This window comes from Cervus canadensis, chromosome 23 (assembly GCF_019320065.1).
Source record: "Cervus canadensis isolate Bull #8, Minnesota chromosome 23, ASM1932006v1, whole genome shotgun sequence".
NCBI classification, from domain to species: Eukaryota; Metazoa; Chordata; class Mammalia; order Artiodactyla; family Cervidae; genus Cervus; species Cervus canadensis.
In genome coordinates this window covers 11,294,264-11,366,352 of record NC_057408.1, presented here as the reverse complement: position 1 = coordinate 11,366,352, position 72,089 = coordinate 11,294,264, and the positions used below count along the sequence as shown (strand labels likewise).

Genomic DNA, 72,089 nt, shown 5'->3' with positions numbered 1-72,089 from the left:
CACAGGGTCGGACACGACTGAAGCAACTTTGCAGCAGCAGCAGTTTGTAACAAAAAGTGGAATAAGTTAAGTTTATCCACTCAAACGACTAAGGCTTTTTACTATTTGCAGAAAAGACTTTTGAGATTTGTATTCACAAGAGTCAGACAAGACAGTGACTGAACAATTCATCTTTGAGAGAATCTGAAGGAGGCTGTGAATCAGACTGTGGGTGAGGGAGCCTTTCTAGCAGTTTGAATTGAAAAAGGTCTCTTCTCCCTCCCCTTTAAAAATACATTCTTTTTTTAAAAAATGTTTAAATTCATTCCTGGCGGTGCCGGTCTTCGTTGCTACCCCGGCTTTTCCCTAGTGGCGGCGAGCGGGGGCTGCTCACTGCAGTGGCTCCTCTTGTCTCAGAGCGGGACTCCAGGCTCCATGGCTGTGGCTGCGCGGGCTCAGTTGCTCCACGGCACGTGGAACCTTCCTGGATCAGGGATTGAACCCGTGTCCCCGGCACTGGCAGGCAGGTTCTTAACCACTGACCACTAGGAAGTCCCAGACAAGCCAGTTTCTTTAATAAATGAGTGTCACCGGGGGCTGCTGTCCTGTGGGCGGACTTGCCTCTTACCACCCGCGCAAGTTGCTCGGTTGCCCGACAGAGCTGTAAAGCGGCCCGGAGCAATTCTGCCGCTTATCTTCAGAACTGAAAGCTCGCTTATGGTATGTTCACTTTTATTCCAACAAAGTCTATGAAAGCAACCCATTCAAGGAAAAGAACAGGACAGGTTTCCTACCTAATCACCCAGTCCAAACCTTGCCAGTATCTTTCAACTGAGTAAAGTCTTCCCAGCATCTTTCAACTTAGAATTCAAGGTACTTCCTTCCTGAATTACCTTAAGTTCAGGGAAACTCTATTAGTTCATAGTGTGGTGTCTATACACCACATAATAAAAATCAGGATCGATCATCCAAGACAGAAAATTCAAGACTAGGAGAAACTTACCGAATCATCTGGGCTCATTTAGGAGATGAACAGGGACAAGGGGCCTGGCTGGTAGCAAGTGTTTGGATCCTTGCAGAGTTTAGACAAAGGAGAGAAGTCAGCTGTGGGACCCTCTGTGGTCACCAAAACTGTTGACTGGAAGGAAAACAATGTAGAAGTGGTGAGTTGAGTTTTATTCATGGACCTTACTGGGAACTATAGTCCAGGAAACAGCATATAAGTAACTCTGAGGGGACTGCTGCAAAGAAGTAGGGATGCAGGGAAGGAGCCTATATGAATTTTTTGGCTTGGAAATACTTCAAGTTAAACATATATCTTGGTAAAAAGATTACTGCTAATCACACACACACACACACACACACACACACAGATAATCTCAAATAATTATTTTAGTGCTTTTCTATGCAAGAATCTGGCATCACTGAATTTCTTCCTTAAATATGCATTTAACTGCTTTGGGCTATATTCAAAACAAGAATATGTCATCCTATTCATCCTGAATTCCCCTCAGTGCACACTGTTTGTGGGCAGCTGCAGTGAGTTGCAACTTAACCCTTTTGAGAACCGGGTAATGAGGGAGACTCTGTTCGTTTTGTTTACAGTTCCTGTGGCAAACTTCTCCCTCTCCTCCTCCCATCTTAGACATGCTCTTCCCACAGACACGTTACAGACCCATCGGTGTCCTGACGGCACACCCCGCTCTCCTTCACTAGGCCATTTAGCACCCCTGAGGTCTCAGGTGCTGTTTCTGAGCTGCTGTTTCTGTTGATTTGTAGAGACCAGCTCTGCTTCTACCATAATGAGAAAAACTAAATCATAATGCTGACCTAGAAAGTCAATAGAACACTTGAAAATCAATAATTCTGAAATTGTCTTATACTGCAAACTGGACTTCTATGATTTTTTTCTACCTTTGACTAACGGCCCGGCAATCACATCGGAGAAGAGGGGAGAGCAGAAAAATGATGTTAAATAGAAGAAATTAATTCCTCGGCCAGCCAGGTTAAATACACTTACTCTCTGTTGTGATGATGAATACATTTAAGCCATTAAGTCCATAATCCCCTTTACACTCTGTAAGGACTTTTTGGAAATATAGGAAGGACAGAGTGTTACCAAAGGATAATGTTAGGCTGCATGAAAGCTTCTTTGGTCTGTAAAGAAAATCTGTAAGTTATCTTTCCTAGACAAAGTTGACCCTTTTATTCAACAAACATTAATTGTACACTTACTATGTTTCAAGGAAATTAATATTACTTGAAATATTAATATAAAGGTTAATTGGAACATTAATGAGAAACTTTCCAACTTTTAACATTCTGGCACCTCTCCAACCAGTTTACAAAATTTATTGCCAATGTCTGTATATGTGTGTAATCTCCTAAACCACAGGACTAAAATAAATTTTCAAATATTGAGTTCAGAAAAATTCACACTTTTATACACACACATACATATATTTTACACATATAATCTTCCTATAAATTAAGATTTTTGCCTTCAGCATTCTAATATTATATATGTGCTGAACTCAGTCCTATCTAACTCTTTGTGATCCCGTGGACTGTAACCCGCCAGGGTCCTTTGTCCATAGCATTTTCCAGGCAAGAATACTGGAGTGGGTTTCCATCTCCTCCTCCAGGGGATCTTCCCAACCCAGGGATCAAACCTGAGTCTCTTGCTTTGGCAGGTGAATTCTTTACCACTGAGCCAACTGGGAAACCCCCAATATTATACCCTAATCCTAACCATTTTCCACAGGACTGGAAAAGGTCAGTTTTCATTCCAATCACAAAGAAAGGTAATGCCAAAGAATGCTCAAACAATTGCACTCATCTCACACTACTAAAGCAGTGCTCAAAATTCTCCAAGCCAGGCTTCAACAATACGTGAACCATGAACTTCCAGATGTTCAAGCTGGTTTTAGAAAAGGCAGAGACCCAGAGATCAAATTGCCAACACCCACTGGATCATCGAAAAAGCAAGAGAGTTCCAGAAAAACATCTATTTCTGCTTTATTGACTATGCCAAAGCCCTTGACAGTGTGGATCACAACAAACTGTGGAAAATTCTGAAAAAGACCGGAATACCAGACCACTTGACCTGCCTCTTGAGAAATCTGTATGCAGGTCAGGAAGCAACAGTTAGAACTGGACATGGAACAACAGACTGGTTCCAAATAGGAAAAGGAGTACGTCAAGGCTGTATATTGTCACCCTGCTTATTTAACTTATATGCAGAGTACATCCTGAGAAATGCTGGGCTGGATGAAGCACAAGCTGGAATCAAGATTGCCGGGAGAAATATCAATAACCTCAGATATGCAGATGACACCACCCTTATGGCAGAAAGTGAAGAACTAAAGAGCCTCTTGATGAACGTGAAAAAGGAGAGTGAAAACGTTGGCTTAAAGCTCAACATTCAGAAAACTAAGATCATGGCATCTGGTCCCATCACTTCATGGCAGATAGATGGAGAAACAGTGGAAACAGTGGCTGACTTTATTTTTGGGGGCTCCAAAATCACTGCAGATGGTGACTGCAGCCATGAAATTAAAAGACCCTTGCTCCTTGGAAGAAAAGCTATGATCAACCTAGAGAGCATATTAAAAAGCAGAGACATTACCTTGCCAACAAAGGTCCGTCTAGTCAAGGCTATGGTTTTTCCAATAGTCATGTATGGATGTGAGAGTTGGACTATAAAGAAAGCTGAATGCCAAAGAATTGATGCTTTTAAAAAGTGGTGTTGGAGAAGACTCTTGAGAGTCCCTTGGACTGCAGGGAGATCCAGCCAGTCCATCCTAAAGGAGATCAGTCTTGGGTGTTCATTGGAAGGACTGATGCTGAAGCTTAAACTCCAATACTTTGGCCACCTGATGTGAAGAGCTGACTCATTTGAAAAGATCCTGATGCTGGGAAAGACTGAGGGCAGGAAGAGAAGGGGACGACAGAGGATGAGATGGTTGGATGGCATCACCCACTCAATGGACATGGGTTTGGGTAAACTCTGGGAGTTGGTGATGAACAAGGAGGCCTGGCGTGCTGCAGTCCATGGGGCTGCAGAGTTGGACACAACTGAGCAACTGAACTGAACTCAACTAAATCCTAACCATAACCCTGGAGGAATTATATAAAAATCTTGCTGCTGCTGCTGCTAAGTCGCTTCAGTCATGTCCCGACTCTGTGCGACCCCATAGATGGCAGCTCACCACGCTCCGCCGTCCCTGGGATTCCCCAGGCAATAACACTGGATTGGGTTGCCATTTCCTTCTCTAATGCATGAAAGTGAAAAGTGAAAGTGAAGTCACTTAGTCGTGTTTGACTCTTAGCAACCCCACAGACTGCAGCCTACCAGGCTTCCTCCGTCCATGGGATTTTCCAGGCAAGAGTACTGGTGTGGGTTGCCATTGCCTTCTCCATAAAAATCTTTAAAGACTTAAATAATAAAAATTTTTGCTGCAATATATATTTATTGAACCTTAACTGAAAAGCAAAGTGAAGAAGCAAGAATTTGGCAGATTTAATTTCTATAGAAGACGGCAGTCTCTGCTTCCCACCAAGACTCACAAACTAGAGAATTCCCTAAAAAGTGTTTGGGTGATGAGGAACTAAATTGAATGACACATGTCCATCAAGATATATGGCTGTAAAATAGTGGAATGTGAGAATTACACACCATATGGAGTAGTGGAGAAAGAGATGAATTACTTCTGGGTTGGGGTGATGCCAGATAATCACATTTGATTTTATGGAGATCTACAAAAATAGGCAGGATTTAGAGTAAGAAAAACTTGGAAAGGGAAACAACTTTGTTGCTGGTACTGAAATGTAAGACATGAATATATATATAATAAACAGGAAGTTTAATTCAGAGGACATAAAGTAGATATACATAACAGAAACTATGACATAAGGACTCAGTTATTTCTGCCCCACAAGGGGCTTCTTCAACAGGCAGTCTTTGTTGAGACTCTCTCTTTATTGAGAGACTCTCTCTTAGCTTCATATAGTCTTTATGAGAGTGGGGCTGGACCCAGCAATAGAAAAATAACTTGGGGAAAAGTCAAGTGAATTCAGATAACAGGAAGCCTTGACTGTCCTCAGAAGCTTTTTGGACTTTATCCTATTGTTTTTTCACCACACTGCAGGGCTTGTGGGATTTTAGTTCCTTGACCAAGGATCAAACCCAGACCTCCTGCCATGGAAGACTGGAGTCCTAACCATTGGACAACCAAGGAATTCCCTGGACTTTATTCTAAAGGCAACAAAAGCCACTGAATTTTTAAATATTTTTATGTATTTGCACTGGATCTTCACTGTGGCACAGGAGATCCTCAATCTTCCTTGCAGTACGCAGGATCTTTTAGTTGTGGCATGTGGGATCTAGTTCCCCGACCAAGGATTGAACCCATGCCCTCTGCATTGGGAGTACGGAGTCTTAACTGCTGGACCACCAGGGAAGTCGGTCATGGAAAATTTTTGGCCAATACACTATGGCATTTGTTTTTATTATTGTATTAAAAATTAAGGTAGATTTAGTGACTTACAATGACATGCATTTATTGCCTCACAGTTTCCATGGGAATGGAGTTTAGGCACAGATGAACTGGGTCCTCTGCTCATGATCTCACAGGACTCTTATTAAGGTGTCAGGCAGACTGCATTCTCATCTGAAGGCTTGACTAGGAAAGAATCTGATTCCAAGCCCACTCAGGCTCATTCATTTCCTTGTGGCTAGGGCTTCCCAGGTGGCACAGTGGTAAAGAATCCACCTGCCAATGCAGGAGACTCAGGAGATGTGGACTCGATCCCTGGGTCCAGAAGATCCCCAGGAGGAGGAAATGGAAACTACTCCAGTATTCTTGGCTAGAGAATTCCATGAACAGAGGAGCCTGGCGGGCTGTAGTCCATGGGATTGCAAAGTCAGACACAACTGAGCGACTGAGCACTCAGCACTCATATGGCTAAGAATCCCGTTCCTCAGGTCCTACAGACAGTTCCCTGCTGCCTAGACTGTCTCTCAACATGGCAGCCTACTTCTTCAAAGTCAGCAAAGAGCATCTCTCTACTGAACACAAGAAGGACGGAGTCATGTACCTGTAGATACACATGATATAGATAGTAACCTATCTATATCAGGGAAGTTACAGTCCATCACCTTTGCCATATTCTATTTGTTTAGAAGCAAGTCACAGGTCTCATCTGCACTCAGAGAGGATTATACAGAACATGAGTCATTGGGCGGCCACTGTAGGGTGTTTCAGCCACAAGTATTAAGGTAGCCGCAATACATCACGTGAATTAGATGGGAAAGAAAGACAATGAAACAAGGAAGTTGTCATTGTTGTTGAGGTTTTGACCAAAAATACATAGTTGTCACTGGAATTATACATGGAACCCATGGGGTGAGGGTCAGGAATTTCAACATGCTACATTTTAACTGCTTATAGGGATCAAAACAAAAAAACTCAAGTATCATTCTGTCTTTAGAATTTAGTAGCTATTCCTGGACTTCCTAAGTTCCAAGTTATCCAAAAAGCAAAAAGACTTGTTCCTCCAAATTAAAGATTTTCAGAAAATAGAGATAGATGGTCAAGCGCTGCCCAGCGGTCTAGCATTGTCCTCATTACTACTGTCATTTTCGAACTGTTTCATGTAGGCTGTTCTTTTCTTCCTCATCTAGTTGTAAATCTGTGGTTTGGTGTTCCCCACAGTGCCTAGCACTTTGCTAATTCTGTCCTTTCCTTAATGGACCCATTGCCCTAGAAGTCACGTCACGTTTGGGTCTTCACGTGGGCACCTGGAGAATGCACTCATCATCCTGTCGCAGCTTAGTGGGTTAAGCATTCTTTGCGTGGTTTTGTGTGATTGTAAAACCCTTTAAGAGTTTCCCTTTGCACTTTCTCACATGACATGAAAGTCAACTGGGGATACTTCTCTTTTTTTTCCCCCCCGCATCTCATGACTTCCACTGAATTTAGCCACTTCTTTCCAAGTAACTGGATGTCTTTTTCCAGAAACATCTCTATGTGCTCCCGACCCATGCCTTCTGAATTGGAAGGAGGGAAGGTGATGAGATTTGGGGGTGCTCAGGCTCCTCTCAAGTGAGGATTTGGGGGCCCCTCGTTGAAGTCATCAAGGGGAAACTCGGATCTGAGGGGGAAAGTAGTGAATGCCACGTGGAGCTCTGTCACCAGCTGCAGCCACGGGGGCTGAGGTTTGTCCTGCCAGCCTCCCTCTTCTGTCTCCTGTCAGGATTAGGGGACCATCAGAGCCCAGGAAGGGTTGCTCCTCAAACCTGTGTGATTAAGAGGATCTGTGTGCTACATGTAGTGCCAGATTCCCTTTCCAGGAAAATCCACTCCCCAGCCCCACGGAGAAGGGTTTGCTCACTGCTTGTGCTATTAGCTTCTCCAGGGTCTCTCAGCTTCCACCTGAGCTCACCTATTCTTGGGGCAGCTCATAGAGAATGCTTGAGCAAGCTGAAGTTGGTCAAGAGCACACTCTTCTTGGGGAGTCCCCTGATCAATGACTAGCAAGAAGGGATATCCCTCTGCTCGCCTTCCTGTCCCTCTTCCTGCTTCTACAATGTTTCTCTCCATTTGAATATTTTCTGATAAAAAAGTTGGAAAAAAGAAGTAAAGATTAAATAAAGTTTTGTGCTGTTTTAAATTTTCTTGGCTATGCACTACGAGGCATGTGGGATCTTAGTTCCCTGACCAGGGATCAAACCCTCTCATTGGAAGCACAAAGTTGTAACCACTGAAATCCCTAAATAAAGTTGCAATAGGGGAGAGAGAAGAAACAGACACGTCAAGCAATGCAAGGAATATACCTGATTTTGATACTAATTCAAATAAGTTATAAGCTAGGAGAAAAATCGGGAATTTTAACACCGAGTGGATATTTGATGACAGTAAGGAAGAATTGTTAACACTTCAGGTGTGACAATGGTGTTTTGGTTATAAGTTTTAAAGGAAGCCTTATCTTCTAGATGTGCAGGCTGAAATATTTACAGGTAAAATTATACGATGCCTAGCATTTGATCCTCCTACTTCCTTCTGATTCTAATATTCTGAATTTTGGTGAGAAATTGTTGTTTTTAACCTTAAATAGCCACTTCCTTATTGTATGAAAGCCACTAACGTACGTTTTGTTTTTATTGAATGCCTTCAGTGCTTGGTTCTCAGATGCACTCAGAGTATGCAGGTATTGCTACTCAAGAATGGACTAACTGAAGATGCATGTTTGGGTGTGTGTGTGTGTGTGTGTGTGTGTGTGTGTGTGTGTGTGTGTGTTCGAGGACATGCCAGAGAAAAGGCTTTGATTTTTTTTTTTGTTGTTTTGTTTTTATTTTTTCTTTGAGAAAAGGCTTTGAATACAGTGAAAAACCTTGATTTCTTCTCTATTTGTATATTCTAGCCAGACAATACCTACTACACTACCACAGAAAAAATAACTCTCTATATAAGTAACTAAGTGAAAACATAGTTATGTGTACTTCTGTTTAATTTTTCAGTTCCAAAGAGTTCATACCAACCCCCAGCATACTCTTCCTAAACATTAAAATGTGGGTTTTTTATTTCAGAGGCTGAGGTGATGGAAATATTTGTCTAAATATCTGGCTTTCTTAATAGCAACTCTAGATAGCTTAATGACCTCTGAACCTCAGATATAGGTTCCCCAGAAGAAAACACTACTTTGCGTTTCTGGGAAACACCCAAAACTGACTCAGAATTGTCAGCAAGTTTCTCCAGTATGTTCACGGAGGAGGAAATTTATGACAGTGGCAGATCAGTGAACGACATCCTGGGAAACTCTCTCCTCCAAGACAGTGCCTGATTTCCAACACGAAAGAATTCAGTGGGACAAGTTGTCTATCTGGTCAATAGGATTTGCTCTAAAAGGGGAGATCACACCCCTTAGATTGAAAAGATATTGCACCACCTAGGGACAACTATGGGAAATGTTTTCAGTTTTCAAATTAAATGGCTTCCAACTAGAAAGGGTTTAGAAATTATAAAGCAGGATTTCCTTTCTAGTTAATCATTGTGTTATATAAGTTACATAATTTGTCCTCAAAGTTTTAAAAATAAAGCAAAGTTTCTCACCTGAAATTATTTTTTAAAAAAGTTACCCAGTCAATAAGCTTTGTTTTGTTAAGTTCTCTACTGGTAAAAGCTAACAACGAACTATTAAGCAAGAGTTATTTGTATGCAGAATATTGAGGTATGTGTAATTTTGATAAGTTAATGAGGATGTTATATAGTTTATCTGATTCATCAATAATTTTGTATCCCTGGATTTCTGCTAATAAAAATTTAGTTATTTAACGAAGTATATTATATCTCAGAGGAATTTATGGGAATTTTTTTTTGCAGAATAAAAGTTCTTCTTCATTAAATTCTTACCCCTGCTTTTCTAAAACTGGCTTTACAAAAGGACTAAATTTAAAGATAAATGAAGACCAGAGATCATACAGTTATTGCATAATGCCTACCCAACAAATATTCAAATATGTATTAAACTGCAAAATTGTACCTATCTTTTATACCAGAATGCTTTGAAATGATTAGAATCAAATTGAGGATCACCTCAAAAATGGTGGATGGTGGATCAAAGAACTCAACATGAGCTAAAATGATAAAATTCCTAATGAGAACATAAGGGATCTTTATCATGCAGGATTTGAAAGATTTCTTGTATATGCCACCAAAAGCACAGGTAAGAAAGAAATAATAGGCAAATTAAAGTTTATAAAAATTAAAGACTGCTGTCCCCAAAGAACACTATCAAGAAAGTGAAAAGACAACCTATAAGATGGGAGAAAACATTTGCAAGTCATATATATGATAGGAATTAATAGCCACTATACATACAATGTATATATATATATATATATATATGTGTATATATATATCCTACAATCCCCCCCAAACTCAATTCAAAAAATGAGCAAAGTAACTGCATAGATATTTCTCCAAAGAAAACACACAAATGACCACAAAGCCCATGAAAAGATGCTCAACGCCCTCAGTCTTTAGGGAAACGCACATCAAAACTACAATAAGATACCACTTCACAGTAGGATGGCCACCTACTGCCCCCTCCCCCAAAAAAGGAAAAGGAAAAGTGCCGGCAAGGACATGGAAAACCTGGAACTCTTAAGCATTGCGGGTGGGAATGTAACATGGTGCCACTTGGCCATGCCTTAAAAAGTTTAACCTGGAACTACCATGCTGAGTGCTCAGGTGCTCGGGCAGGTCCAGCTCTCTGTGATCCCATGGACGGTAGCCCTCCAGGCTGCTCTGTTCGTGGAATTTTCCAGGCAAGAATACTGGAGTGGGTTGCTATGTCCTACTTCAGGGCATCTTTCCGATCTACGGATCGAACCCGCATCTCTTGAGTCTCCTGCAATGGCAGGCAGATTCTTTACCACCTTGCCACCTGGGAAGCCCAAGAATTACCATATGATCCAACAATTCTACTCCCAAGTAAATACCCCAAAGAACAGTATCATAGAAAAGGAAATCAGTGGATTTAGGGACTTGCAGTGCTTACACGAAAGATCAGTGAAGGGAAATCCCAGATGACAGTCACGTAGCAGGTAGCAGGTAACATAAGGCAATCAATCTAGACTAACATGAGGATAAAAGGCTCCAGGAAGGAGATAACCAATAAAAAAAAAAAAAAAAGCGAGACACAAAATACAATGGACTCTCGAACAACATAGTTTTGAACTGTTAGGGTCCACTTATATGCAGATTTCTTTCACTAAATATGTACTATGATTGTCTGAATCCACAGATTCAGAACTATGCATATGAAGGACTGACTATAAAGTTTTACTCAGATTTCCCACTGCAGGGATGGTTGGCATTTTGCAGGGAAGGTTGGCGCCCCTTACCCTGACAGTGCTCAAGGTTTAATTGTAGACTGTTCAGTACGATGCAAAGTTAAAAAACAACAACACAAAAAAAAATTAAAAAAACAAACAAACAAACAAACAACACCACTACAATAAAGGTAAATAGTGTGAGGATACAAGGCAATTGGAAATTATCTGGGAGGGAATTCCCTGATGATCCAGTGGGTGGGACCAGGTGCTTTCACTGCCAGGACCTGGGTTCAGTCCCTGGCTGGGGAACTAAGATCCCACAAGCCATGTGGCATGGCCAAAAAAAAAGGAGAAAAAGAAATACCAGGGAAAACAAAATGTGTAATAGAAGGTTCCAAATATCACATCATCAGCACACACACACACAGGTAATGTCAAACAAAACGTTCACTGTAGGCTGGATCAGCTGTCTGTAGAGGGCTGACTCTGGTCACGGGCACTGCCAAATGCAGTTCTGAAGTGGGGACTCCCAGAAACCATTTCCTCTAATAGCGGCATCTTCCATCACCATGTAAGAGAACGGGTAGGGGTAGTTTGTGAAACGAAAGCCACTCAGTCGTGTCTGACTCTCTGTGACCCCATGGACTATACAGTCCATGCAATTCTCTAAGCCAGTACACTGGAGTGGGTGGCCTTTTCCTTCTCCAGGGGATCTTCAAAACCCAGGGACTGAACCCAGGTCTCCCGTATCACAGGCGGATTCTTTACCAGCTGAGCCACAAAGGAAGCCCAAGAATATTGGAGTGAGTACCCTATCCATTCAGCGGATCTTCCCCACCCAGGAATCAAATCAGGCTGTCCCGCGTTATATGAAGCATATTTGACATTTCTGAATATGCTAATCTCAGGAATGGAAAGAGAAGAATAATCACAAGTCATTCTTGCAGAGGTTTTTGGGTCTGTAGGTTTTTTTTTTTAATGAAAATTCTAGGAAACGAGGTTTTCAGGGTGGCATATACAAATTAGAAGAAAAATAGTATCATCTTTTGGGAAAATTCCATCCACCAAAATCTTATTTTACTTAATGAAATTAAGCATTATTAGTTAAATGACACTGGAAGACCAATTAACTGTGAATGTTATTTCTGTCTTAGTTCTTACTAATTGGACAAGGAAGAAACCTGGAACTTTTTTGTAGAACTCTTGTGTAGGATTTTTTTTCTTGTTGTGCTCTCTCTTGTTTTATTATTACATAGACTATTTATAATTATTAAAGAAACTTAGAAAATATAGATGAGAAAAAGTCACCCTTTAGAGCATCACTTTGTAATAGTGTCTGCTAAATGTTTCCATGAACATATATAAAGTCTGTTTCTGTATAATGTTGACTGTGACCCTGACAGGGCTAAGCAGTGCATAACTGTGTAATGGAATGAGTTACATACTGCCCTGACAGGCAGGCTTGTCAGCAGTAGAATAGGGACAACCATCACCTGGCCTGCATCTCCTGATTGTGAAGATCCCTTACAACAGTGTGTTTCTCCAAGGACAGCCTCAGTGGCTAGGAGTTCTACCAACAGGCAGTGATTCGGACTTCCAGCCCTGAAGGGACCAGGGAACACAGTAGTTATAGCAACTCCAAAAGGGCAATGGTGTGAAGAGCCTCTGTCCAGGAGCTATGGCCTGCAGCAACAAAGCTGGATGGGAGTTGTGATAATAACCTGGTCTCCCTCTCTTTTATCCTTTATCTCCAACAAGCTCCAACAAGGAATCCTATTGATCCAGTTCTTGTGGGTCAGTTTCCTTGAACTAGGAGTAGGGTAAAGAACAGCTGAGAGTTGGCATGGAGAAACAGATGGAAAACAACAAAACGCGTTTATCAGATTTAACCTTTATCAGATTTAACCTTTAATCACTCTTTTTATCTTGCCTCTCGGGAATCTGTAGATTTCTTAGGCCTTGTTTTCATAAATCCTCTCCGCCACTTAATATTTACCAAAACTGCCTTAGTTGAGAGTCTTTCTATTTGCTTCTCGGGCAAAACCAGGGTGAACCTTGAGAATAATAGTAATTCCCCTGTTATGTACTGAATTGTGTGCCTCCAAACTCAGGTTGAAGCCCTGATCCCCAGTGTGACCATATTTGGAGACAGGACTTTTAAGGAGGTAATTGAGGTTAAATGAGGTCATAAGGATGGGCCCTAATCTAATAGAGCTGGTGTCCTTAGAAGAAGGGGAAGGGACATCAGGAGTGAACATGCTTATGTATGTGTGTATGGGTGCACAAGCAAAAGGCCACATGAGGACACAGTGGGAAGGTGTTCTCTACAAACCAGGGAGAGAGGCCTGAGGAGAAACCAAACCGGCTGACACCTTGATCTTGGATTTCCAGTCTTTATTTCAGAGCTGTGAAATAAATTTCTGTTAAGCCACCTAGTTTGTGGCATTTTGATATGGCAGCCCTAACGTACTACTGTTTTTAAAATCTTTTACTGAGCACCTTATATTCTAGTTCTTTACGTACATCATCTACTATTAAACTTTCTCAATCCTAGAAAGTAGGTATTCTTCAGTTCTCACAGACAAGAAAGCTGGAGTTCAGAGAGGTTAGCCACTTGTCCATGGCCACAAAATAATAAGTACTCGGGGTTTATTATAGAAACTTTTGTCTCTTTGGGTCTAAAGCCATCACATTGTTCTGGTAGCACATGAGAAAGGAATATCGTTACTAAGGCTCTGCTCTGGATGTGTTCAGTTAGGGAAAATTATTTTCTGTTTCTGCAGCACCCTTAGGCTTCTCTTTTCACATTTCTTGGACTTCAGTTATATGCCAAACTGATGACTCTCAACTCTGTAGCTTTAGCTTACTCCTTCCTCTAGTTTCAGACTATCTCTTCCTACTATCTCAGGGATACCTCGCCAGGATATCCTATTGACATCTTAACTCAGTAAAAAAGAACCAAAAGGGACCTCCCTGGTGGTCCAGTGGTTAAGAATTCACCTTGCAATGCAGGGGGATGTGGGTTTGATCCCTGGTTGGGGAGCTAAGATCCCACATGCCAGAGCAACTAAGTCTTCGAGTCACAACTAGAGCGTCCAAGTGCTGCAATAAAAGATCTCACAGGATGTGATGAAAATCCCATAGTGCTGTAACTAAGAACTGATACAACTAAATACATAATTTTTCTAAAAAAGAGCCAGAAGGTTGAAACACATGCAATATCTAGACTCCTTCATCATCTTATCAAATTGGTTCAGTTGGTCACTCAAATCTGCTGTTTTTATCTAATTGTTTCTCAAACACATCATTTGACTCTAGCTGCCCCTGTAACTCAGTTCCTGGATTACATGCAGTAACCTCCCAAACTGGTTTCACTGCCTTTCATCCTCCTTCCTTTTACCTCTGGGCTTTTTCTAAAGACACTTGTGACCACAAAATTGTCCTGCAGTGACTACTCCATTACCTTCATGTCAAAACACAAACTACTTAGCTAGTCATCATCTGACCTTCACCTTACTCTTCAATTTAATCACCCCAGCTACAACCAACAGTAAACCACTTGATTTGTCACCTAGCCTAACAGTTAAAAGAACATACTAGTGTTAGGAGCTTCCTTGGTGGCTTGGCAGTAAAGAATCCACCTACAGTGCAGGAGCCACAGGAGACCTGGGTTCAATCACTGGGTCGAGAAGATCCCCAGGAGGAGGGCATGGCAACCCACTCCAGTATTCTTGCCCAGAGAATCCTCATGGACAGAGGAGCCTGGCGGGCTACAGTGCACGGGGTCGCAAAGAGTCACACAGGACTGAATCGACTGAGCATGCACACAAGCTCTGGTATTTGACTGCCTTAAGTTGAATGCTGTCTTGACTTCACACAAGCTGTGTGAACTTTGGAAAATTAAGGTTGTTGTGTGGATTAAATGAGCTAACATACTCAAAGAGCTTGTATGTTGTTTGGCACATAATTTATTAGCTATTATTATTATCAGCAGCATTCTCAACTATGCATTTGCATTGAAACTTTCTCAGGGTGGACTACCCTGGTATCTGGCTATGCCCTTCTCTATCAAGATTCGGTTCGGGGGCCACATCTAGTAGCAAACTTGCCTTGCCCCTTTCCACTGTTTCCTTTGCAAGCTTCTTTGTTACTGTAACTGCATCTATCACCAGGTTATGAGCTCCTAAAGTAGAGTGGTATGCTGGAGGAGACTGGAGAGAACCCCGGACTGCAAGGAGATCAAACCAGATGTTACTCGCTCAGTATGTTACTGATGTTACTCAGTTGTTACCAGATGTTACTCAGTCTGACTCTTTATGACCCCATGGACTGTAGCCTGCCAGGCTCCTCTGTCCATGGGATTCTCCAGGCAAGAATACTGGAGTGGGTTCACATTTCCTTCTCCAGGGGATCGTCCCAACCCAGGGATCGAACCCGGGTCTCCCACATTGCGGGTAGATTCTTTACCATCTGAGCCACCTAGGGAAGCCCATCCTAAAGGACTGAGTGAGTGAAAGTCGCTCAGTCGTGTCCGACTGTTTGCGACCCCATGGACTGTAGCCCACCAGGCTCTCCTCTGTCCAGGAAGTCAACCCTAAATATTCATTAGAAGGGTTGATGCTGAGGCTGAAGTTCCAAAACTCTGGTCACCTGATGCCAAGAGCTTGCTCAGTGGTAAAGACCCTAATGCTGGGAAAGACAGGGCAAAAGAAGCAGGTGGCAGAGGACGACATGGGTTAGACAGTATCACTGACTCGGTGGACATGAATTTGCACAAACTCCGAGACAGCAGAGGACAAGCCTTGTAGGCTACACAGTCCATGGGGTAGCAAAAAATCAGAAAAGGACTTAGCAACCGAACAACTGAGGCACAAGTTCCATGTTCTAAGGCAGAAGTGAAAGGTGCATCATATCTTCTGGATGAGGTGTACCCAGAGAAAGCCCGAGTGTACCGAAAATTCGTTAACACATGTTCCTAAAGTCCATGCTGGAGACGGTGAAGGACAAGGAGGCCTGGCGCGCTGCAGTCCATGGGGTCGCCACAATGTCTTTTATCTAATGCGGCGGTTTGTCCCCAGTGTGAGACAGAACTACACTTAGTATTTCCGGAGGGAACGTAAGACCTAAGGCAGCGGCCAAGAACCCCGGAGGCGGGGGGAGGGTTATTTTCTCATTTTCTCACCCCTCGGTAAAAACCCGAGGAAACTCTTCAGTTGAAAAAAAAAAAAAAAAAGCCCAGGTCTCGGCATCGCGAAGAAAGACGTGAATTTGAGGCGCAATGTGCGCCTGCGCAAGCGACCACTCGTCGTCCGCGCCTGCGCTGCTCCAGCCAATGAGGGAGTCCTCAGCCGAAGGCGGGACCACAAGTAGCGCCTTAGGATTGGGCAGCGGGAGCCCAAACTGAAGGAGCGGAAATAACGCCAGCGTGCGCAAGCGCAGGCGGCTGTGCCGCGCGGTGGCTGCCGGGTGCCGCGGGCCGGCCTGTCCCTCGCCTCCCCCCTCCCCCCGGCCCCGCCCCCTCGGCCGCTCCGCTCCCTGGCGTGACTCGGCACTGAGAGAGCGCTGCGGGGAGAAGACGCCGCGGCCACCGCCTCCTAAATCCAGGCTTGGGCCTTCCCGCGCCTCCCGCCGCTTCCTCCCCCGGGACCGCTCCTCCGTCAGGTTTGAAGCCGGCGGCGTCGCTGCCGCCCTGCCCAGGCTCTCCGAGAATGGTGGGCGTGAAGCCGGTCGGGAGTGACCCGGATTTCCAGCCGGAGCTGAGCGGCGCGGGCTCCAGACTCGCCGTGGTCAAGTTCACCATGCGGGGGTGAGGCCGGGCCCGAGCCCGGGGCTGGGGGTAGGGGGCGCCGCGGCCGTCCGCTCGGTCACCTCCCGGCTCCTCCCGGCCCCTCCCGCCTTGCCGTCTCCTTCCGCCCCCGGAAGTGTCCGGCCCCGGCCCCAGGCCGCTGCCCCGTGAGGCCTCAGCCCCTGGGTGTGAAGCCCCTGCTCGTGGCCCCGGGGGGCGGCTCCGGCGGGCTCGCAGGCCTGGCGGGCCGCGTCTCCCGGCCCGCTCCTTTGGACGAGCTCTGCGCTCGCGGGCGGCCTGGCTCTTTTCCTTCTTGTCTAAGGGCGTCTTCCTGCAGCGGCCCGTGGCTCTGGTCCGTCCCCTTCTTTCCCGGGGTCTAGCTGTCAACTTGTATCTTAGGGACCCCCCCCCCCCACCCGGATTTAACTTAGCGAACGGTTTGTCTTCACCACCTGCAGGTCTGGGAAACGTGAAGGAAGATTTCAGCTATGCAACTAATCCGCCTAGAGCTTAGACCTGAGTCTCAGCTAATATATTTTAAATTAAGATGTTGGGTCAGGATACTTTTTTACTTTTGTTAAGGGCTTTGTTGCTCCTTTGGTTAGTCTTCTTAGGCTGCCTTGTGTAAGCAATTGCGTCTGATCAGGGCAATTATAGTACATATATATATATATTACAGGTAGACAGGTGTCCGCACATCTGGCTTTGACCGAATAGACTCCATTTTTGACTTGGTGATTTAAAAGGAGAGGGAACTTGAAAGGTGTTACCTGGCTTTCGTAAATCTCGACATAATTCATAGGTTGCAGAGCCGGTGGAGCTTCCATGTTGGGGGTGTGGTGTGTTTCTGTGTGAGAGTGCCGCGTTGGAAGTGGATATTCAGAACCAAGGTTTCAGCAAGTTTGTGTTTTTACTGACCTCCCCATGCATATGTCAGTGCCCACCCAAATAGAAGGATTAGAAGTGTCCACTTTGCTTACCTTGACCACCCTGGTGGTTATTTACACTATAACTTGGAGAAATCTCCTACAAGTATCACTGTTTACGTAACACATTTTATGTCCAAGATCCGGTGGAGGAGGAAATGGCACCAGCTCCAGTGTCCTTCCCGGGGAAATCCCATGGACAGAGGAGCCTGGCAAGCTACAGTCCATGGAGTAGCAAGAGAATCGGGCACGACTTAGCGACTAAACAACAACAGCAAACTATATAAACGTAAGGCGGTGTTTTGACTCTCAGAGCAAAAAGTGCTTCAGACCTGTTGAACATGATTCAATAAATGTTGAATATCTAAACGGTAGCATTAGGATTAGATTCATTTTAAGGGGTGGAGGGAAGTAGATAGAGATGAAAACAAGTTAAGAGTTATTTTCGGACCAATCTCTTATATGGAATCAGAAAGGGGCAGTGCATTAGATTTTAAAGTGGGTTGTCCCAGTTTTGTTGGTTTTACAGTGACAGTATTCTTCATATGAGGAAATACCTATAGATTTGTTAAGTCCTAGGCCAAAGTTGGGGAAAAGAAGAGATGATTTTAACTGCAGATCTCATTTTTAGCTCTGTTTTCTAACTCTCCTCAGTGAGAGGGTCTGCCCTTTGGCGCCTCTATGATACACTCTCTCCTTTTCTCCTACTGTAGCAGGATGAGAGATGACAGAATCATACATAATTTATTTGAAGTGAGAAAAGTTACTATCATCCCACTTTAGGCCCAGAACATAGTTTGCTCAAGCACCTATTTCTTAATTTCCTTTCCATTCCTATTTTAAGCCATATTCCTTATTCTCAGTTTCCATGCTTTATCTATCCTATTAATTTTACTATGCAGATTGTTGCTCTCCTGTTTAAGAATCTCCGTGTCTCTCCAACACTATTTTTCATTTTTTTAAAATTGTTATATGTAACATAAATTTGCCACTTTAGCCTTTTTAAAATGTACAATCCAGTGGCATTAGGTACATCCACAGTGTTGTACCACCATTACCCCTATCTCCTAGAAATTTTTCATCATCTAAGACTGCAACTGTGCATGCTTAAACAGAAATTCCCATACCTTCTCTCCAGTGCCTCCAGCCCCTGGTGACCTCTTCTACTTTCTATCTCTATCAAGTTGCCTATTCTTGATAACTCATTTAACTAGAAATTTATATATGTCTTTTTGTTTATGGCTTATTTTAGCATGCTGTCAAGGTTCATACATGTTATAGCATGTGTCCTGTTTTCCTTCCTTTTTCTGTTGTAGGTATATACCACGTATTGTTTATTCATCTGTTGATGAATGGTTGATGAACATTTGGATGCTTCCATCTTTTGGCTATTATAAATAACACTGCTGTGAACATTAGTGTGCAGGGATCTCTGTTAGTCCCTGCTCTCAGTTCTTTTGGGTTATACCTGTGAGCAGAATTGCTAGATTATAATGTAATTCTGTGTATAACGTTTTGAGAAACCACCAAAGTATTTTCCACAGTGACTGAACAAGTTTGCATTTCCACAAGCCCCACAGGAGAGTTCCAATTTCTCTACGTATCAACTTTTTAAAATATTTTAATAGCCATGTTAGATGGGTGTGAAGTGGTTTCTGGTGGTTTTGATTTGCATTTCCTTGATAACTGATCATGTTGAACATCTTTTCACAAGCTTATTAACCGTATGTCTTCTGTGGAGAAATGTCTGTTGGGGTTCTTTGCCCATTTTGAACTGGGTTATTTGTTTTTTTTGTTATTGTTGTGGATTTGTGGGAGTTCTTTATATATTGGAGATCTTAACCCTTTTTCAGATGCATCATTTGCAGATATTTTCTCCCATTGGTTGCCTTTTCATTTTTTTTAATAGTGTCCTTTGACGCACAAGAGTTGGAAAATTTTGCTGAAGCTCAGCTTATGTGTGGTGTTTTTCTTCTGTTGTTTGTGCTTTTGGTGTCATATCCCAGAAGTCATTGCCAAATCCAGTATCATGGATATTCCTCCCTGTTTTCATCAAAAAAATTTCTAGTTTTAGGTGTGTGATCTATTTGTAATTAACTTTTGTATTTGGTTTAAAGTAAGGTTCCAACTTCATTCTCCTGCATGTGGCTTTCCAGCTTTCCCAATACCATTTATTGGAAAAACTGTCTTTAACCCACTGAATGGCACCCTTCTCTAGTATTTTTTTAAGCAACTAAAATAGCCATCACTTCTTAATACATTTAAGTTAGTCGGTATAAGGGACTTACTTAAGCACTTGTTGACTCCTGCGGTCCTCAAAATAATCTGGTATTATCTCCGTTTTATAAACTAAAAGAAAGTTGAGTCACAAAGAGATCTTATTTAAGATATCTTGTTTAAGGTCCCATTGTTGAATGCACTGTTTGGATTGTAAAGTGCTCTCCTGTTCTTTCCAGCCTAAGCAGAAGGGCGATGCAAGTTCACCTCTGCATTGCGTGGCGCCTGATATTTTTCAGTAAATGCTGCCTTGAATAAGCTCCGCCTGCAAAACTCTCTGATGGAGGACAATTCGGCTCACATTCTGATATTCATTTACCTACCTGTAAAGTGGGAATAATAACATGTAGCCCAATCATACTGTTCAGAGGATGGAATTATGTATGTGGATTATATACTGTGATAACTTGTTTTTGTAACTGGTATCTCCAAACTGTTACTTCTTAAATATACCCAGATACACTTAAGTGGTCATAATCAGTTGTTATCACTGATTAACCCCAAGTTTAAAAGGATGTATGTTTTCTTTGCCATAAAACTCAGCAATGTGATTTTTATCATGAATTCATGAGTGTACAACTTTTATAGATATGTTTATCATATATTCAGTTTTCTTCAAGCAGGTCTTACTTTGTAGTTAGGTGTTATTGCTACTGCCTCAGAAGAATGTCTGAGAATAGCTTCCCTAGTGGCTCAGACGGTAAAGAATCTGCCTGCAGTGCAGGAGACCCAGGTTCAATCCCTGGGTTGGGAAGATCCCCTGGAGAAGGGAATGACAACCCACTGCAGTATTCTTGCCTGGAGAATCCCCATGGACAGAGGAGCCTGGCGGGCTGCAGTCCATGGGGTCACAGAGAGTCGGACAAGACTGAGCAACTAACAACACCAACAAAGAAGAATGTCAGTGTGTATTAGGATAGTGAGATACAATGACTATGGTAGTTTGTCCCAATAATACATTATATAATAGTACTAACTGTGTATTGTGAAATTGCTGTGGACAGAAGGTACTTTACCATAATACAGGCCCAACAGTCCATAAGGACCAAGCAGGTAATATTAGGGGGTGATGTCGGTGGCAGAAAGATAACTAGGGCTTGGTCAGGCCCTAGAGATTGTATAGAGATTTATTTTTTAAATAAACATTTGTATTGAAGTATAGCAGGCATGCAGAAAATATGCACAAACCATTTAGGTGTATAGTTTGATAAGTTTTCGAAATGGTTGCACCTGTTTAACCAATACCCAGTCAGGAATACTAGCATTGCACAATCCCTCACTATCCCCCCAACCCCGTCTTCCTGCAGGCTCCTGTCACTCTTGAATTCTGACACTGTAAAGATGATATCATGAAGTATATAATCTGTCTGGTTGCCTTTCAAGAGTGTATAAATAGTTTTAATCTTGGTGGTTAATTTAGAAATAACAACCAAAACAAAGCAAAAAGCAGTGTGGGCCACGGTTTTGGAATAGTTGAGTTGGGTTTTGTGATCGGATTTCAGCACTGTACTTCATTGTTCTTGTCTTTAAAATGAGGAATTGTGAAGCCTAAATGAATTTAAAGGTTTTATAAATTACATAACATACGATACACGCTTAGTGAACACTAGCAGCTCTGTGTCCCTAATAGGACCAGTTATGACTATGCTTGTCCATTAGTAAATATAATACATCTAGAAACAACCTATTCTACAGGCATGCCTCTGAGAAAGTAGGCTTTTAAAATACATCTTCAGAAAGCATGTACATTTTCCACGCTGAGTGTGTTTGTACACATTACTGCTTGATGTAGAGAACTGACTGCTTTAGCAAATGGGAAAGAATAGCAAGTTCTTGAAATAGAATCTGTTTGTATTATAACTAAATACAAATCTTATTAAGAAGAACCTAGCATGTTTTCAAAGAAAATTGATGTTGGATTGGCTTCAGGAGTTAACTGTTCTAGTTGTGGCCCTGCCATTAACTAAAGTGTCTGATCTTGATTAAGTCATTTAACATTTCTGGCGTCTGGTGGTGGTGGTGGTGGTTTAGTTGCTAAGTTGTATCCGACTCTTTGCGACCCCATGGACTGTAACTGGAGTTACAGTAACTGTAACTGCAACCCCATAACTGCAGGCTTCTCTGTCCATGGGATTCTCCAGGCAAGAATTCTGGATTTGATTCTCATTTCCTTCTCCTTTCTGGCATTTGTCTTTTATCAAATAATTGTGTTCTGTTAGGTCAGTTTTAAAGTTTCAGCTTTGTGGGTTTAGTTCTTACATTCTGGATCTAACAGGTAAGCTTTCCATCAAAGAGTTCAGAGATGGAAAAATAACTTTTTTTTTCTTTTTTTAAACCTCTGGACTAGATGGTCCCTGGTCTCTTACAGGTTCAAAGGTACTGAGGTTATCTAATATCTAAGGGCTTCGAATTAAGGGCTTTGCAAAGTCGAAAAAGTACAGTCCTGAAATTTAGGCATGTTTGAGGGCATAATGTTCTAGAAGTAGGAAAGGTCCTTGAGGAATCTAGTCCCTTCCTGTCTTCCAGAGAAATCAAATGATTTGTTTGTGGCTCAGCTAATTTTGGAAGTTAAAGTTTGCTTTTAGATGCTAGTGGTAAGCAAGGACCTTATTGAAATAGCAAGTAATTTCACCTGAGTGATTATAATGTGAAAGTATGCTGCTGTATATTTCTGTGTTCTGTGACTTATTTTGGTTTTTGACTAACATTCCAACTTCTGACGGCTAACTAAATTAAACAGAGGATCGAGATAAGGTTAAATTTTGAAAGGGAACATTTATTTTCAAGACAGTCATTATTTTGCAGTTTGTTTAGCTTCAGGTTACTCATACATGATTGATGAGTGTAGTGATGATGTCCATGCCACGGCAGAGGTTTTGTTGGTTAATATTCTAATATTTTTCTTAGGTAGTGAAGGGCAGGAATAGGAATAGAGCCTGTAATAGGAAGGAGAAAAGCCCTCAGCCAGAGGCAGGCTCCCTTTCAGAATCTGTTTCAGAGAGTCTAAATTAATAAAGTTAAACCGGAGCCTCAGCTCCCAGCCCTGGTTCCCCGGCGGGCGGCATTTTCGTTCTGGGCTTCCTCCTGCCCCCGCCTGGCCGGCCGCCCTGCTGGCTCCGAGCTTCCCATGCGTCTGGGGTCTCTCAGCACCTGTGATACAGCAAGCGCTTCCATTTGATTGTTTCTGTACCATTTAACCGTCCCTGAGGAGGCCTCTAGGTCTGAGGCTCCTGCCTGTCTGTCCAGGTATTGCCTGTGTGCCAGTTACTATTTTTCTTAGAAATACTTTTACAGTGTTGCATGGGTTTAGATGACTTACACCAATCTTATTTTTTCCATAAGCCTTCTTATCTTGAGTACATGCTTTTGCAGGAAAGTTTTTTCGGAAATGAGAAAATCTGATATTGTGTGGATACCAGGTATATTCTGTGATATAGCATGATACTTGTGCTTCTCCTGTGACTACTGTTTAAATGCAGCTAACATTTAATCATCATCTATCAATTTATTTACTATCGTAAAAGGAAAATAGCTATCATATAAGCCAAAGAATACAGGAGTATAGGTAGTTTTGAAAGTCTCCCCTAAAGTTGCTCTTTCTTTTCCAATCCCATTTTTCAGAAGTAATAGTTTATTGTGTGACACACCTAAGTTGTAAGTATGTATTTGTTTACATATATAACATGTAAATACATGTATAAAGGCGTGTGTTTAATGTGGTCATGGAGAACATATTTTTGTGAGACTTAAGTTTTCTTTTGAACAGTACAGATTATCCTTATCCCCTGGTGTGATAATTTTTGTTGTTCAAGTATAGTTGATAAACGGTATTATATAAGTTACAATGTACCATACCGTAATTCACAGTTTTTAAAGGTCACACTGCATTTATAGTTACTACAAAATACTGGCTCTGATTCCTTGTGTTGTACCATATATCGTAACTTATTTTATCTATTATAATTTTAAAAAATATTTTTCTATTGATTGCCATTTAGATTATTTCCATCTTTAAAAAACTATTTCAGATGTTTCATTGAACTTCCTTATACATATTATTGTGAAATTGAGTGTTAAGATAGGATTGACTTTTAGGAGTAAGGTCGTTGAATCTTGGATTGTGGTCATTTAAAGTTGGTAGATAATGACCAAATGGCCCTTCAAAAAGGATCTACCAGTGTGTACTCCCATCCATAGTGTTTAAGACTGATTAAAAGCCAGTAGTATTTTGCTAACCTAAAGATAGATTTCATCGACTGTAAATGTTCGTTCCTTTAAAATTTAGTCTCAGGGCCTAAAATTGTTGCATCCAAAAAATTTATTTTCAGAAGCATCAAGTTTAATATTTAAGAAATTAATAGTTATTTTCTTGTTGCTGTGAGTCTTAAAGATGGTAAAAGATGAAAATGCTGATTAAAATATTAAGAATGGAAAGAGAATCACAACTTGAGTTTGAACATTTGTGAATTTGAACATCTTGTGCTTTAGAATCTGCTTTTCCTTGTGTTTTTGTCTGTTAAAGCCAAGATTTTTCTTAATTTTAACTTTTTGGAACTTTCTTTGAAATATACATAGTACACAAGGATAAATGTACAGTTCAGAGAATTTTCACAAACTGAATACACATGCATATTTATTTACCTTTTGGACAAATGGAACATTACTAACCTCTTAAAATCTCTCTCATGCCCTTATCCTGTCACTGACAACAGTGACTTGTTTTGATTTATAATACCATTGGTTTATTTTACCTGTACTTGAACTGTACATAAGTGGAATAATAGACTGTAGTTATTTTCTCAGTGTTATTTGTGAGGTTCATTTATGTTTTGGCATGAGGTTTTACGTCAGTCATTTTCATTGTTATGTAGTATTCCAGTGCGTGAATAACTTCAGTTAGTTTACTCATTCTGTTGTTGAGAGGAACTTAGGTGGTATCCAGTTTTCGGCTGTTGGAAATGTTGCTTCTACCAATATTGTTTCATAGGCCCTAAGGCAAACATACGTAGATATTTCTGTTTTCTATACCCTAGACGTGGTCATTGGTAGGCATAAATCTTACTTTAACAGATAGCTTCAGTTTCTTTTCTTACCCCGTAAAGTGGTTATACTCATTTGCACTGTCACTAACAGGTCATTTGCTCCAAGTTCTTGACAGTACTTCCTTCTTTATTGTTTTAACTATTTTAGTGGGAGTAGTTTTTGCACATCCCCCGTTTCCTTAGTGACTGAGGAAGTCTTTTTCTATTTATTGACTGCTTGGGTAACCTCATTTGTCCTATGCGAGAGAACCCTTTTTTTTCTTTTGGATAACAGTCTTTTTATTGATTTATAGGTGCTTTTTTACATATTAGAGGTATAAGTCATATGTTTGATATGTTTTACACATTTTTTTTTACCAGTCTGTGGTTTGTCTTTTCACCCTTTAAATGCTATCTTGATGAACAAAACTTAACTATCATATTTTCTAGCTTATCAAGTATATCCCCAAATATCAGTTCTTCCCTTTTCTCTTTAATGCTTTCAGTATTTTAAGAAATAAATTTTTGCTTACTCAAGGTTTTCAAAGTATTCTCTGTATTTTTTTACCCTGACACCATTGTTTTACTGTTCACATTTAGATCTGTAATCCATCTGGAATTGGTTTTTGTGTACATTGTGAGTTAGGAGTCATTTTTTACCCCCAGGTGGATATCCATTTTTACTCAGCAATGCTTATTGAAAGACTATCCTTTCTCCACTGTACTACTGTGTCAGCTTTTTCAAAAGTTAGGTTACTGTGTATGGGATGGGTCTACTTTTGAACCTTTTTTTAAAGTTGGTGAGATTGTTTATGCTTTATACTCTTAATTTATAATAAAACTTTTTGGTAGTTTTTAATATCTGGTAACATAATTCCTTCACGTTTGAACCCCAGACTGCCTGGACTATCCTTGATATTTCCCTATAAATTTTAGAATTTAAAGTTGTTAATTTCTCCAAGAAAACCTGTTAGAATTTTGCATTGACTTTAAATAACAAATTGAGGAGACTTGACATCTTGAGAGTATTGAGTTTTCCAATTCATAAGTGTAGTATAGTCCTATATTTATTTAGCCCTTTAATTTCTTTCAGTGAGAAGAAAGCTGGAATATAACAGTATTAGACTTAAAGACTTAATATAAATCTAGTCATTAAGGTAGTGTGATACTATTGTAAGCATATCTAAATAATACAATGGAAAGAGAAAGTCTAAAGGAAAGATGATCAGAACTTTTTAATTTTATGTATTAATTGACGAAATCTTTAGAGTGTAAATTAGTACAATCTTTGGTGTTATCTTACAAAGTGTCTCTTACCTTTTTCACAGGTGCGGACCGTGTTTAAGGATTGCCCCAGCATTCAGTTCTATGAGTAATAAGTATCCACAGGCAGTTTTCTTGGAAGTAGATGTACATCAGTGTCAGGTAAGGCAAGAGGGCCCTTTTGAAATTTTTTGAAAATTTACAAATTGTCTTGAAATTCACATTAATATCATCCTTTATTTATCTCTTTGTGTACTGAGTACTTGTTTATTTGGAGGTAGGATGATATCTATCTTGCAGTGGTGAATACAAGTGTTGTTAAGGCTGTATTAGTAAAAGTAGTCTGATATTAATTGCTTCTGGGTTTGTTTATATTAATATTTTATTGATATGAAACTAATAGTATGTGGTAAACTTACTAGGTCACTTGGCTGTTCTGTTTTACATTCCTTTATTTTCTTGCAAATCTGGAACTGTATCTATACTATTGACACATTGGTTGGTTAAAAAGCCATGGGAGAGAATTCTTGGTTATAGTTTGATTTGAATTGATCATTTTATGACCTTAGCTCCAAAGCTGCATACTCAGCAGAAAGTTTAAAACATTGATTGCTGCTGATCAAGCCACAGGTAGGTAGATTGCCCTGGTTACTTAGCTGGCATGGCCGTGTGACAGTTCTGCGTTTGCATATGTGTAAGTATGAAAGAGTGGTTATGCCAAAAAAGTTTTTGAAGGCTTCTTGCAACACAGAAGACTACAAAAGTGTAATCTTGACTGAGGAACAGCTCTGTAGTTTTCTTTTTTTTTTCCATTGAAGTTTTTGCCTTTGATACATTTCTGGGTTGAAAAAAAAAATCTTAGAATGTTACATAGTTTGTAGGTAAGCAGTTTGGGGATTTGGTGCAAACTCTGTTACATGTTCATTGATTAGTACTTTCGGTCACATTCTGCTGGACAGCACCTCTGGCCTTATATCAGTATTCGGTGTCTCTCATCTGGGTGTTGTCTTCTGAAGCTGTGTCGTCCTGTATGGTAACCACATGTAGTTGGTTGAAATGAGCACTTGAAATATGACAAGTCCAAATTGAGTTGTGCTGTGAATGTAAAATGCATATAGGATTTTGAAGATTTGGTATGAACGAAAAAAATGTAAAATATGTCATTAACTTTTATATCAACTATATGTTTAAAAGTGCATATCTGGATTTACTAAAACAGGTTGCTAAAATGAATTTCACTTGTTTCTCTTTACTTTTTTGTCTGTGGGTTCTAGAAAATTTTTAACATGTATAGCTCACATTTGTATCTTACATTTCTTTTGAATGGCACTGTCAGTCTTTCCTTTTTTCCCACTTACGAGGCTTAGAGAAGACATCTCTGTAAACTTTATGCTTTTTTTTAAATAGTCATAGCTCTTCCTGGTGTTAGAATATGCAAGAGGACATATTTATTTTACTTGTTTTCTTTATACTTCTCATGAGGAACTTAAACCATAAAGCAGTGGTTAACTAATTTTCATTTGGTGGCTGGTTTTATAATATCATGGAGTTGGAGTAGAATTTGAAAAGATACCAGTTGCAGTGTTTTTGATGGGAGACCAGAAGTCATTTCTTTAAGAGTAAAACTAGGTGACGATGTTTCTTGGACAGACGGGCTGCTGTTTTTTCACATGTGTACTTTTTACTAGTAGCAGGGTTTGTGTTGACAAATCTCAATACCCTTCTGGGTTTCTCCATTTGAGAAATAGTCTGTGCTTATAAGAGAGAAGTATCCGGTTTTGTAAAGTGCAGTTTCTGTACTGGAAACTGATTGTTCTGCTGAATGAATGAATGAAGCATTTAACACTAAAACAAAAATACAGGGCTATTCTTCATTGTGGACATACAGGTAATATAGTTGTGACCTTTAAGAATAGGCTTGCTTTTTCTTAAGTAACAGTTAGGAGTAAGTTATTTTACATGTTTTTAGTTCATGTTTGTGATATTTAACTTCCATACAGATGCATAGTGAATATTCCCAGTAGTTTAAGATTAGTTTTAATTCGTAATGCTATCTAACTTGACAATTCTAGGGAACAGCTGCCACCAACAATATATCAGCAACACCTACATTTCTGTTTTTTCGAAACAAAGTGAGAATTGATCAGTATCAAGGAGCCGATGCTGTGGGACTAGAGGAAAAAATCAAGCAGCACTTAGAGAACGACCCTGGGAGCAACGAGGACACCGATATTCCGAAAGGCTATGTATGTGGTCTTAGAAGTGAAATGATGTTACTTGCATTTGTCATTATTTGGTTGAAATGAAATTTACTCTTTGCATGTTTTGTCTTTTGCTAGTTAAGAATACTTTCCAATAAGAACTTTGAAAATGAATTCAGTAGCTGAGTGTTGGGTTTTGTCTGTGTAATATGTATTATAACCTTACGTGCATGTGTGCTAAGTCACTTCAGTCGTGTCCGACTCTTTGTGACCCTATGGACCGTAGCCCATCAGGCTCCTCTGTCCTTGGGATTCCCCAGGCAAGAGTACTGGAGTGAGTTGCTATTCCCTTCTCCAGGGGATCTTCGTGACCCAGGGTTTGAACCTGTGTCTTTTGCATCTCTTGCATTAACAGGCAGGTTCTTTACCACTAGCGCCACCTGGGAAGCCCATTATAACCTTAAGTCCCCATCATAAACTCTTTTTCCAAAATTTGTTCTCCTAATTTTATTTTAAAAAATTAGTAAATCCTGCATACCAAAAGATATATGTGTATATATTTTTTAATTTTGCTTGTTATAAAGTTAATGTATTGGCAGATTAAAAATGAATTTTTAAAAGTTAAGTGTTACCTCGAATTAAAGCTACTATATGAAAGCATGTATATGAAATGTATTAAAACAGATCTGTTACAGGGCTGCCAGTCTTTCTGTAAGGCTCTTAAATTCATGTTGAATCAGGAGACTTTGTAGTCAAGTAAATAATGAGCAGTTCTTTTTATATGTGTGAGTGGCAGGGTTGTGTCTTCAAAAAACACTTTTAACATATGGTAGCTGCATTAATTACTTCAAGTTAAGGAATTTTAATAATTAATATTTATTTAAACTAGAACTATGATATAATTTGAAATAGTAATGTTCAATTAGAAAGTATGAACATGTATAAGTCAGGGTTGTGACACCTTTTGGAAAATTTTAGAAATCATTTGACTTGTAAACTGCTGTGTTTACCTCTTTGTATTTTTCCTTTATTACTAGGGATTTTTGCATGAAGAAGTCTTACAGGCACAACAGTCTGGCTGCTTAACTGTAGGAATGCTTTATTCTTTACATCAGCTGAGTGTGATAGCAGGTTTGGGTTTTGGTTGGAAATAAGCAGGAAAAAATAAAGTTTTAAGAAGTAAATTAAAATTAGTTTTCATCCAGATGTTATGAATACACTGAAAAACTATAAAACACGGTTTCATTTTTTCCATCAGGTGTCAATCAAGACTGCAAAAGTTTTGAACTATAGATCTTACAGGGTTATTAAATGTTTAAAACCGGTAGTGTGTTCTCAGAACGTCATTGTTTTCACAACATAAATGGAAACTGAATGAAAACCTGTGTCTTAAAGTAGATTTAAATAGAAGCATTGCAAAAATATATTCACAATTTTAAAATAACATTGGGTTTCTTAGACTAAAGATTTTCTGTCATTAGATTTTAACACTGAAAGGCTATGCAACTACTGATTTCACACATCCTACAGTTTTGAAACTCCTGATTTGACTGGAGTCAGAGTTAAAGAAATAGGTATCTCTTCTAGGGGGAGTTGAGATATTGCAAAAGATGTAGGACATGATACTCAAAAGGTTAAGAATCAAAAAGATTCTTATTAAGAAGGCAGTATTTTTGTAAAAAAGAATGACTTTCGGTTTTTAATATGTTTACTGAATTGGGAAAATGTTAAACATTTCTATTTTTTTCTTTCCCATATTTGCTAAGTGTGCCTTGTATGGCTTCAAATAGCATGAGGGGGCTAGCTGTATCAAGTCTCCCTCTTCAGAAGTTTACATGCTGGGCACTCTGGAATCAAACTTGTGTTTGCACGTGTTTTGTTTAAGTCTTAAGGCTCATTAGTGTATTTCAGTATTCCAACATCCTAACTGTTGGTTTTGGTCTACAAATTTGTCACATTCGTCAAAATAAATAAAACATTGAATGTCCCTAATTTACGTAGTAGGTAGGACAGATATTTCTTTAACCAAAAACTTGAAGCATGAAGAGCTTTTGTGTAACTCCCGTGTATCTCCTGTTGGATTCCATCCCTTCCTCCCCTAAAACAATAGGTAAAATATATTCAAACGAAGAGCTTTTGTGTAACTCCCGTGTATCTCCTGTTGGATTCCATCCCTTCCTCCCCTAAAACAATAGGTAAAATATATTCAAACCAAGAAAGTTGACTGTAGTACTACAAACATGCATATCATTCACTTATCAGTTGTGAATGTTTTGCTGTTTTTGTTCTATATCAATATATGTATCTGCTTTTGTTTTTTGCAGCATTATTTACAAAATAAGCTATAAACATCATGATGGTTCATGTGTAAATATTTCAGCACGTAGCTCCTAAGAATAAGGACATTCTCTGATATAGCCATGATGCCATTATCACTTCTAAGAAATTTAACGTTGACATACTTATCCCTAATGTACAGCTTATATTAAAATTTCCTTAATTGTCTCTGAAATGTACTTTGTAGCTTTTTTCCCTCAATCTTGGATCAAATCAAGGGTCATGCATTGCTTTTAACTCGTCAGTCTCTTTAGTGTTCTTTAGAAACTTCTGTGTGCCTTTATTTCTTTCATGACTGCCTTTTTGAAAAGTTTAAAACATCACCAGTCTACTACAATAGCTGCTAGACACGTGTGGCATTTTTTATGTGACTAGGGCAACTGAGGAACTGCATTTTCAATTTTATCTATTTTTAATTAATTTTAAATTGACACATGTGGCTAATGGCTGTCTCATTGTACAGTGCAGGTCTGGACCATCTGTCTTATGCACTGTCCCACAATCTGGATTTATGAGATTGTTTTCTCATGATTCTTTCCTCATTATTGGCAAGTTGATTGCATAAGTAGTAATATTTATTTCCAATAGCATGTTTCCAGAATATGTCAGTTTGCAATTATGTCAAATGTATAATATTATGCTAGTTTGTCCCAGACAGTGTTGAATAATAGAGCACTTTAATGCAACTGTTCAGCTCTGGTACTTGTTTTGTGTGTCCCAAGATAAATTAAAAAACAACTTAAAATAATTTAACTATTTAGTTTATTTTCATCATTGAGGTATTGGAAGTATGACTGCAATGTTGCCTTCAAACTTGGGGTCTTGATCCTACATATAGTATGGAAGAGGCATCATGGTAGGATGGTAGACATTTAAATGTTCGTAAGATTTTGTCACATTTCCAAGACAGATGTTACGGAGTTCAGAATAATTCTATAGAAGTAGAACTTGGCTCTGTAATGCTCCTTTTCTTCCTACCTCTCTTTTTGAATTGGCTATAGTATGTTACCCTGAGTAATATATTTAACATCTAATGCAGTATAACATTTAATATAATAGAATATCTAGGCTTTGAAAGCATTTAGGCTAGTCTGTGAATAATTAAGGGTCTATTCTAATGAATTTTTACCATATTGGTAGTTATTTGACCTGTAAAAATTTTTTTCTTTAGTCTTTCAGAACTGTATACACATGTATTAGTATATATATTAGTGTTAGTAATGAAGACTGATAGAACATGCAACTGATAACTTATAATACTTGGTAAACTTTATTGCTTGGGTAAATTTAAAGCATTTCTTGTTTAGTCGAAGAAATGGATACTTTTCTAGAAAAATAGTTTATCAAAATCAACTCCACTAGAAGCAGAACTCCTAAATAGATCAGTCACCTTTGAGGAAATAGAGAAAATAGTAAAAGAGCTCTTCCATAAATACCAGGATGACTTCCCAGGGAAATTCTAGCAAATCTCTATAAAGATCAGATAGTCTAGTGTTACTGCAACTGCTTAAGACCATATCAAAGGAGAGAAAACTTCCAACTTTATTTTTGAAGTATAACATTGATCCCAGAATCTGATAGAGTTTGTACTGAAAAAAAAGTTATCAACCAGTTCCAGTTAGGAATATTGGTGTACAAATCGTAAATAAAATATTAGTAAACAAAACCCAGCAATCTAAAGGAGAAAAATCATGATCTTCTATGTGGGAAAAGCATTTAAGAATTTTTTGTTTATTTATTTTGGCTGTAGTGGGTCTTTGTTGCTGCACGGGCTTATCTCTAGCTTCACTGGGCAGGGGCTGCTCTGGTTGTGGAGGATGGGCTTCTCATCGCGGTGGCTTCTCTCGCTGCCGCCTGGTAGCACGGACTCCAGGGCACGTGGTCTTCAGTAGTTGTAGCTTGTGGGTTTAGTGGTTGCAGCCTCGGGGCTCTAGAGCACAGGTTCAGTAGTGGCAGACAGGCTTAGCTGCTCCGCGGCATATGGGATCTTCCCAGATCAGGGATCAAACCTGTGTCTTCTGCATTGGCAGGTGAATTCTTTACCACTGAGCCACCAGGGAAGCCCGGGAAAAAATATTTGACCGAATGCAATATCCATTTATTCCTAAAGCATTCAATAAAATTTTAATGGGAAAGCACTGGAGAGATTCCCACTGAAGTCAGAAACAGGGCAGGGATGACCACCGTCACTGCAGCTCTTTGGTGTTCTGTTGGAAGGGTTAGCCAGCACATAACACAGGAAACGGGAAAGTGTTACAGGACGCAACAGGGAAGCAGTTAGCAAAATCTAGATAGAAGAAATCTACAGGCTAAATGACTGGATTAAAAGAGATTTAAGAGACATTAACCAAATACAGTTGTTTATACTTTTCTTGGATTCTTATTCTGAGTCTTAACTGATTCAACGGTAAAATATTTGAGACAGTTGAAGAAATTTGAGCATTGATATTGATGATACTAAAACATTATCAATGTTACAGTCATGGTAATGATATTGAGGATTTTTTTTTTTTTTTTCAAGAGTCCTTATCTCTTGGAAATGCTTATGAACACACTGAAATGTTCATGAATAACATGAGAAAAATGTCTAAAGTTTACGTGAAAATAATCAGGAAAAAGGTGTTGGGGCTGGTTGCAGAGTAATGGTGAAACCGGAGTGGCTGTGAATTGATGATTGTTGCATCCAGGAGGTGGGCACCTGAGGGTCACTGTGTTAGTCTATTTATGTACATTTAGAATTTTCCATAATATAATTTTTTAAGTAGTTATTTGCCATTCATCTTTTTTTTTTTTTTTTTTAACATTTATTTTATTTCTTTGGCTTGTGCTGGGGTCTTAGTTGCAGCATGCAGGGTCTTTAGCTGCAGCGTGTGGGACCTAGTTCCCTGACTAAGGATCGAACACGAGCCCCCTCCACTGGGAGCTTGGAGTCTTAGCCACTGGGCCACCAGGGAAGTCCCTAGTTCATCTTTAATCCAAACTCTTCATGGATACAGGTTTAAAGAGTGCATGATCACTAGAAGAGGGAGGTACGCTTTCTTTAGATATTTTGTAGATATTTATTTTAATTTGTGTATTTTCCACTGCCAAACACGGTTACTAAAAAAAAGTATGTTAGCATTTAGTAATCTGTGTTAAAGACTTGGTTTTAGATACTTATTAAGTAGGCTAAGGCTCAATTTGGCTTTAATTATTAGTGGTAGATATCAGAAGTTTGGACAAAAGGGTTATTATAAAAGTTTTAGTAACTTTTAAATGAGATAGAAATTTCTTAGCTTAATCAAGAGAGAATTACTCCAATACAAAATAAAAAGTTAGAAAAAAGAATCACAAGGATGTATTGTACAGCACAGGGAATAAAGTCAGTATAGTACATATAGGTTATTAAAAAGATAAGTGGAATATAACCATTAAAAGTTGTTAACCACAAGTATTGTACACTGAAAATGTAATTTTACACAGTTTAAGAGAGAATTACATATTTACATTTCTTACTGAGATTTTTATACCAAATCCAAATGCTTTGCCTGAAGTCTTGGTTTAAATTTTCAGATGGATTTAATGCCTTTTATTAACAAAGCTGGCTGTGAATGTCTTAATGAAAGTGATGAACATGGATTTGACAACTGTTTACGAAAAGACATGACCTTCTTGGAATCTGATTGTGATGAACAGGTAACTGAATGCTTAGGGCTTGTAGAGATTATCAGTATTTGTGCCCACATGTCTCCATCTCATGGTTTCATGTCTCTCCTTTCCAGGTGATCACTTTTTTCTTCCTTTTTATAACTTCACCTCTGTCCTCTGACCCTGCCAACTCACCCCCTTTCTTTGTTTGTTTATGTTAGCTGCACTGCAGAGAATCATAGAACTCTTGGATTGTCTGGAAGGCTGGGTTGAGCCTTCACTGTGCTTAAGTCCTTTTGTTCATCCTTCTTGACCTGCCTTCATACTTTGTACCCACCTAATGAGACTTAATTAGATGAGCACTTCTTTCATGTCTCGTCCTCACTCCCAGTGTAAACCTGTATTTCCCTATATTTTCCTGCAGTGTTGTCTCAGAGAAAGTAGGATATGTAGTTCTGCCTTGATCATGCCATCTCTGTCTTCATCTTGCCTGTTACTTAAAATTTTATTTTCTGAAAATTTTTAAAAAAAATAATTACTATACCATTGCCTCTGCTTTGTCCCCATTCCAGTATATCTTTTACATGTTCACCAAAGTTATTTCTGTAAAATATAAATCATATTTATATTTTGATTTCTTAAAAGAGTTAAGTGATTTCTTCATTGGCTTCAGGAAGAGGATGTCATATGCTTACTGACTTTATCTACTTCTGGCTTTCTACTCTCATATCCTCTTCACCTGTGGTTCAGGTCCCTAAATGGGTCATGTTTATTTTCTGACACCCAAATACAGGTCAAGTATTAAAAGTACTTACATAATTAAAGAGAGTAGTCTTAAGTATTTTCTTAAGCAAATAGACCACAGTGATTTGAAATAAATCTAAATCCCATTTTCCTTTGCTCCAACCAAAACTACCTTATTTTATTGCTTGAAAATACTGTTCACATTGTGCGCTTTGTAAATGGTGCCCTAAGCGTAATGTGGTGATGTGTATCAGAAGGGCTGGCTACAGGTTCCCTGAAATCTTCCTGCTGAAGAAAGCTTCCTCCCAGGGTGGAAGCATAGGCCTTCATCAGACAGAGTTTTGGCTGGAAAGAAGATGGAGTGAGTGAATCAGAGAGAGGCATTTCAGCAGTTTGGTATTTCAGTTCCCTTGGGTGGCTTTCCATATTCAGTAAGTCAAATACATTTAGGATGGAGGTTTGGAAGTTACTAATAGAGCTGTGAGTCCTGTTGTCTTGAGTTTTGAATCAAATAGAGTCCATTTGATATCTAGTCTCTCCACATAACCTGTGTGCATTGTCTCCAAACTGTCAAGTGACCATGGGTAGATGCATCCACAGATAAATTGTTTCAGAAAATACTAAATTTCCTATGTTAAAACCCATAGTTTAAGTTTTAATTTGGGGGTTTTGTTTAATTTTTTGTGGGGGGGGGAGTGGATTGTTGTCAGTTTTTAGGTCATGAGGCTTTAGGTTCTTAACATATAATTTTAATTAATTCTGTTAAATGTTGTTGTTATTCCTTTATAAAAATAATAGATTATTGTATTTCTCAAATGTCGAACTAATCAAGTTACTTTCAGCTTACTGATATTCTGTATTACATTGGTTTTGTTAGATGAATTAAATTTTCTCTGCTTCTTAATTATTTCAATTCTCCGTAGCTGTATGAGTTACTTAAGATGTTTAACAGCCCTTTAAAAATGAGACAATTATTTTCTTCACAGCTTCTTATTACTGTGGCATTCAATCAGCCTGTTAAGCTTTATTCAATGAAATTTCAAGGGCCAGATAATGGTGAGTAATGGGCAGCTTTTCTTTAAAGTAACTTTCTGCTCTATAGAACTGCTGGCATATATTTACAACTTTTCTTTGTTTTAAATTGCTGTATAGTTGATGTACAGTAGTATGTAAGTTTCAGGTGTACAACATAGTGATTTACAGTTTTTAAGGATTATACTCCATTTACAGTTATTCTAAAATATTGGCTGTATTCCCTGTGTGTATCCTTGTAGCTTATTTATTTTATACATAGTTGTTTGTGCCTCTTAATTCCCTACCCCTATCTTGCTTGTCCCCTTCCCCTCTTCCCTCCTAGTAACTAGTTTGTTTTCTTTATTTCTGAGTCTGTTTCTTTTTTGTTAGATTCACTAGTTTGCTTTATTTTTTAGATTCCACATGATAAGTGATACCATGCAGTATTTGTCTCTATGTGCCTCACTTGTCCCACTTAGCATAACATCCTCCTAGTCCATCCATGTTGCTGCAAATGGCAAGATTTCATTCCTTTTTATGGTTGAGTAGTATTCCATTGCATGTATATGTATACTCCATCTTCTTTATCCATTCTATTACTGGTCCCGTAGGTTAAAACTTATTATTAAATAGAGGTAGAAATCTCTTGTTTTGGGAAAGAGCGAAATTGTTCTTGGAACAAAGCAGTGACAAATAATGTAAGATTATTGGGCCAAAAGTAATTTAAAAAAAACTTTCAGCATTTTTCCTCTTCATCTGAAAACGAGGGAGCCCTTTCTTCCAACTAAGAGTTCTAGGTTTGAGGTAGCTGTTTTTCAGGGTGGGAACTGGGGGAGACTTATTTCACATTCTTCCTATTACAGGTGATAAAACTAAGACCCTAGATCCTCCTCTGCGTGTGCTAATTAAAGTTGCATTTTCTTTATACATATTATGATGCTGTAAGCATGAATTTATTCAATAAAGAGTTGTCCTTACTCCCACCCCCTTTTTTCTGTTTCTTTTCTTTTTTTTTTCTTGGCTGCTGGGGGTGGACATGGGAGGGGGCCTGAGGTGGGGAGTGGGGACTAGGATTTGTTGTTGTTTTCTTAGTTGATTGGGAGAAACAGTGCCCTGTTTATCAGATAGCATTCCCTTAAGTCATTTACTATTCTAAGTTTCCATGGGTTAATGATTTTTTCACTAATAAAATTGTTAATTTATTCTGAAAATACAAAGTATTTGTAAAAGCAAATGCCGTAGAAATGAGTATGTAAGCCGTGTGGCTATGGTAAGATTCATCAGTCAGTCACAGAATGCTGGTCTGAAGCTACAGACTAAGACATTCTACAGTGTAATTTTGGCACTGAGCACAGCCTAATCCCTACGACGAAATCTGGCAGTTTGTGTGGTTAATTTCCTCGGGCTAAATATTGTCACCGATGATGCTTTTCTCCTAAATAACAAGAGGTGCCAGTTGATGCGACTGCAAAACTCAGCTCGATGTTTCTTTTATGAAACGACCGTCCTGCATGTGCTGTGGGACCCCACTGCTGCCTTGCCTGTACCTCCTCCCTGGGGGCCGTGCATTCCTCACTGCCTGTCTCCTGCAGTTGAGGGCAGGATCTCTGTGTGTATGTATGCGTGTGCATGTGTGTTTTAATCTAGTATTCCTAGTACTTAGTGCAGTTTTAGCAGGCCAAGAATATACCACTAAATGTCTCTTGAGAGAGGAAGAGCATGGCTATGAAAATACTCAGACGTTCTTAAAATTTCTAAAGATAGAGGTAGGTATGTGCATATGTGGGCATGACTGTATAGAATGAATGTAATGATAAAGATGACAAAGTATTATATGTTTGATGTTAGCATTTAATTTTATTCTGCCATTCTATAGGTCAGGGTCCTAAATACGTAAAAATTTTTATCAATCTACCACGATCTATGGATTTTGAAGAGGCAGAAAGAAGTGAGCCAACTCAAGCTCTGGAACTAACAGAGGATGATATTAAAGAAGATGGTATTGTCCCTCTTCGTTACGTTAAGTTTCAGAACGTTAACAGTGTAACTGTAAGTAGTGTTTCATTCAGATGTATGCAGTGGGTTGGGGGTGACAATTCATGCCATCTTCAGTGTCCTAGCTGATTCAGGTTATCCTTAAAAATGGTTAATTGTTTGAAATGCATAAAAATGTCTAATGAGCTAATTAAATTTTCTTCTTTTTAATTCATCTGTATGCCCTAAAAAGGAAGGTGGATTTTTTTAATTTGTAGGTTTGTCAAATACATATATATATGTCATGTATATGCCAACTTTTGTTAAAAGTTTATTCTAGAACACTTGTTCTTAAACCAGATACTTATTCTTCCTTCGTACCTGGTAATGAGTGAGGATACGTTTCTAAAATCCAGTTTACTTTTGATTCATGCAGTGGCCATGATCTCAGTAAAAATTGACTTTTTAAAAACATAATTTTGTGTTATCTTAATTTACATTATGAAATCAGCAGCTTTTTAGCAGTTACTAATTGCTTTTTTGAATTCTAGTATTAAACCCAGCACATGCTTCTAAACCACCTGTCAGCCAGAGCCCGTTCCATCAGAGCAGGGGTTTAGGAGGGTTCGAGTAGAATGCTGAGAAAGAGGAGTGGGAAGCAGCAGAGCCACCTGAGAAGGGCATGCCAGAGGAGTGTAGTTTCTGTGTGTCAGTGGATTCCAGTTTTTGTAAATTAGAAGAATGCTGTAGCTGTGTTCATTTTGGGAAGTTCTCAGTGGAATTTCACAGAATATACTTAGCGGTAAGATAAAGGATTATATTGAGTTTTGAGTAGAAGTATTTTACCCAGAGTAAATTAAAGAAAATGGTTATATCAAACTGCAACACTGGTTATGAAATATTTTCTTGACTTTATTCATTTGTAACATATTTACTTGTAACATTTATTTGTAACATATTTATAAATATTTGTTACATATTTGAAAGATATTTATTTGTAGCATTCAGTTAATAACACCTATTGCTTTATGTAGTGATGGGAGGAAGGCTTTTGTTTATTAGAAAAAGCCCTTTAAACCCAGAGATCCTAATATAATCTCTTCTGTCTCTGAGAATCACTGAACGTAGTTACTTTGTGACAGGTTCACAGTCTTTACTGTGTCCTATTAAAATCATACTTTTAAACTCATAATTTTAGTCAGTGACTTAAATTCAGACACAGAAAGCACACCTGTCGCTTTTTTTGATGATAAAGTTGAAATGACAGCTTTGATCAGAAAGTCTAAGAAAAATAAGTATATGAATTTTTAAAAGCAGTAAATATAAACTGTTGTGCTTAGATTAAAAAAGCATTGCAAATATAGAGAACTAGTTTAATAGTCTACTTATTATAGACTTGAAGTTTTTAATTGGTAAGCTCAATTCAAGATGAACCTGTGGTTGCCTGAAAAAACAACAGAACTGATTTTCATCTGAAAACGGAAAAAGAATGATGCCCAAATCAAGAGAGGCAATATTCTTAAGTAGACAGCATCTAGAGTGTTATTTTTAAAAATGGAGCAAATTTAAATAATCCAGTGTATTGAAAAAGGACCTATGAATAAAGCGTCTATCTCCTAACATGCTGAGGGAAATTTTTAAATAGAAAGTATAAAAGAAGCAAGGTTAATAAAACATGCAAGGCACAGTATGGGCTTCCCAGGTGGCTCAGTGGGTAAAGAATCTGCAGTGCAGGAAACACAGGTTTGATCCCTAGGTTGGAAAGATCTCCTGGAGAAGGACATGGCAACCCACTCCTACATGCAAAGCACAGTATAGTTTTAGGAGCTGATTGCCAGTGCTCACTTTTTTCTTTTAACATTTTAGGGAGTAGAATGAATGATGGAGTATCAGAAAGAATATAACTGCTAAGATTTTCCTCAGTAAAAAATTATAATTTTAGTTCTGCCTATTGTAATCTTGAGTTTCATGCTCTTTCAGTATTCTCTGTAAATAATTTAATTTTGACCCTTCAACATTATCATGCCAAATCATGCAGAGCTTACATATGTAAGTATCCTGCCATGATTCCCCTTGGACAAGGTAAGAACAGTCGAGCAGACAGTAGAATTAATGATGCTATAGGAATCCTAGTGTAAATGTTAATCCTTATTTGGGTTAATCCTTATAAAGAATGGAAGGTTTTTATTAATGATCTAAGAAAATCGATTAAATGAGCATATTTATCAAAAAAGTGTAATCATTAATGGTAAAATTCTTTGTGTGTGTAGATATTTGTTCAGTCCAATCAAGGTGAAGAAGAAACAACAAGAATTTCATATTTTACTTTTATTGGGACTCCAGTCCAGGCAACAAATATGAATGACTTCAAACGAGTAAGTTTGTTTAAGTGATATCTAGAAGAAATAAAAATAGTAATTTTAAAGAAATAATTTTAAAATGATCAAAATCATATTATGTCATGAAATTTTATAAGGATAAACAGAACAGTAGGGCCTTCTAATCACATTTTTAGATTTCTTAATAAGAAATCTCTAATAAAGATAAGTGTCATTGACAGAGTCTGTTAATGTATGGCATCCAAATAAGAAGGTATAAATTATTGTTTTCTTATAGCAGGTAGTTAGGGATAGTGAAAATTGGAGTACATTAAGTCATTATTAGTGAATTTTTAAGAACTTTGCTTGCTTATATTAAGATTTTGATTATCATTGTTTCTGATGAAAACATATTTAAAATGACAGTGATTTTAATCAAGAAGAATGGGCTCCTTGACTTCACTGAGATGCTTTCAAACCACGTCTTTGTGCTGAAGAACACATTTCAGCAAATAACCCTTCAGTGAACAGGCATATGTGTTCAGTGGCTTTTTTGGTTTGGTTTTTGTTTTTGAGGACATACTCCTAAGGTTTGCCTAAGAGTTTATGTTACCATGGGACCTTTAGAAATAAGAACATTGTTTGATTCTTAGAACTACTTCTAACTGGTAACAGTTCCTGAGGATGACTCTTAAAATATACCGCCATAGAGCATAGCCGTGCCATCAAGAGCTTGGCCAGCACAGAGCCGGCTGCTGTGCACACATGGAGTGTGTAGCAGCCGAGGAGATGGAGGTGCTGCAGAATTCCCCATGGCTGCGTCTGGCAGGTGCTCTAGAACTTGGGGTGATTAGTAAGAGAGGAGGTGTTTCCCCAGGGCCGCCAGTGTGTGGCGGAAGAGGCACCTGGTTTACCAATCTAGACCCCTGTTTGGGGAATTGAAGCCATGGAACACCCAGAAAACTCATTCTTTTTGATGAGGTTTAATTTTAATTCAATTGCAGGAAAATAAAATTTTGTAACAGTGGATGAACTTATAAAACTGGACGCTGACAATAGATATTTTAACGTCATTTTCCAACTGCTGTCTTCCTGTCTCACAGCGTAGTTAACTTTTGGGAGCTGTAGGAACAGTTTTGTTCTTAGATCTGTCATGTGGGATGTTTGACATACGCATAATGACAGGTCAGAAGAAGCAGAGATTAAACATCTACGTTTTTATGATACGAAATGTGCTGCACTGGGAAACCGTGTGAGCAACAAAGACGTTTTGGCTGCCTGCTCTGCTCCTTTGCTTGTTTGAGTCAGATGCCATTGGGTTTGGCTTTAACTGTGCCTTGCATAGTTTGCTTCTAGCGCAATTCTTGCTAAGATCTCTTACTCTGAATCCCATTATTTCCTCATACTGTTAACTCGTCTCTGGTTTCCTGCTTCTCACCTCAGCTTGTGCTGCTTGATTTCCATGTTTCCTCCAGGTAACCCCTACCCTTATTTATCTTCTTACCAGCCTGCCATCCAGTTACAGTTTTTCTAGTGTGCATTAATAATTGCCCATCTCAGGATGCCTCCACCTCTTTGCTTTTAGCATCCCCTCTCCTGTCCCTAGCACTTGCCTGGTGGTTCAGTGGTAAAGAATCCACCTGCCAATGCAAGAGATGTGGGTTCCATCCCCGGTTCAGGAAGATCCTCTGGAGAAGGAAATGGCAACCCACTCCGGTATTCTTGCCTGAGAAATCCCATGGACAGAGGAGCCTGGTGGCTACGGTCCATGGGGTCACAAAAGAGTCTGACACGATGTAGCAACTAAGCAAGAGTTCACATCTCTTCTAGCCTGTTCTCTCTCTTTTTTGACCACCAGACTACCTTTTTTGACTACTATCTTTAGGATAGTAGGGGTGTTTTTCTTTTCTTCTTTGAGAGTATTTGTGTTTGTTCTATAGTACTATATGTTTAACTAGGTACTTTTTTTATTAACCTTATTGAAAATCACTGTAGAATAGTAGTTCTCAAAACTTCATGGTCCCAGGGCGCCTTTACACTGGTAAAGATTGTTGTGGGCCAGTATTTATCTAATGCTTACCATCTCAGAAGCTAAAACTGGGAAATTTAAACAATGTTTATTTACTTACAAATAATAAAATTATTGTGTTAGCACAAGTGATTTTTTAAATTAAAATACTTATTTTCCAAAACAAAAACCAATTTTGTAGAAGAAGAACATTGTTTTACATTTTGACAAATTGTATACAGTCTAGCTTACTAGAATCCTCTCATTCTCATATTTGCTTCTGCATTCGATCAGTTTTGCTATCATAAGTCATGTAGCCTCTGGAAAACTTCATTGTCCATTGTGAGACAGTGAGAGTTAAAGAGGCAAATAACAATTTATTTAGCATTATTATGAAAGCACTTTTGACCTTGGAAAACTCCCTGAATGGGTTTCAAGGTCACCCAGCTTGGATCACACAGAACTGCTGCAAGAATTATGTTAACAGTGTAATGGACTTCCTTCTTGGTGTTCTGGACTTCTTAATCCTTTGCTTTTATAATGTCTGATAAATTTTAATTGTTTGAGTGATTTTCTTATGTATATTAATGTTACATATTCTTCCAGTAGTTTCTGAATGAGATTGCTCTGCTTGTGTCCTTCATTGTCCTGTAGCGTTATTTCTGAAAAGTAAGCGAATATTTTAGTAGTTTTCATATTGTGCTAAGCCAGCAACTTTAGGAAAACTGCAGTTAAAAAGCTAGTTTATGTTTAACTGAAATTGGCCTTATTGAGAGTCACTTATTTAAAAGCCATCAGTGAGTTTGGATTCTAGTGAAGGAAATAATAGATCCGTGCTCTGATCCTTGTAGTCCCTGTGTACTGTGTTATGTGTAGTCATAATCGCTGATAGTAACAAGTTTATATTGTTAAAGGGTAATGCCCTAACGTTTGGAATGCTAACCAATATGGATCAAAGCTTAGTTCAAGGCAACAGTAGGCACTCTAGGTAGAATGGAAAACAGGAACCCTGGGCATGGAAGTGAGATGGTGCAAGTCCTTCATTCAAGGAGAAGTCAAGTGTGGCACTTTCTCTTTACTTATTTAGTCAATTTGACTTTTAAAGGCATTGCAGGCAGTAATGAGAATTTAAAATTTCAGTATAGATTTGGCATGTGTTTTATCAGCACAGAGGAAAGTTCCAGCACCTCTTTGTGTAGTGAAGAGAATTGTATAAAATGACTTTAATGAATGATAAAATAGAATTATGTAGCATTTTCAGTTTCTATTTTTATGTTGCATGAGTTGTTCCTAGTTAATTTTAGTTCTCAGAATGTCATTGATCTTCTCCTTATGTTATTAAGATGACAGAAGCTAGGGTAATGCTGTTGAATCTTGGTTGTGGATAGAAGTCTTAGACCACCTCGCATACTCTTACAGTTTTAGAAGGTCATACTTGTCAGATTTGGGAGACTAGAACGTACCTTCCATTTTTCTGTTTTTGGCTCGTAAGAGGCATTGTGCCCAGATTATAATGTATGCTTAGGCTATCTGTTGTAGTAAATGTGTTCTTTATGTTGCAGCATGAAAAAAGCTTGCCATTTTAATTGAAAGTAGATGTTTTCTTTGCAAAAATATGCTTTTCACATGGTTTGCTTTATTTTAATACAAAAGTAATATAAGTATTCAAAACTGAGCAAAAGGGAAGGGGCTTCTGCTTCTTAGGGAATGAGGTGCATGTGAAAAGCAAAGCAGATTTTCTATCACAGTAATAAAAATAGACTTTTCTTAACTGGCCATTCACCGTATCAGCTATTTTTGTAACATTTTTGTCTGTTTATTTTTCAGCTTTTTTAATCCAACTCAAATGAACTAAAAACAGAAGATTTTTAAAAATGAAGTAATATAAAGATTGACCTTATCTCACTCTGCTCCCCTCCTTGCTTCTCTGCTCATCTAGCACCTGTCTGCTCTCACCCCTCTCACGTCCTCGCCATTGCTGGGGCAAGACCTCTACAGCTTCTGTCATCTGGATCAACCCTCTTGTTACCTAGATTGCCTCAACCATCTCTGTCTTCAGATCTCATTCTAGTCAATGTTTCTCAGTTGGCCTTTTATTTTGTTTCAGTTTTTGTTCTGATCTTGCAACTAGGTGCTTTAGTTTCATTACCATACCAGATTGCTCACCCAACTTTTTTTTTTTTTTTTTTTTACTTTCTCTTGTCTCATTTAATTTTGTTCTACATTTTGAGAAATAATATGCAGTTAAACTTACATTGTCATGAATATTTTAAGATTTAAATAGTTGGATAATGTTTTAATACAATCTAAAGTTTTTATTTTTTAGGAACAATAGAATTATTTTGGAAATCAAATATGAGCAGTTTCACCAAGTTCTTTTATATTAGAGCTAGTGTAATATATATTGATTAGGCTAAAATTGAGAGGTATAGGTTTTCTCATTGGAACTGTAGCCCTAGAATCTTTTTGCTGATTAATTGTGGGCCTGTCCTCTGCTTTGCCAATACAAGTGAGTTCAAGGCCAGTTGAAAGACTTATGGACTGAAAGTCAGGCTGGGTTAAAATATTAACGTAGAAGATCAATGGACTCTTTACTGAATAAATATTTTTGACACCTAGTTTTGATGTACCAAAATTTTTGTTTGTCGGAGGTGTAACATAAAGACTTAAAAATGAATAAAAGAGCTTTACTGTTGGGATGGAAGCTCCATACTGGAATGCTGAATTTCTTCTTTTTTCCAGAGAATACACATTGGCAAGTTGAGAGTTATCAGCCTGTGAAACAGTATGCAGATTCGTGTCTTCTATTGTATCACATCTGCTAAAGTGTTAATTTTTAATATTAATTGTTTTTGTTTTCTTTTGCTTAATCTAATAGCTCTGTGTTTGTGTGTTCCCAAGTGATACAGTGATCAACAGCGCTCTCGGTGCTTATCTGCTTCAATTCATTTGTGGTACAAATAGCGCCCCCTCCCCTCTCTCTTAGGAAAGACACCCCTCCCACCCCCTGCTCTCAAAATCTGAACTGCTTACTTTCATCCACATGCTCTTTTATGAGACTGTCTTCTGTATCTTTTTTGGCTTTTTGGACTTTGTAACACGTGGTTTCCTTGGATTAAAGAGGAGTTATTTTAAAGCAATAAAAGTATTTTTCCTCAAGATGGGGAAAACAGCATTTCTTGCAGTATGTGATTAGGAATTCAGTAGAATGGGTTTTTAATCTTTTCCCATGAATGACATTGACCCAGCCAAGTTCTGTTTTAGACCAGATTTGTACTGAAGATCTTTGTGAGTTTTGCTTGATTCAGACACTGCCTTTTGGACCAGAGTCAATTTAAAATATGAAAATTATATTTATAAATGTACATATAAATTTTGTTACATGTAAATATATGTCAGTGGCTTGCAAGTAGATTTCCTTAGAGACATTTCTGCCATGAGAATACATTATTATGAACTTTAGGTTTAAAGTAAATTGTTTGATTAGAATGAAGTTTTAGAACCTTCCCATACAGGCTTTGTTTTCTAGAACTGTTGTTAGAAATCAGATTTATTCATTACAGTTTTATGCTGCCACATTGATAGCAACCTAGGACATTTTATAAACCTTCCCATGGAAAATTTTTCTAATCATTGACTGAACCTAGATTTATTCTTTATATTTTAGTAGTATATTTTAGTAACCAGGATTTTTAAAAAATAGAAACTAGGCAAAATTAGTAATTTTTAATCTGTTTTCATTGCATGTCTACATATTGATAGAAAAGTCTAGAAACCTGTCATCTTGGGCATGAAGATATAAGTTTAGCATACTCTTTTAATTCTACATTATTTTGTGATCAACATTTGATATCTAATTGCCTAAAAATAGTATGCCAAATATGTTTCACTCATGTAGCATCATCTTTTTATTAACTTCTCTAAACTGTCAGCGTTGTTTTGAAAAGTTGCATTCCTTTTTCTTAAAACAGTGTGAAATACCAAAAATAGCCTGCATGTGTTTTAGTTTTAATTTCTAGAGGCTGGGAGGGGAGGGAGGGTCACAGTTTGCTTCAACAATGAAGATACACTGCATGCCAAAGAAATGCAAATATAAAAATTAATATAGGTTTTAAAAATAACAGTAGTATTTTGAAAATAACTCATATTTCTAGATCAATAAGAGGTATATATGAAGTTATTTTTGTTCTTCCTAGGTAGTTGGCAAAAAAGGAGAAAGCCACTAAAGGTACAAAAGACACTGGAAGACCATATTGCAATCAGATCTACAGCTCCTGGATAATTGCTTGATTCTCGCCAGAGACTTTCAATATTTCATTCATTGCCATTACCAATAAATCATTGCTTTTGTTCAGATGGTATCACTAGTGTTTCTATTGTAACCTTAATACATGCAATTGTAAATAAAAGTAACTACTTTTGCCAAGCTCAATTTTTGTTGTTCTAAATAAGTATTTTCTCTTTCCATTTATGTGAAAATTGGACACCTTCTGATTTTAGCAGAGACTTCAGTGTCTGATAGCGTATTGATCAAAAGCCTGTTTCTCTCTTTAGAGGAGCAGAACTGTTTTAGGAACTAAGGAGTGTATGTGTGTTCATGTGCACACACAGCAAGTGATTTTGACAAGTGGACTTGGAAGAGCTAACTATGTTCAGACTCATAGGTTTGTTAAATAGCAGTTGGGCATCTGGGCTATAGAAAACACCCGAATTATAAACCACCAGAAATAAATAAGTTTAATGAGACTTAGCTGTTCCCACCTCAGACTGTTAGTGGGACCACAGATTTGATACCCTTTTGGATAAACTTAAAATTTGAGTCATCTTTATCAACATATGTTGAAAGGTATGTTGAAAATATATGTTGAATCCAACAGTAGGAAAAAATAAAGTACTGTGAATTCATGAAGCAGGAGGAATTGATATCTTTTAATGACTTATTACTTTAAATGATGCAGTGTAAATATACAGAGATCTTAGTTTAACGTTGAAAATGAATTGGCCACATGTGTATGTTTAAAAGGTCTTTCACAAAAGGCTGGCAAGACCATCTGTTCCGTATGACTTAAAAATCTTAAACTGTAATCTAGAAAGGATTAATAAATTTAATCTTAAAATTTTTCTATTTTTAAAGCTAAAATTTGATTTTTAAGTTTGTCTGAGTATTTTAAAAATTTCAGTGTTTGAAGAGTATATAAGACTTAATTTTGATTCAGTTAATAGTAAATTTGAGGGCCTGTTTGTCTAGGACTGTGATCAAGATACTGATTTGCCTTTGAGACACCAATGTATTTATACATGTTTCTGGAAAAAAAAAAAAAAATCGTGTCCAAGTTTTTGTGGTAATCACTTTCTGAAACCCTAGAGTCACTAAGTAATGTTTAGTTTTCTTTGTATGGAAGCACATTAGCTGGTCTGTGGTGATGTCTACATAGTTCATGTATTTCCTGATTATGTTGCCTTGGATCAAATGGAAACAGAAGGGCAAGAAGTAAAATGAATAAAAGTTTATAAAACACTCCTTAATAGAGACCATCTCAGATTAATCACGTCTGGAATTAAGGGTGAGATTAATATCAGAAGTTTTGTTTTACATTTTGTACATTTAACAAAACCTCTTCGGGTAATTGTTAAAAGTGCCTCACCTTAAGTATTGCTGACCTCATCTTATTTATACTTTTCAATTTGAAACTCCAGTGAACATAACTTCATATTTGTAAAGGATTGGACATCAGATTTATATTGTTTATGTGAATTTTCTATTACTCAGTTGATTGCATAATACAAACATTTCATAATTATTCAAATTGTAAAGTGAGAAATGAATGTTTATAGATAACTGTAACATGTTTCACTACAGGAAGTTTTACAAATAAACATGCATAGTTGACATAATTTAAATTACCAATATGAAATGCTGATGTTTCTCCTAAAACTGTGTGTATACACACACACATACATATATACATTTGTATATGTGACACTGAATTTTTCAAATGAATAGGAAGAGCATTTAAGAAATGTAACCCTAGTTATTGTAACTGAAACCATCCATAGCTAGTATTTTCTTGAAAACAGACAATAGGCTTATTGTTTGTCAGACATAGCAAAAACCAAAACCACGAACAACTCACAAAACTTTTCTCTTGATTTCACTTACATTTTGCATCAGGATGCATTATCTGGTATAATGAAATATAGCCTATCTATAATAGAAACAAAAATATTTCAGTGCGGAGTCTTTGTCACCCTGAGGCTGAGGGCAGAAGTGCAGACAGGCTACCATACTCATGCCTGGGGCAGACATTTATGGTCCATTTTGACCAAATTTTCCCCGAGGCTTGCCTTGTGTTCTAGAAACTACTTAATCTGTGAGTTGAAAACTGTCTGCTATCTTTGTCTCAAGGCTGGAGGGTGTATACTACATACTGAAGGAAAACTGAGGAATATTGTGTTCACTTAGATCTAACACCGCATTTTTAGAAGTGGAAGTCTGTATTTTAGAAAGTTTGCCAAACACGCATTGTGTTTTGTAATATTCATATAGCATATTTGTTAGGTAAGTGATTTTAACGTACAAATATTTTATTCCTTCACTAAGTCTATTGCCTATGGCAGAATATTGATGTCATCTTAAGCATCTTTTCACTTCAGATTGTTTTTAGGTTGATTTTTTATTTTTTAAAATATATTTTTAAAATTTTTATCGACATATAGTTGATCTATAATGTGTTAGTTTTAGGTGTATAGCAAAGGGTATCAGTTATGCATATATCCATTCTTTTTATTATTTTTTTAGATTTCTTCTTGATGTGGGCCATTTTTTCAGTCTTGATTGAATTTTTTACAATATTGCTTCCATTTTACGTTTTGGTTTTTTGCCCCAGAGGCATGTGGGATCCTAGCTTCCTGCCAGAGATCGGGGATTGAAGCCACACCCACTGCATTGGAAGGCCAAGTCTTCAACACCAGACTGCCCGAGAAGTTCCCACTGTCAGATTCTTTTCACATACGGGCCATTACGGAGCATTGAGTTACCTGTGCTGTATAATAGGTCATTAGTTATCTGTTTACAGTGGTGTGTATACGTCAAGCTCGATCTCCCAACTTAACCCCTTTTCCCTTTACCCCCTGGTAAATGTGACATCTGTTTTCTGCATTGTTTTATTTTTAGATCAGTACTTTTAAAAAATATGCCCTACCTTGATAAGATTAAGTGGGCAGAGTGGTGATTTTACAGGTTAATATGATTACTTTTAAATTGGTCCATGCCAAATTAAGAATTGGAGAAGGTGGAACTAGGCCCATAAGATCACTTTATTATTTGTATATTCTACTAAAATTGTACACAGCTTGGAATAATATTAAAATCCCTATTATTACCCTAAACCTGCCAGGGTATTTCTCTGAGGAAGTTTTATTTACAAGTTTTATAAATTGAACAGGCCAGATTTATTTGTGAAGCGTGATTTACTGCTTATACTGGGATGTGCCTTTGAGATGCTGACATTGTGCTGCTCAGGAGCAGGATCCTTGAAGTTTGACTCTCTGCCCCTCCTACTTGTAAGCTGTATCATGTTGAGCAAGTAGTTTAGGAGCTTTAGTTTCCTCTTTGAGTAAAAATGGGTCAAAACATTACTTCTTAGGCTCGTTAGGAAGATGAAATGAGTGTCACTTCGATCTGGAACAAGGATAAGGCATAGTCTTCCCTACCCTGTACCTCCATCCTCGGTCTTTGCTAAGCAGGGTGCAGCAGCCTCCTTACTGTCTCCTTGCCTCTGACCTGGCGTCCACCACGTGTCCTCCACACGCCTGCTAGTCTGCTTGTGGATTTCTTCCCGTGGGCCCTCCCCAGCCTTCCCTATCCCCCGACGCCCACCCGCTTCCCCTTGGTGATGCACCTTACTAGCAGTTACCAGAATGTGCTCTGATAACTGATGCCTGCCTCTGACCTAATTTGTTCCCCGGTCCAGTTCCTGCTTATCTATAAGGCTCAGCACAAGAGAAACGGGAAGAAGCTAGCGCTGGTGATGAGGTATGCCTCCTCTGCCGTGTAGCACCTGTGGCCACGTCTTCCTGGTCCAGAGCAGGAAGTAGTTAATTATTAGTAGTCTTCTTTACATGCTTATGAGCAGTAATGCAAGGGCTTGGCCCTGGTGCCACACTAAAGTTGCTTTGATCTCTGTCATCAATAACTGAACAAACGCTCAGGTTCCAAGAGGAGATGCTTGAGGTAAACCTGACAGACTGTAGGAATTTGCACTTGAGCAAGGTAAGGAAGGGAATTTAGCAGAAGTAAGGAACTGTGGTGCTGGACAAAGTCCCTTGGACAGCCAGAAGATCAAACCAGTCAATCTTAAGGGAAATCAACCCTGAATACTCTTTGGAAGGACTGACGGTGAAGCTGAAGCTCCAGTATTTTGGTCACTTGATGCGAACAGCTGACTCATTGGAAAAGTCCCCGATGCTGGGAAAGATTGAGGGCAGAAGGAGAAGAGGGCATCAGAGGATGAGATGGCTGGATGGCATCACCAATGCAATGGACATGAACTTGGGCAAATTTGGGGAGATTGGTGGGGGACAGGGGGGCCTGCTGTGCTGCAGTCCATGGGGTTGCAAAGAGTCGGACACAACCGGGCGACTGAACAACAAGGAATAAATGCGTGCTGTGTACATAAAAGGACTGAGATGAGGGAGGAGATGAAGCTGGAAGAGCAAGAAGAAACCATAGCAGGAAGCTCCTCTTGTGAAAGAGATCAGGCTGTCATTCGTTTATGGGAGGAGGGAAGAAGAGAGAGGAGTCCATAGTGACTTGAACACATGTAGTAGGAAGACTGATTCTTAGGAAAAAGCAAGTTGGGGAGGGAAGAGAAATACAGCTTGGGGTACAATATTGCCTTGAGCAATAGATGCTTTTTCTTGGATTTCATGTGGAAATGTCTATTAGGTACATTGAGCGTGTAACCGATCCCAGGTCCGGCTGCTCGCTGCTCAACAGCTGATAAAGAGGCCAGGACACTGCAATGGAAAGTTTGTTTTGATGCCAGCAACCAGGGGTGGTGGGGGAACGCCTGTCCAAAGGCCAACTCCCCCGCCACTGACAATCAGTGGGCACGAGATTTTCTAGGCTGAAGGAGGGGGACAGGCCGAAACAGTACAGTCAGCTCTGACAGTCATCCTGAAGTTGGTCATTGGTGATCTGACTGGCATCATCTTGATTAAGTACAGTGAATCTTCAGTTCCAGCGTCGGTTTGTTTCCATTTCTTAAGGCCAGCTCTCAAACTGTGGTAGCTTATATCATGGCTACAGTCTGGTCATCATGGCATTAATTTCTCCATTTGGTGGGAATTTCAGTATCTGTAAGACAGCTCACAGGATGAGTTCAGTTCAGTCACTCAGTCGTGTCCGACTCTTTGCAACCCCATGAACCACAGTACGCCAGGCCTCCCTGTCCTGGAGTCCACCCAAACCCATGTCCATTGAGTCGGTGATGCCATCCAACCATCTCATCCTCTGTCGTCCCCTTCTCTTCCTGCCCTCAGTCTTTCCCAGCATCAGGGTCTTTTCCAATAAGTCAACTCTTCGCATCAGGCGGCCAAAGTATTGGCGTTTCAGCTTCAGCATCAGTCCTTCCAATGAACACCCAGGACTGATCTCCTTTAGGATGAACTGGTTAGATCTCCTTTCAGTCCAAGGGACTCTCAAGAGTCTTCTCCAACACCACAGTTCAAAAGCATCAATTCTTTGGTGCTCAGCTGTCTTTATAGTCCAACTCTCACATCCATACATGACCACTGGAAAAACCATAGCCTTGACTAGATGGACCTTTGTTGGTAAAGTAATGTCTCTGCTTTTTAATATGCTGTCTAGGTTGGTCATAACTTTCCTTCCAAGGAGTAAGCGTCTTTTAATTTCATGGCTGCAATCACCATCTGCAGTGATTTTGGAGCCCAGAAAAATAAAGTCAGCCACTGTTTCCACTGTTTCCCCATCTATTAGCCATGAAGTGATGGGACCAGATGCCATGATCTTAGTTTTCTGAATGTTGAGCTTTAAGCCAACTTTTTCACTCTCCTCTTTCACTTTCATCAAGAGGCTCTTTAGTGCTTCACTTTCTGCCATAAGGGTGGTGTCATCTGTATATCTGAGGTTATTGATATTTCTCCGAGCAATCTGGATTCCGGCTTGTGCCTCCTCCAGCCCAGCATTTCTCATGATGTACTCTGCATATAAGTTAAATAAGCAGGGTGACAATATACAGCCTTGACGTACTCCTTTTCCTATTTGGAACCAGTCTGTTGTTCCATGTCCAGGATATGCCTCAGAATAGTATGTATAGCCCTTGAGAAGGAACTAACTGTCCTTGACCATGCTTACGGACTAAACTTTCATTATTTGGTCTCCATTGATTGTTTTCCTTTTTTTTCTGCATTTTCTCACTTCTGTGATTAAACTTGCTCTTTGGTTAAAGTTCCTCCACAGACCAAAGGTTGGCTGAGGACATGGGGCAAGGATCCTCTGGTCTTAGATCTTAGGGCTAGAATTAGGGAACTGGGACTCAATTTAGACACTGAAGTTGAAATACGTGTATGAAGGGGAGTGTCTAGAGAGAATAGAAAAGGGGAGAAGGAAACTACGCAGCAAATACTAGGAAACACTAAAAAAATAGTATAGAATTAGGTAGAGAGGAGTCTGAAAGCAGACTTTAGCAGGATGGAAAAACAGGAGGAGTTAAATGGTTTTAAATTCAAGAGGGGGTAGTCATTATCAAAAGTAGAAATAGTGAAATTGGTGAGGATATCCAATTATCAACCCAGTAAGTTGTGGTAACAACCTTTGTAGTGCTTAATTATTGGAACTATTAATTAAATTAATAATCTTTTGGTTGAAGGTAGCATTAGCAGACAGCTGGATTCTGAAACGCTTCCGGCAAAGGAATCACGAAGCTTTCCTGGCCTACGACTGAGCAGTTTTACATGACAATTAGTAAGGCATGGAGATTGATGGGAACACTCCATAAGAGGAATATAAAGACGGATTTGAAGACGCCATTAAAGGCTTTCGTCTTTCCGTACAATCAGGTGCTTTCTCTCCTGTATTTTGATTGTAATTTTAAATTCTGTCCCATCTGTCATTCTAGCACATTCTTTCATGACTGCTTTTATTCTCTTGAAAATTTTTAATTTCACAAAGTTGATCCCTCTGTCAGAGTCTCGGATGGGTCATTCCTTAGTAATAATATTTCTTATATTGTAGGGTAGTATTGAATGTGCAAATGGTCAAAACCTGCTCTTCTGCATTTTCAAGTCATTGATGCAGAACTCCTTCACTGGATCCCTATGATTTCCTGTGACCAAGCACTTTAAAATAGTGGGGCCGTTTTACTTCCCTGACCACACAATTCTCTCAAAGGAGTGAGCAGAGTGACAGCATTAGGAATGAGGAAGTAGCCTTTACTGCAGGTGACTTTTAAGTTTAAAAGGTTATTTAACTCAAAAAAGGGCAACTGGCAGAGGGCCTAGGGTAAGTGCATGTGTGTGGGTGCTAAGTCATGTCCGACTCTTTGTGACCCCATGGACTGTAGCCCACCAGGCTGCTCTGTCCTTGAGATTCTCCAGGCAAGGATACTGGAGTGGGTTGCCATGCCCTCCTCCAGGGGATCTTTCTGACCCAGGGATCCAACCTATGTCTTGGATTTCCTGAATTGGCAAGCAGGTTCTTCACCACTGCCACCGTCTGGGAAGCCCATTCTTCATAGTACCCTAATGCAATTGTTATCAGAACGCTTCAATCCATCCATGCCATTTCAGGAATTAGCTGTTTTTACAGACATATAACTTGATATCCTTTGTTGAAATTAAGGGACTGCATAAGCCTGCTTTTGGACAGTTTATTCTGTTCCGTAGATCTGTCTACTGTTATGTATAACAGTCTTTTGTGTGTGTTTATTTATTGAATTTGTATTTTGGGACTTTAAACTTTTCACTTTGTATTGGGGGTATAGCTGATTAACAGTGTTGTGATAGCTTCAGGTGAACAGCCAAGGGACTCAGCCACAGATACACATGTATGGTGAGTTTTTAATTTCTAGATTTGATATCATATTATTGGATACATATAAATTTAGAGCTGCTGTAGCATCCTAATATCATTCTAAGTTGAACCCTTATATTTGGGGAGTGAATTTAGTTTCTAATTATGCTTTTTTGCCTTAAAGTTTAGTTGGTGTGTTTTTAATGTAGTATGTTTTTATGCGAACGTAAATTTACGTCTATTTCAAGCCTTCCTCCCCCTCCTCCCCCAAGGACTATGTCCTTGCAGCTCCTGCCTAGGTCTGGGGCTGGTTTCTGATTGTTCTTACCTTTGACATGATCCGGGTTTCACAGCTGCTTCCACTGGAGGATGCAAAAATGCAGCTTCTCCCCCAGGATGGGCAAATTCCCTTGGGGCACACTGGCCTTGTTGCTTTGACCTAATCTTTTTTGATGCTTTCAAGAATCTGTTAAAATTTTGTCTAGCATTTTTAGCTGTCACCAGTGGGTGGCTCATCTGAACTACCTGGGGTGTCATTATAGGAAGTAGAAGTTACGGATAAAGGCAATTTTTTTATAAACAGTGCCTGAGATTGTTTTGTCCATGGTAAAAAACAGTTTTGAATCTGAAGTCAGGTCCCTTTATGCTAGCTATATTTTAACCATCCTTGAGGTGAGTAAAAATTTATGTTCATGAAAGATAACATTTCAAAATACTACTAGAAAATAGAAATATTCAAATTGGAAAGATCCATGTACTTGGTGATGGAATGGATTTGGATAGGAGAAACTTTTAAAGGTACTTAAAACACACAACAGCTTTATTAAGATATAATTCAGGTACCATCCAATTCACTCATTTAACATGTACCACCTCCATGGCTTTTGGTATAGTCACAAAAGTGCAGCCATCACTACAGTCAATTTTAGAACATTTTCACCACCTCAAAAAGAAACTCCATTCCCTTTAGCTATCAACATCCCATCCCTCCATTACAATGACTCCTGCGTAACTACTAATTTACTTTTTGCCTTTATGTTAGATCTCTCTGTTCTGGGCATTTCCTGTAAATGGAAGCACATGATATGTGGTCTCTGTGGCTGGCTTCTTTGACTTAGCATCTTTTTCAGGTGCATCTGTATGTGTCAGCACATACTGTCTTTTTTTGTAGCTGAATAATACTCTATTGTATGGCCATACTCTATTGTATGGCTATTCATTTATGCATTCATTTCTGATGGATATTTGGGAGGCTTCCACGTTTGCCTGTTGTAAATAATGCTGCTATAAACATCTATGTACAAGTGTTTGTGTAGACATATATTTTCATTTCTTTTGGGTGTATACCTTGGAATGGAGTTGCTGGTTCATAGGGTAATTCTATGCTCAGCCAGGCTCTTTCCCGCAGTGGCTACGTCATTTTGCATCCTTAGCAACAGCAGATGAGGGCCCTTGGTTCTCCGTCGGTGCTCAGTCTCTCAGCCGCGTCCGACTCTGTGTGACCCTGTGGGCTGTAGCCTTCCAGGCTCCTCTGTCCATGAAATTCTCCAGGAAAGAGTACTTTAGCGGGTTGCCACGCCTTCTTCCAGGGGATCTTCCCGACCCAGGGATCGAACCTGCGCCTCCTATGTCTCCTGCATTGGCAGGCAGGTTCTTTACCACAGTGCCACCTGGGAAAGGCCTGGTTTTCCATACCCTCACCAGAACTATTATTATAAGACTTTTTGATTGTAGTTACCCTAGTAGGTGCAAAGTGATACCTCATGGTGGTTTTGATGTGTCTTTCTCTGATGGTTCGTGATGTCTAGCCTCTCTTCATGTGCTTATTAGCCAGTTTGTTGGAGGAATGTCTTTAGTATAGGACTCTTTATTTAAAAATTTATTTGTATTTTTATTATTGAGTTATGTTATTAATGCGAAAGTCGGCAAACTGGCAGTCATAGAAATTTCTAGCGCTCACCATGCCACCCCGCCTCTCCCCTAGAAACCATCCGCACTCGAAAATACCGCTGCAAGAGCCAAAGGTACCCAGTGAGGGATTACAGCGCCGGGGGAAGCACAGACCTAAGAAAAGCTGCATGGAGGCGGGTGGGAAAGAGATTCACGCTGCCCCCTCCCCTCGTCCCTGGCCCTAGGCCTGGACAGTCCAGCGAGAGAGAGACCCTCCCCGTGGCCGGAGGGGACAGCGAACACGTGCGCCCGATCCAGGCGGGCTTCCACGGCCCGGACTTCCCTCCTCTGCGGACCCAGCCCGCTGGTGCACCGGCGGCCCGCTAGCTCCGGAAGCCCGGCTAGTTCCGGGGTCCCCGGCCCCCAGGGGACTCCTAAACCGCCATGTATCCCAGCGCCCCTGGACTCCTGTGGCCTCAGGCTCCCAAAAGGTTTCCCCAGGACCCCAAGCTTCTCGCCAACCCTGGAGGTGACCAGCTCCCGGGACACCAGGCTCCAGGCAGACTCCTGCGAACACAGGCTCCCAGACAGGCCCAGCACGAGACTTGTCACCCACCCCGGTGCCCAGCCAGCCCCCAGAGCCCCAACCTCAAGGCCAGCTCCCGCGGAGCCAGGCTCCTGGACCACCCTCAGTGGTAGACCCCCCAGTTCAGGTGGCACTTCCCCGGGACCAGGCGCTGGGCTCCCCTCGGCTGTGAGCGGGCCTCTGTGATCTCCAGCACGCGGCCTGCCCACCTGCTGACCCGGGCACCAGACGTGTCCACCGGGGACTCAAGCCACAAGCCCCCACCTCCGAATCACCTTCCGCCAGCGCCCCGACATGGACCACATAGGAGGGCCCACCCGAGAGTCTCTGGACCAGCTGATTGGTGAAGGGCTCTGCCTTTGCGTTGAAAATACATTATATTTAATTAAAATACATTATATTAAATATACATATTTAAACTCCACAGAACCCAGAACGAATCAGTGAAGCCTCTTTGCTTTAGAGGTTTGGATATAGCTGTTCACCATCAATTTCCTGTTTACCGGAATTAAGAAGTGAGCAGACTCAGCTGGAATTTTGCCTTTATTACCAGGGCGGGGGATGTAGATCCATCTTGCAAGGGGCCCGTGGGCAGGGAGCCGCGGCCCTGGCTCTGCGCTCGCGTCCATGCCGTCCGCCCGCCTGCGGAGCTGGCACGGCGCGTCCCGGTGCCTGGCAGGCCGGTGCTGAGAGGGGATTAGGATGCCAGCATCTGATGCTCCCGGTGGCTTCCTGCTCCCCCTTGGAGTCCTGACAAGAAATGACCTTGTTCAATCCTGCTGAGCTTCCTAGATTTACTGGGCTTATAGCAACACATGGGAAGGAGATTATGTTTATTTTTAAAACATTAAAAAAAAAATGCAGCCTTCCCAAGGCTTTGGTGGTGTGTGTGCACAACACAAATGCACACACACATGCAATGTACGTATAATCGCTTCTAATTAACTTCAGTTCTTCCTGCAAAACTAAGTGTGAAGGCTTAAAGACTTGTCAGCTTCTCTGCCTGTGAAATTTATCTACTTCTAATTGTGAATAACAATACATTCAAGGTTAGCTATAAATGACTCTGATTTCACAGGAACCCCAAATCCATGCTTGAAGATGAATACATTTATGCAAAACATTTTTGTAGTATGCTTCCAGATAAAAATCGAGTTATTTATGCTTATACAAAACCCCTCTTTTGAATAGATAGATGCGTAACTGAATCACTTTGCCGTACACCTGAAATGAACACAACATTGTTAATCAAGTATACCCCAATATAAAATAAAAATTAAACACACACATACAAAGCATCTTTTATAAAAGGAGGATTTTTTTCTAAATTTGTGAAAAAATGAATTTCATTGATTTCAAAGTAAGCCCACATAGGAAAGGTATAAAGCAGTAAAGATGCATAAAATAAAGACGAGTGTATCATTATAGTTGATGGGAAAATGAATTTACAATTTCACAAAACAAAGTATTCAAAGAGCAAATGTTATATAATAAGATTAAGAATGTTCCCACCTTCTGAGTAGCTGTAAGCTCTTCCAGGCTTCACCACTAGATGTCATGAAGAGCCCGGTGAATTATTATAAGCTATCTTCCTGCGTCCCGTGGGTTTCAGAACCATTTAAAGTTTTTTTGTGATTTTGCAGTTAATTTGGATAGGAAGTAATTTCCTCAGGGCGGGGGTTGTGTCAAAATACTCATTGTGGGTTAATTTTAAGATGTTGGAAGCTATTAGAAAATGTGATCGGTTATCAAATTTGGAAAATGATCCTCTTAAAGCATGAGGAATATCTCCAGGGAGAATGTCACATGCCACGTGGAACCCAAGAGCTGTGCTAAAATCTTCTCTGCAGTAAGCTTAGCTTTGGCCCAGCCAGCCTTCCATTCCTTTCCTTTCCTTGGCCATCCCGTGCAGCTTGCCATCTCAGTTCCCTGACAGGGGTTCCCCAGGCCCACGGCAGTGAAAGCGCTGAGTCCTCACTGCTGGACCACCGGGGAAGTTTCCAGCCTTCCTTTTCTTTTGAAAGATGGCATGGCTTGTCAGATCTGCCCTCACCAAGACTTCATAGGATTTCCTCTAAAACTAGGCCAGTGAAAGAAAGAATAAAGGGGAGGGCCTTGATGATCAGGGAAGGATGTTTGAAGTTAGACTTTGAGATCCACTAATCAAAGCCATTGTGGGGACCTCCCTGGTGGTCCAGTGGCTAAAACTCCACGCTCCCAAAACAGGCCTGCATTCAGTCCCTGCAGCCCACATGCTGCAACTAAGAGTCCTCAAGCCACAACTAAAGATCCGCATTAAAACCCAGTACAGCCAAGCAAATTAAAAAGCAAAGTGATCGTGGAAGACCAGATTTTATGGGTGAAGTTTAGAGACAGAGGATTTGATTTAATATAAGGAAGAACTTCCTGAAAATAAAATAAACACAGTGCCTTATGGAGCAGTGGGGTCTTCATCACTGGAAAGAGTTAAGAATCAAGAGAGGCCCTCAGTGGGCCAGAATCCCTATTTGAGGTGAATAGTTAGACTAAGTGACCTGCAAGTGTGTCTGACCCACAATTCTATACTCAGCGATGTTAATCCTTCAACAACCGAGAAGGCAGCAGAAAGAGTCGGGAATGTGTGCTTAGGTAAGTCCAAACAAATGCTTGTGTTAACTTAACCAAGGAAAATAGGGTTCTCGAAGCCCCAAAAGGGAATTACGATAATCGTGCTGGTTTGTGGGGCTCCCCCTGGGAAATAATGGTAAGAAGGAACCCTTGTAATTTTTAAAAATATTTACTTGGCTGAGCTGGGTCTTAGTTGTGGCATGCACACTCTTAGTTGTGGCATGTGGGATCTAGTTCCCTGACCAGGATTGAACCCGGGCCTCCAGTATTGGGAGTGAGGAATCTTAGCCACGGGACCATCAGAGAAGTTCCAGGAGGCATCCCTGGACTTTTGTGTTTCCAGCCTCTGGCTCCTCAGTCCTTGCCCTGCCAGAGGCATCGTGTCTACTTGCTTCTCCTCTTCTAACCAACATTGATCACCACTCAGTCTTCAAAGAGTAAATCTAGGAGCAACTCAAGTGACGATCTTCCGATGTGTTGTGTTTTATTAGGGAACAATGCCTTCCGGCTCAGCTGAAGGAATGAAAGTCAGTCTGGGAATGGAAGATCTCTGCTGGCCTGGAGGGGAGGAAATGAGCCCTTGTTTGACCTCTGAACAGTTGCCTCTCCTGCCAAGAGGATAAGCCCCAGAGCATGGCTGGCCCTTGAAGTAGCTCACATGAGCTCCAGCGATTGATAAAAAACAAAACAAATTATTTCCACATATTCTTGGCTCTTAAAAAAAAAAAAAAAAAGAACTACAGCTGAGATATAACTTAAGCCCACCCAAGACCTTGAGGTATTGTGTTTGACCCTAGTATATAAATCAGGAGCATGACTTGTCTATCCTAATACATTCAATAAATCAGGTTTTTATAACATCTTTCTAAACTCAGAGTTTGATAAAACATCATATGATTAGGTTGTCAGATGGATTTAAAATTTCCTTCTTATGCCAAGAGTAAAAATGATTTACACATGTTTGTAGTTTCTAGGTATGCAGAAGTGTTCAATGCTAGACTGTTTACCTGGACTCTTTTTTGGCCAAGCCACATGGCATGTGGGATCTTAGTTCCTTAACCAGGGATCAAATATGTACCCCCTGCATTGGAAGGGTGGGGTCTTATCTACGGGGTTGCCAGGGCAGTCTTTTACCTGGATTCTTGACCAGGAGTTAAGCGAAATCCTTTCTCCTTCATTCCTCATGGACAAAGACCACTCACAGTATCATAGATGCTTAAAGCAGGGGTGGATCATTTCACCCAACCTCTTAATTCCACAGATGAGGAAACCGAGGCCCTGGTGACTTGTTCTGGCTGCTCACACTCCGTTTCCTTCCCGGAGGGTGTGCACTGGAAATGCCCAGAAGCATGTGCCCTGACCCAGGCCCACACTTTCATCTGCCTCTCTCGGGAACCAAGAACAGAGACGCCTGGGTGGGAGTGGAAGCAGGGTCTCTAGCCCTCCTCCATCACAGTGGTTTTACTATTTTGCCCACCAAGGAATGAAGGAATGAACTGCTCCCCCCTTGCGGGCTCCGTGCTTTAAAAGATCAGGTCTACAAAACAAGGGCTTCCCAGGAGGTGCTGGTGGTAAAGAACTCGCCTGACAATGCAGGAGATATGAGACATGGTTTTGATCCCTGGGTCAGGAAGATCCCCTGGAGGAGGGAATGGCTACCCACTCCAGTATTCTTGCCTGGAGAATCCCATGGACAGAGGAGCCTGGTGGGCTACAGTCCATGGGGTCACAAAGGAGTCAGACATGATTTAGCAACTTAGCATGCATAAAACAAACCCCATTTGTTAAGTATTCATTGATTTTCCTACTTAAAAATACCTTCAAGACAGGCATTGCTATCAACCCAACCTTCTGATCAGCACAGAAATCCTGGGGGCTACGAGCTCAGCTCGCTGCAAACAAACTTGATGTTTAGCCTAAGCCACCTTCCCAATGACTTCCCGTAGGAGTACTGATGGGCAGGAACCAGGAGAGGACTTCCAAAGATCTGGAAGCTCAGGTTGGCAATACCAACCCAAAGGATGCTCACATGATTCCTTGACCTTGATCTCATTAACACCTCTCTCTGAGTTAGCCATGCTTCATCCTGGAACAGGTGGGAGGTGAGGGCATGACCCAACCGTCATCACCCTGCATCAGGATACGGCAGGGGCTCCTCCCAGACGCCCTGCTCCCACCCTGCTCATCCCCCTGGAGCCTACGCTCCACGGAGCAGCTGGTAATTCGTGAACCCTCCACTGCTCCAACCTCCGCAGCGGCCCTGCCGCATGTTACTGCAGCAAAAGCAACGTCTTTACAGTGATTCAGGGGTGCCCCCCCGCCCCAATCTGGCTTTTGCTCCTGCTTATTCCTCTGACCCTATCTCTGGGTCCTTGCTTCTTCAGCTTGCTGGGCTGAGTCTCCCTGGCCGGCCTGCTGTTTCTCAGTCCTCTCAGGAGCATTTGTGCCTGCTGCCTCGAGCTCTTCTCCTGGATAAATCAGAGCCCAGCTCCCACACACCCTCCGTTTTCACTGGGACACCACCTCCCACTGTCTTCTCTCCGGCCAGCCCTCTCCCACACAGACTGGCCAACACCAGTCTCCTGCTCCCCACCCCTCCTTCCCTGCTTTATTTTTCACTTTCTCAATATCGAAAACCCCTCATATTTTACTTGTTTGTTGTCTGCCTCCCCTGCAGAATGTAAATTTCATGAGGTTAGAGGTCATGGTCTCTCTTGACCACTGCTGTGTTTGGCGTCTGCGAAAATGCTCAGCAGTGGCTAGTTCTCTGTACGTATTTGTTGAGGGAGAGCCTGAATGGATGCAAGGCATCCCACTACGTTCTGTACAACAGCAGGCTAGGATCTTAAGGGTTTCCAGGCAAAGGAATGAAATACTTCAACAAGCTCTAGAGGCAACCTCTCAGGGTAAATCACACACAGCTGTGGATGAGAACCAGGCTGTCTTCCAGGCTTGGTGAGAGTCTGGCTGTGTGACTTTTGGCAAGTTGCGTGACTTCTCTGTGCCTTCCTGTTCCTACTTGATAAATGAAATCACTAGTGCTGGTCTTACCGCTCTCACAAGGTTTCGTAAGTCAAATGAGATGGGCCAATAAGCTCTTTGATAACTTAGACTTCCCATTCCAGTGTGAGAGGGATTTTCTTCTTTCAAGGCTTAAATGTACGGTCCAAAGAGAAAGACAGAAGGCAGGTTCTGAGTGTGGTGCGGAGGGAGAAACATGCCGAGGAGTAAAGGATGGGGTGCGGAATGCTTGGTGTGTAAAATCCCAAAGGGGAACAACTTGGGAGAGGGTGGTAAAGGCCTGTGTCTCTTTTTTTTTTTAATTGTATTTGTTATTCTCACTTTCAGTGTGTTTATTATGGGCAGGTCAGGGGGTGTATTCCTTAAAATGCTTTTCCTGAGCCAGAAGGACTCCAGCCCCCTGCCCTTTAAAAAAATATTTAAATAAATATTTAAAAATATTTATTTATTTGGCTGCGCCAGTCTTAGTTACAGCACTCAGGACCTTCGACCACTCTCTCAGCGGGAGAACTCTTACCTGTGGCATGCGAGGTCTAGTTTCCTGACCAGGGCTCAAACTCAGGCCCCCTGCACGGAGTCTTAGTCACTGGACCACTAGGGAAGTCCCCTCCGGTATTTGCATTTGTGTTAATTTTGTCTCTTTACGTGGCTTTGAATTTCCCACCTGTATCTAACATAGTTTTGGGCAGGCGCTGGGTCTTCAACTGTCTGGTTAAATGGGCTCAATTTTTGTTGTTAATATTCAGGAAACTGGAGTCTTAAATCTGTTCAATCCCCTGCCCTGAATTCCTCCAAAAGGAAATGAACACTAGCTTAGAGAAATCAGCAAGGAAGAGAAGGTTCCATTTCAGGGTTTTCACAAGAGTGAGTTGACGGTGGCAATCTTGACTCTTATTTGAACACCTAAATAGATTCAGGAAACTTAAACATTTTAACCCCAAACACATTGATATGTCAATCCATCTTTGCACACTTTCCAGTTTAGACAAGGGAAGTTATTTATTCTCCAAACTATGAACAATACATATAAAAAAAGGAGTTGATCAAAATTTTTACCCAAATGTACAATTCTGGGATAGTTGTGGCTTAAAGTATCTAAAAGGCATTTGAGCTCTGGAAAAAGAAATCAACTTTCAGGGGACTGATATATTTTCTTTCCTACTACTGGACTGTGTTGGGAAACCACCACAATTAGAGTCTAAATTACTGCTTCACCTAAAGGCCTTTTAACTGACTAAGAAAATAATTGCCCCCAGCTTGGCACCAAGAGGCCTGAAACTACAGCAGCCTCAGCAAGAAAACAGGGGGGAAAAAAAGATGTAATGAAGATATTTATATTTATTCAAAAGCCTAGATAGATATCGAAATAGAAGTCAAAGCCAAGCCCACTTTCAAGTTCCTTAGGAAGCTCTCCGTTGAAGGGAGAGGAGCAGGAAGAAGCTATGTTTTTCTAAATCTCAAACACCTATGCTGTGCTCTCCAACTCCAGGAGAGACAAAAAATTAATTTTGATGTATTTTATACCAAAGGATCTCCTATAAACATTGAAAAGGAATCTCATACTTCTTCATTTTTTTCACTAAACACAATGGAAACAAACGTTCTTCATTTTCCTACAGGTGGCGAGGGAAAGAGGAAGCCTGTGTATTTATTCTCTCTCTCAATAAAAATCTCCTTATAAAAAGGACACTGAGAGACATCACTGAAACCCAGAGTGAAGACCAGTTGGATTTTGGGAGCTGTTTTCTCTACTCAGGCTTGTGTTACATAAGCTGACTCACATATTTTCTATGTGGTCATAGGTTCCAATTGGTATAAACTTATAAAAGTCCAGCCTTTTGATTGTCACTGTTGCACCATCCCTCTAAAGAACATCTGTGATGTCTTAAAGAGCATTAAAATCACTTAGCAAGCTAAGTGGGATAGAAGAGGGGAAAAAGCAAGAGACATTTCCTATCGACTCTAATTAAAGAATTTTTGCAAATCATTGCCTACACCTTGGGTTATACACTGTGTGGTCCACACTGGCTTTTAATTTGCTTTCAAGTGCAGTGCAAGGTGTGGGTATTGATCTCTAAGCCCCTGATGGTTGATCCCTGGGCACCAAGCTACATCTCTTTGTGTACGATTGTGACAGCTGAGGTCAATCAGAGTGCTGGCTAACAGTCCTCATGTCTAAACATCCTGCAAAGCTGTCCTTGATAAAGTGCCCCCAGCTCGCGAGTCTCCTTTCCTGGATGGCCTGGGTCAGAAAGAATTGCAAAGCAAGGCCATTCAGCCAACATCCCCATCCATCTACCCACCTCCTCTTGGGTCACTTTACCTTCTCAGGTTGGGGTACTAGTCCTTTCTGTAAGAGCTTAATTTATTTGCTTCTGAGCCTCATGAGCAGTTCTTGATGGAACTGCACGGTAACCCGGTGTTATCAGAATAGGCAGTGCTACTCAAAGCGCCGACCACCAGCACCATCCGAGAGTTAGTTAAATGTGCCGGTTCTTGGACCCCATCCCCCACCTACTGCGTCAGCAACTCTGGGGATGGTGCCGGTCCTCTGCCTTACCAAAGTGTCCAGGTGACGCTGATAGACGCTCAAGTTTAGGAGCCGGTGATATACACGATCATTTCAGGAACTATAGAACTTTGACTCCACACCATTCAAATCTTCCCCCTTCTGTTACACACCTGAGCTTTCCCCGCTCCCGACTTCCAAGAAGTGCGCAAATGCTTACGGGCACTTTAAGCTGTCATCAGTTATTTATATCTTAGCATGAACGGCTTCATAATTTTCTGGTTTTACTAGCAAAACAGACTCGCTGACCCTCAGATGGGGAGGGAATCTCTTCAGCTTTTGAGAGGAAAATAGTGCCACCCAGAGGGAGCGGGCCACCCAGTCAAAACCTCCTTTGAGTTATCATTTTAGCCAGGGGAATTTTATGACTTGTTCCTCTGAGACAATTGGCAAGAGGAGTGTCAAGAGGCTAAAACTCCTGGGCAAAGAGCCAAAGTATTGACGGATTCAACACATTAAAAAAGGAAGAGTCTGGTTGGAGTTGAAAAAGTGAAGATCAGTCAGTGTATTCCCAAAATATTAACAGCAAGAAAGAGATCTTAACTTGGGAAACAGAATGGGACAAATAGAACGGGGAAGTATTGTGTGTCCAGAAATTTACTAAGGACCCTTCGAAGGCTTTACTCCCACCATGGGAAGAAAAAAGGAAGAGGTTATAGTCAAATTTCATCCAGTATCGCTATGGCTTGCCTCTGCGCCAGAGACCCAGGGGAATTTATGTTTTTCTTAGTGCATCTCAGATCTTGTTGTGAGGCTGAGCAACCGTCTTAGAAGGGGATGGCTTGCCTGGTGGGCTGAGCATGGAAATCAGAGACAGGGAACCTGGCTTTCTTAATCCTGATCCACCTCCGTTCAGCCAAGCCCTGGGGCGAGACTCTTAACTGCTCTGTGGCCATTTCTTCCCTGTAAACTAGAAATAAAAACATTCACCTGCCCCTCAGGGGGACTCTGGGGGACTGACTGGCAGATGACAGGACGGCCCTTTATGTTTTCAATGAGCCACATAAAAGCTGTGTGGCTGGTTGGGGCACTCTTTTGTCTGGTTTCTTGCAGAGCAACCTTTAATGACGCTTTAGAAAATCAATTCCGTTTGTAAACTCTATCAAGTAATCACATGGAACTCTTGAAGCTTTAACTTCTGAAACTGAAGTTGCACAATAGGAAATTGCCAAATGTGGATATTATAGGAATTTGAACAGGCTGAACGCGGCCTTGCATTGGATAATAATGGTATTGAGGAATGTGCAGCTGTTTGTACGGGAGTGAGTCGTCCCAGTCCTTGGAGAGCACGAAGGGCAGGAGTGGCCTCTGACCATTGTAATCTACAAGATTATCCCATTAATCATGTTTGTCTCCGGGAGTACCTTCATTCTAACTTGAAGTGTTGTTTTCCCTTGATGCATCACATGCGAGAATGCCTCTAATTGAAAACATTCCGGGGACAAATTTCAAAATGTTCTTAAATACAAGACGAGTTTTAGCTGCCAAGAAAAGACAAGTTAACTGCATGCATCAAAACCCGGTCCGATGACATATTTTGGTTTTTCTCTTTATTTTATTATTATTTTTCTAACCTGTAAAGTATGATCGTTTGTTACGATCTGGAACACTCCGGTCTTTTCTGTAGGTAGCTCTGTTGCCTGCATTCTTAACCAGACAAAATGGCTAAGCCTTCCAGGACTGCTGGCCAGCGGGGGAGCGAACTGTCTCTCGTTTCCACCCAGAATTCAGCAAGACCTGGGAGATGCAGATTAGTCTGGGGACAAAAATTAAAAGCACATTTTGCAAATGAGATTCAGATGCACGAGGATGGGATGATAGATTTTTATTAATGACATAATATCAGAGACATTAGCCCGGTTGTAGCAATGTTTCCGTCCCAGGCAGCTTCCTCCTCAGCAGCTGGTGTGACTTTTCATGCTGTTTCTGGAGCTTTCCCTACTGAGAAGCTGTACACATTTTAGGGTATGTGCGCTTCATCTCAATAGCTGTGTAAGAATACGGTGCTATACTGATCCCAGGAATAAAAAAAATATGCGGTGTGTGTTTGCATGTGTCTCTGTAGTCGATGTAAGAACCGTATTTGTTCTCCTCTCCACCGCCTCCCCCCAGACCTCGTCTCTCACACTCAGCGTACACACCATTCACACAATAGGTTTTAATATAGATCAGAGCTAAAAGACCAAATGCTGGGGCTTCCCTGGCAGTCCAGTGGTGAAGACTCTGTGCTCCCAATGCAAGGTGTATGGGTTTGATCCCGGGTTGGGGAACTAAAGGAAAAAAAAAAACCAAATGCTGACGGCAATGGGGAACAGATCATAAATTGATTGGTTAGCTTACACTTAAACTTCAAGCAAAGGAGATAACTTTTTGTTTAACAAGCTCTGCATTGATTACAGACCAACAGTGACCGCTAATGTATAAAAACACATTAGCAGTGAGGAAGGATGTTTGATTTCTTGAGTCATGTACAACTGGGCAGCCTAACCCAGCTGGTTCTCTCAAACTTGAACTATATTAGGATAAAGCTAGAGAAGAATGTAAGCACACTGTTTTTGAAACTCAGCTATAAAAACAGACGTAGAGAGTTACTTCATGAGTTTGTTAACTGTCTTTCTTGCTGTCAACATTACCTAATAGTCAAACCTCAGCCAAAATACCTATATACAGTACTAATTCTACTACTACATGTGATACACGTTTAATGAAGTGATTCATTCAATAAATTTTTATGAATGTCAGTGGTATGTCAAACGTGAGGGGTACAGCTTTCCCTGAGGATCAAATAAATATTACATTTTCTTTCTGTACCACTCCCTACTTTTTCTCCACTTCTATCCCCCAAATTCCTAAGGATTTGGTAAAAAAATGTAATTGCTCTCTTTTTTAAAGTTTTTTAAAAAAATATTTATTTGACAGCACTGAGTCTTACTTGCGGCATGTGAAAACTTAGCTGCAGCCTGTGGGATCTAGTTCCCTGACCAGGGATCTAACATGGGCCCCCTGCCTTGGGAGCATGGACCTTAGTCACTGGACCACCGGTTCAGTTCAGTTCAGTCGCTCAGTCGTGTCGGACTCTCTGTGACTCCATAGACCAGCATGCCAGGCTTCCCTGTCTATCACCAACTCCTGGAGCTTGCTCAAACTCATGTCCGTTGAGTTGGTGATGCCATCCAACCATCTCATCCTCTGTCATCCCCTTCTCCTTCTGCCCTCAGTCTTTCACAGCATCAGGGTCTTTCCAAGTGAGCTAGTTCTTTGCATCAGGTGGCCAAAGTATTGTAGTTTCAGCTTCAGCATCAGTCCTTCCAATGAATATTTGGGACTGATTTCCTTTAGGATGGACTGGTTGGGTCTCCTTGCAGTCCAAGGGGCTCTCAAGAGTTTTCTCCAACACCACAGTTTGAAAGCATCTATCCTTTGGTGCTCAGCTTCATAGTGTTGTGTTAGATTCAGATGTACAGCAAAGGGATTCAGTTATATACATATTCTTTTTAAGATTCTTTTCCCTTATAGCTTGTTACAAGATATTGAGTATAGTTCTCTGTGCTATACAATAAGTCCTTGTTTGTGCTATATACACTAATGTGTATCTGTTACCTCCTAATTTATCCCTTCCCTCTTTCCCTTTTGGTAACCTCAAGTTCACTTTCTATGTCTCCGAGTCTCTTTCTATTTTGTAAATAAATTCATCTGTATCATTCTTTTAGATTCCACACATAAGCCATAGCACATGATATTTATCTTTCTCTGTTCACTTGGATGCACTTCTTTTTTTTTTTTTATTAGTTGGAGGCTAATTACTTCACAACATTTCAGTGGGTTTTGTCATACATTGATATGAATCAGCCATAGATTTACACGTATTCCCCATCCCGATCCCTCCTCCCACCTCCCTCTCCACCCGATTCCTCTGGGTCTTCCCAGTGCACCAGGCCCGAGCACTTGTCTCATGCATCCCACCTGGGCTGGTGATCTGTTTCACCATAGATAGTATACATGCTGTTCTTTTGAAATACCCCACCCTCACATTCTCCCACAGAGTTCAAAAGTCTGTTCTGTATTTTCTGTGTCTCTTTTTCTGTTTTGCATATAGGGTTATCATTACCATCTTTCTAAATTCCATATATATGCGTTAGTATGCTGTATTGGTCTTTATCTTTCTGGCTTACTTCACTCTGTATAAGGGCTCCAGTTTCATCCATCTCATTAGAACTGATTCAAATGAATTCTTTTTAACGGCTGAGTAATATTCCATGGTGTATATGTACCACAGCTTCCTTATCCATTCATCTGCTGATGGGCATCTAGGTTGCTTCCATGTCCTGGCTATTATAAACAGTGCTGCGATGAACATTGGGGTGCACGTGTCTCTTTCAGATCTGGTTTCCTCAGTGTGTATGCCCAGAAGTGGGATTGCTGGGTCATATGGCAGTTCTATTTCCAGTTTTTTAAGAAATCTCCACACTGTTTTCCATAGTGGCTGTACTAGTTTGCATTCCCACCAACAGTGTAAGAGGGTTCCCTTTTCTCCACACCCTCTCCAGCATTTATTGCTTGTAGACTTTTGGATAGCAGCCATCCTGACTGGCATGTAATGGTACCTCATTGTGGTTTTGATTTGCATTTCTCTAATAATGAGTGATGTTGAGCATCTTTTCATGTGTTTGTTAGCCATCTGTATGTCTTACTTCTTATTTATTAATTTTTTTTGGCCTCACCCCATGGCATGCAGGGTCTTAATTCCCCAACCAGGGATCTGTACCTGGCCTCCCTACAGTGGAAGCATGGCGTCTTAACCACTGGATCACCAGGGAAGTCTCTCAGATGTACTTCTGATTCACAAACATTATTAACTGTCAATATGTTTTCAAGTACCTGCCATAATGGGGAGCTGATTTACAGGCTGCCTTTAAGAGGTGGCATTAAATCAACATTCATCCAGAGAACTCCACTGATGGGGGAGGTTGTGAATGGAACCTGATGACTCAGTGACCATTTTGCAAAACAGGGTCTGGGCTGACAGAGTTGAGCATCGCTTAGGTACCTAAACTCTCCGACCACCTGCAAATCCTTATATATTTAGAACTTTCAACTTCTTTTTTCCCCCTCTTAAATATTTTCTCACAACTGCTAACGAGAAGCGACCCTGATCAATGTGGTTTTTAATTTCTTTCTTTTCCTCTCTGCCACGCTGAGAAGGAGTCTGCTGGTCAAAGCAGGTGGGGAAGGGGCAGTGGCAGAGAGACACCCTCAGACTGGAGTCTCAGCCTTGGCGTGACCCCTGAATCTAGCTCCTTCTGCCTCCTGGCTGCCCCTATCACGCGGCCTCCTTTGCAGCTTTCTGTATTCTAGTCACCACTCCAGGCAAGTACAGACCTCTCGTGCCTTTCAAGTGGATCCAGAAGCTATTTTTGAACATATTCTATGTTTAGCCAGTTCACCAAAGCACGAAGTATGAAATACAAGATGTGAGATTTGCTTACACTTAAGCACTGAGGGGGTGTATATCATATATATTTAATATCATCTATATTTCATAAATGGGGGAAAACCCATATACTCACATGGAGTATATGAGTACTTGTTTTAGTGGGTCCTCACTTCTGCTTGCTCACACACACACACACCCCGTGCTTTGCACGTGAGTCATCTTAGCAAGCACGCCAGCCCCCTCACCAGCATCTTATTCCAGAACTCAATTACCCCTCCACATATTTCATGCAGGTGAGCTGAGGCCAGGGAAGCCTTCCACCATGCGCTGCCGCGGACCATGCTTTCTGCGATAGGACTACTGGAGATGCACATGAGAAAAGAAGCATATTGCTGTCGACAAATCCTGAATCTTCTAATTTATCCCAAGTTCACGGATGGGTAACTCGAATTCTAGGGACTGCCCAAGGTCATGGAGCTAACTGTTAGAGGGGGAAAGGTCCCCGCACTTCTGACTTTGAACTCCTGGCTGGCTCCTTCCTTGTCTGAAAATAAAGCACGTTAGTAACGTATGTTGATGCCTTCCCTTTCTATTTTGATTGACGCCACCGATCATCTTCCGGTCACAGTGGGACAGAAACTGAATATACCTACACTGCTCAGCCACTTCTAATACACCTCAGCACCTTATATCGCCTTGAATTTATGCTTTTTCATACTGTAACTGTTTCAACGGTAACTGTTGTCCTTATATATACAAGTCTCTGCTTCAACTAGCTGGCTGTGTTACCTATGAGTTGTGGGCAATCAGGGTTTTGATTATCTTCTCCTGGAATTATATTTTGTGATGTTATTCTTATTTGTTATTCGACTTCCATGGCTCAGTTGGAAAAGAATCTGTAAGAGACTTGGGTTTGATCCCTGGGTTGGGAAGATCCCGTGGAGAAGGAAGTGGCAACCCATTCCACTATTCCTGCCTGGGAAATCCCTTGAACAGAGGAGCCTGTCAGGCGACAGTCAATGGGGTTGCAACAGAGTCAGACAGGACTTAGCAATTAAACAACAACACATACAACAAATGCTCATGAGATCACATTCTTTATATTGGAGAATACAGTGGTTGTGAGAATAGGATTTGGAGGCAGGTAGGAACTATGTTCGAATCTTGCTTTTTCCAGACTGCTGGAGTCACTTCATGAAAATTAACTAATCATTCTGTAAGTTTAGGATAATAACCTTTTGATGGTTATTGAAATGTAACATGAGATAATGTACAAGCAGCTCATATAGTGTCTGACACATTTTTTTCTCCTTTCTTAATTTTTAAAATTTATTTTTCCTGATACATGTCAATAAGCTTTACTATGAATATTAATAAGCTGACGATTGGATGGCATCACTGACTTGATGGACATGAGTTTGAACAAGCTCAGGGAATTTGGTGATGGACAGGGGAGCCTGGCGTGCTGCAGGCCATGGGGTCGCAAAGAGTCGGACACGGCTGAGTGACTGAACTGAAGGTGTTGCTGAGCTGCGGTAGGTACTGTACTAAGCTCCGGAGGACAAGAAGAAGAACACGGTCCTTCCCCTAAGTCACACGAAGTGACATACACGTAGACTATCAGTTGCAAGCAG

At 40.3% G+C, this 72,089-nt stretch overlaps 1 protein-coding gene across 5 annotated transcripts; it reads left to right on the top strand.

Annotated features, from left to right (window-relative positions):
- Positions 1–16,260: 16,260 nt before the first annotated feature.
- TXNL1 (thioredoxin like 1) lies at positions 16,261–46,746 on the top strand. 5 transcript variants are annotated; one of them, XM_043443946.1, is made up of 10 exons: positions 16,261–16,625; positions 26,157–26,253; positions 28,164–28,337; positions 29,330–29,380; positions 34,182–34,304; positions 35,987–36,056; positions 37,891–38,063; positions 40,259–40,363; positions 45,057–45,099; positions 46,511–46,746. In XM_043443946.1, exons 1-9 carry the CDS (start codon positions 16,528–16,530, stop codon positions 45,093–45,095), a joined length of 930 nt encoding a protein of 309 aa, XP_043299881.1. In that variant the 5' UTR covers positions 16,261–16,527; the 3' UTR covers positions 45,096–45,099; positions 46,511–46,746. The 5 variants fall into 5 exon arrangements, with proteins under 5 accessions (XP_043299881.1, XP_043299883.1, XP_043299884.1 ...); XM_043443948.1 differs by lacking the exon at positions 45,057–45,099 and adding an exon at positions 44,142–44,193; XM_043443949.1 differs by lacking the exon at positions 29,330–29,380.
- Positions 46,747–72,089: the final 25,343 nt, after the last annotated feature.

Bases quoted from the DNA above. Each gene is read 5' to 3' on its own strand.
- TXNL1 (XM_043443946.1), top strand. From the start codon at position 16,528: ATGGTGGGCGTGAAGCCGGTCGGGAGTGACCCGGATTTCCAGCCGGAG. The intron at 29,381-34,181 runs GTAGGAATGCTT...TTAAATTTTCAG, and splicing joins AACAGTCTGGCTGCTTAACT to ATGGATTTAATGCCTTTTAT. The intron at 34,305-35,986 runs GTAACTGAATGC...TTTTCTTCACAG, and splicing joins AATCTGATTGTGATGAACAG to CTTCTTATTACTGTGGCATT.